Here is a 72089-nt window from a genome sequence, read left to right as displayed (position 1 = left end):
AGAAAACGCATCAACAACAACAACACTACGCAACAGAGTCAGTAACACAGATCAAAGTCCAACCACTGTTGGTACTTACGCACATATGATGCCCTTGAAATCGACGGACACGATTAAAAAGGGAATAGGCAAAAATTATGATTTATAAGTAATTAGGGATGCCGTATACAGAAATTTTAAACAAGAGTGTAGAGCATTATAATTTAAAGGGAAACTTATAAATTAAGCTTTTTTTGTGGGAAAATTAGCAAATATCAAATTAAATAAAAATAATGTTGATTTGTTCTCCAACAGCATGTAAAGGTTATAAAAAGGTCTGTAGTGCGATTCTGTAACTTTTTTTTAATAACGAACCGACATCGGTAGTTAACAAAAATATTCGGTTGAGTTAACGAATGTGCTATTCTGTAACTTTATGTTAACGATTGTAGAAATCGTTAGCACATACCGACGAATATCGATGGAAAGACAAATTGTCAAATATTATATTTTAATATTTGTTAATGTATTTTTAATTTGAAAATATAGTATTTCGTAACTACAGAAGATGAAACGCGTAAAGGACGAAAAATATCTGTTTTTGGAAGGAACGTGCCTACAATAAGTGACTGCGAGTGTCCCACCAATGCGTAACCCAAGGGTAACATCAAGTTCTAAAAGTTAAGTTTACATGTATGTATGTAAGTACTTCAAGGAGGTAAAAGACCAATGCAAACATTACATAGATTTTGGTGGTTTTATTCCAGAAAATTAATAAACATGTCTCCACGTAATGTATCCACAAGGCGAAACATAGAATATCTCCAGTTTATGTGTTTGAAGTGGAGAGGACCTTGTCTTATAGACCAAAAATGTGTCTGCAATCTAAGGAACAGAATCTGCAGTATATATGTTTTCCATACAATTATATGTTCAATGCATTACTGGCAAAAATATTTAATAAATGTATGTAATCAAGGTCATTCAAGACAGTGGATTGCATTTCTATGCAGAAATATGTGTGTGTGATTTAACAATTATAAATATCATAAAATCGTCTGTTGTATTTTCGTTGATACAGGTTACCGTCATTTGAGTTTATATATTCACATATTCAATTATTTCATTAAATAGAATCTCTCATAGCCGTGGGTATGAAAAGTTCGGAAATCCGATTTTATATGCCATTTTTAACAATTTGATTGTTAGTGATGCTGAGTTTAAATCAATAAGATTACCACAGAAAGAAGTAGATTATAGGAATACTATACAATTCTGGCCTCATTACGGCATTAAAGCCAACGAAAGCCTCCTAGAACGATAGCGTTAAGGGCATTGGCATAGGTCTTACATAGCAGTACCACACTTGAATTCTTTTGAATTAGCTAAATTGTAAAACACTTTAGTAATAAACAAAGAAAGCGCAGCCTTCATATGTAGGGTAGCATGGGGCAGCTTCGCCACAGTTGCGCCTTCACCAGTGCCGATTTAATTGATGCTACACAAAGAATGAAAAGATCTACAACTTCCTCCTTGATGATTTTTATGCAGCTTCAATAAAATCGGCGCTGGCAAAATCACAACAGTGGCGAAGCGGACCCATGTTATGACGATTTTTCTCAATAAGGCGGAATTTACCTTGTGTAACCTCCTTATTAACTTAACATATGTTCATAAAAAACGCCGTTGTTAACAGAAATCAACAAAATATTGCATTAATGTACTGTCGTTAAGACTTAACAACAACTTTTTTTTTGGTTGTTAACTTAACAATAATTTTCGGTAATTAACGACAAAATTTACCGACAAAAATCGTTAAAATTGGTTACAGAATACCACTTACCGAAAATTATCGTTAACTACCGACATTCGTCGTTAATTCTGTCGTTAAGGAGTTACAGAATCGCACTACTGGTCTGCCCAATTTTCGAACATAGGTCATGGCATCCTGTGTTCGCTCATGCACATACCGTGGACCTCCCGTAAACGTTGAAGGTAGGACTACCAGTTGCCCCATTTCCGCTATATTATAGTCGTTCCTCCCCAAGGCGTCTCTTAATGTATGTAGCTCTCTGCTCTTAGCTCCTTTTGTTGACTCCTAATATAACCCAATCTTTCGCTCTCGATTTTGGCATACATGTGAACCAAATATTGACTCAAAAGGGGTCTATAATATAAAATGTGGTTTTCTTCATCTGGTTTTATCATTGTTCTGTATGCATAAAAGTTTGCTGCCGACTCCATTTTAAAAAGGGGTTGTTTTGAGACAGGATTAATAAGGGGTATACTCGTATTTATCGTATAACCGTCTTCTCTCGACAAAACATTAGTGGGTACTGTAAGGCATCATAAGACCGATGAAGTTCACTTATATGATCAAGTTTGTTCCGTGACTTCGAATGATAATGTCCCTTTTCTCAAACTGCTGTCCTGCAATTACTAAAGCAACTTCTGGAACCTGGGAAATTGGCATAACGATGTTCAGCTTCGACTTCATTCTCCCCAACAAAATATATTTGCAGAAATCCTGATTTTTCTACTGATGGGGGCATTATACTGTCAATTGAATGATAAACCTGGCCTTGCATTTTAAAGGTTGGCATAAAACCTTCCTCGTTAACAATCTTTGCTCCAAAGGAAGTCATTTGAAAACAACCAGTGTAATGCCCAATACTTTTCAGAAAATGATCAGAATCTGGTTGAGTACTTATTAAAAGGGACTTGAGAATTTCCGGTAAGGGTTGGAAAGAAGAATCGCGATGGACCTCTGGGTTTCTTCGCTGGTATTTTCCGACTGCATCCCGGTGAATTTATAGTTCCGTTGCTGGTAATTTCCGACTGCGTCCCGGTGAACTTCTGGTTTCCTTTGCTGGTATTTTCCAACTGCGTCCCGGTGACCTTCTGGTTTCCTTTGCTGGTATTTGTCTACAGCTTTCCGATGAACGTCAGGATTCTTTAGCTGGTATCTTCCAACAGCTTGTCGGTGAACATCGGCATAATTACTTTGATATTTAGCAGCGGCTACTCTGTACACTTCTGGATTTCTATTTCGATATTTTGTGGCAGATATATAATGCATTTCTGTATGATTCTTCTGGTATTTTTCAGCAGCAGTTTTTATTTGTTTTCGACGAATGTTATGAGTAACCCTAGCTCGGCGTTTGCGAGAACATTTTGGGTGACCAATAGCATGTGTAAATTGTTCTTCCAATTGACTAAGGTAAATATCAAAATGTCCAGCTGATAAGTTACCAGTAAATCTGAGCTTTTTAGTTAAATGGCCATCATTACGTATTTTTGTAAAAAGTTTTCACATACGGTATACTTCAAAGCAGTGTTCATGCTGCCGTTAATTCTACCAACTGTGGTAGAAATAGATATTTCTGATTTATAAACATCTATATTTTCATAGTTATTTCCTTGTTCATCTTGTTAATGGGCAAATAAATCCCAGGTTTTCACAACGTAATTTACTATTTCTTTTCTAACGACATCATCAAACATTTGGGTTCCATCAACGTGATATGAAATTGACCCGAACAGACATGCCCCATCTCTTGATATTCGGACATCATAATGAGGAACATATATTCCATTTATATCAAGTAAATCTGCTTCCATCTTTCTTGACTATTATATTTTGTAAAATAGGGAGAAGTATACAAAAGGAATGTTAAGCATTACTATTGGAATATCAGATTGACTAAATTCTATTTTAATTTTATCAACTATTGCTCTAGACAACTAAATAAAACTTGATATGAAGCTGATCTATTTTTGCGATAATTCTTTTTTTAAATTGAAGTAAAATTTAAGTGACGCCAACTGTGCCCTTATATACAAATTTGGATGATGCAAATCAGGGTCGTAGCCAGAAATACTGTCGACGTCGGTGGTGCAAATAGAAAAATCGCAAAATATTTCAATGGTGTAATAATTTATCATTCATCTGTCTCCTGTTTGATTTTCTTCATGCGTATCAGTTATATAATTTCATTGAAAACGTATACGCATACGTTAACCAATTAGCACTATTAATTCGTTAAATAATCACTTTTGTTTTTTCTCTAGGTCAAAAATCGAAACGGATAAAGATGCATATTTTCATATTTTTTTATCCAAAGGTAACACAACACGCTTACCAAATGAATTAAAAAAATGCAAACTCAGTTTAGTATTTAAAGACGCATTAAAGGCCAATGAGCAATTGAGAATGAGTTGGCCTAGAGTGGACTGTATGCGGTTTTAGCAGTTGTAGCGGTGGCAACTCCCTCAAAAGTATCAGCGATTGTCAGTAAAGTGGTGACGCAGCGGGTTTTATTCAATTGTTTTCTTTGACTTCTGATTTTACAAGTGAATTTTGTTTTATTTATAAGGCATATTGTGGTAATATAAACATAGAAACGTTTCGAATAAGAGAAGAAATGGCAGCCTTTGCTCCAATGAGTGAAAGCTCAGTTGGAGAGAAGGTTGCCAGATTATCGTAATGCGATTTAGGATAAAGATCTGTTGAATGTGGATCTTAAGTTTAAATTTAAGACTAACAGAAGAGACAATGTGTTGAATTATGACTTGTAACGCCCAAAAGTCACATAGTTCGTTTTTGGGGTTCATTATTTAATCTTCATCATAATTTACACTATTTATCATATGATCCATTACATAGAATTATCATGAATCTTAAATTGTTATGTTCGCGTATGTAAATTAATTTAAGTTATTTATATTAAATTTAAATTTAACGGTCAGCACAAACCCCCCTAGTGGGAAAGATATAAATTAAATATGGATGTAAATTTAGCAGAGCCCCTAGCGGTACATAGTGGTACTGGAGTGATGTTTGCATGTTCCTGTCATGTGGTGAGGGTTCAGGTGATCGTCGTCGATTGACAGTTGACCTGGCGAAATCGTATAAAAGGAGGTGCCTTTCACATACTCGGGGCAGTCGTCTGTTGATGATTGCTGAGATAAGGTGGTTGATTAGAAGAAACGGCGCGCAACCTTGGTTGAATTGAGTCGAAGTATTCTAAGCAATATTCCTTGGCTCATAGTGGGGACTGAACCACGGCGACGGGTGGGTGTGTAGAAATACACACTATTCTCTAGCTGTGTATAGCAATATACACTATTCTCTAGCTGTGTTGACGCTACTGTACTACGGCGACGGGTGGGTGTGTAGCAATACACACTATTCTCTAGCTGTGTTGACGCTACTGTACTACGGCGACGGGTGGGTGTGTAGCAATACACACTATTCTCTAGCTGTGTTGACGCTACTGTACTACGGCGACGGGTGGGTGTGTAGAAATACACACTATTCTCTAGCTGTGTTGACGCTACTGTACTACGGCGACGGGTGGGTGTATAGCAATATACACTATTCTCTAGCTGTGTGGACGGAATACTAGACTGAACGTGTGTACTCATCGGGCCGTCATCTTGTCAAGCCGCTGTCGTCGCATTGCCAAGCCGCTGCCACCATTCTTCGTCGATATTCATCGGACCGCCGCATTGTCAAGCCGCTGCCACCATTATTCGTCGATATTCTTCGGGCCGTCGCATTGTCAAGCCGCTGCCACCATTATTCGTCGATATTCATCGGGCCGCTGCATTGTCAAGCCGCTGCCACCATTATTCGTCGATATTCATCGGACCGCCGCATTGTCAAGCCTCTGCCACCATTATTCGTTCGTCGATTCCCCCATCAATCATATATCATCATCCCTCATCGATCTTCTTGCTTTTATCATTCTAATACAACGGTCACACAAAACTTCGTCATAGATTAATATAATGAGGATTGGATTATGTGTAGTGTAGTGTTAAGTGTTTTTATTAAATAAACTGTTTATAACGTTTTAAGAAAAATAGTGTGCTTCTCTCTCCTTGTTGTTCCCAAATCAAAAATAAATTCTTGTGACTACCCTGGCCCCCGCTGAACCTACCCCAGCTTCAAAGTGAAAACACGTCGTCACAATGGCACCCAAGCAGGGACTACAAAAGGAGAGAAAGTAAAAAAAAAAATACCAATATCGAGTGCTTAAAAACAAGTTACAAAACGAAATATCAAAGAAACCAAAATTAAAAAAAAAAAACAAGAAAACTAAAAGTGTACGATATATACAAAAATAGTGGAAATCTAGAAAAAAAAATGGAAAACAAAGGGTTAAAAGTGTCATGGGTTTACTTGCTCAAGCAAGAAGATTTGACTTCGTATTTAAGTGAGTTTAACCTTGATGCGTCCGGAAAAGTAGACGAACTACGTAAAAGATTGGCCAAATTTCTACACGGCAACCACGAGGAAAAGTTAGTAGCCCGATTATTAGAATTACAAACCAAGCATGAGTGTACGATTCCGGGCAAAGCCACGACAACGCCTTTCACTACCCAGATACCAGTTTTAACGCTGACACCGTGTAGTTCGAAATCAATAGTGTCATCGCCCATTAAAGAGGAAAAGGTCGATCCTACAAACTCGCTGAGGGTGTGCCCCACTAATAAAACAACCATTGTGACTGAAAGAATAAATAAACAAAGGGAAACATCATCTGTCAATACGGATAATGCACAAAGTAATTTGCAGCCACATCAACCCAACAATCATACACGTCAACTGCCTATCCTAGATCAAATACACAAATGGAATATTCGATTTGATAATGGTAAAGACCCCATTGGATTCGTTGAAAGGGTCGAAGAATTAGCTGAAATGTACGCAGTGGATTTAAATCAGTTAACAAAAATTATGCCGGAATTGCTCCGAGACAAAGCTTTAATCTGGTTGAGGAATAATCACGGCCAGTGGGTCACATGGAGTGAATTCAAACAAGACTTTTTAAACTTCTTTCTGCCACCACGATATTTCGAAAAGCTGGATGATGAAATCAGAAAGAGAACGCAGCGACACCGGGAACCATTTAAGGAATATGTGTTGGCCATTCAAAATTTAATGCAACATACAAACATGACGGAGGAACAAAAATTAGAAAGGATTTTTAGAAACTCCCAATCGGATTACCAATGGTATATTCGTCGAAAGGATTTTACATCTTTGTCGGAGTTGATCACTTTGGCCGATGACCTGGAGTGCATTCCAAATCCTGGGCGGCAGGACAGTCATCAACAATATTTTAACCGACAGATTGACCACTCTAAACATAATTTTTACCGCACAGATCGGGAGGATCACCCCCAAAAAAGAAATTCTAATCTGGAAGAATCAAATAAAAATGGACCCTCTCCGAAACGTAGCCATCAAAATTCTACCACTTTTAATTGTGAAGAATACCGCCTGACCGCAACAGTTTTAATAGAAGGACGTTTGGTAACAGCAACCGTTGACACGGGAGCTACCAGCTGCTTCATAAAACGAGAGTTTGCAGATGGTTTAAAGAAAAATCTTATTTACAAACGACAACAAGCGAATGTCATCCTGGCAGACGGAACAGCGGTAAACATCACAAAATCGGTTATATTGCAGGTCATGTTTGGAAACCAAAGCTCAAATTGTCCGTTCCTGATAATGACGCAGTTCAAAGAAGATATTATTTTGGGACTGGAGTTCTTAAAATTATTTCCCACCACCATCCATTGCGCAGGATTGAGTGTGAAATTAAGCAAGCCAACAAGCCAAGTTGAACATTGTACTATGGTTGCCGCCGCTGACAACACACAGAATGAGGTAAGAGAATTAGCCAAGCCTCCAGAAAATATCTTACCCAAACCTAAAGTAATTACTAACGAACTGACTAAGGAACAACGAAGGATTATTAAAGAGTTCTTAGCCGAAGGGGTTCTACTATTTCAGAAACTAAAAGGTCTGTCATCGATAGCAGAACATAAAATCGTAATGACCGACGACCGTCCCATAAAGCTAAGGTACGCTCCTCGCAATCCTGCTATGCAGGCCATTATCGATGCAGAGATAATCAAACTTATTGACCGAGGCTGTATAGAACCTTCCAAGAGCCCATACAGTTTCCCAATAACTCTAGTGAAAAAGAAAAATGGAGATTGGCGAACTTGCATGGACTTCCGCCAATTGAATAAACGATCCGTGCCGGACGCATATCCCTTACCCCGGGTGGACACAATCTTGAATCGCTTGCGAGACGCCAAATATGTCAGTAGTTTGGACCTCAAAGATGGATACTGGCAGATTCCCATGGCCACAGAAAGTAGAAAATACACTGCCTTCGCGGTAGCCGGAAGAGACCTCTACCAATGGAAAGTCATGCCTTTCGGGTTGCACTCCGCACCCGCAACTTTTCAAAGGGCATTGGATAGTGTCATTGGGCCGGAAATGGACCCTCACGCATTTGCCTATCTAGATGATATCATCGTAATTGGGAGAAATTTCGAGGAACATCTACGCAACTTACGAGAAGTGTTCCGGAGACTTCGAGCGGCCAATTTAAAGATCAACGTGGACAAATGCGAATTCTTTCGTAAGGAAACCAAATATCTGGGCCACGTCGTTAGCAGTGATGGGATCAAAACTGACCCAGATAAGATTGCCGCCATTGCAGAAATGAAAGCTCCTACATCGGTGAAAGAGGTCAGAAGATTCCTTGGCGTGGCTTCGTGGTACAGACGATTTGTACCGCAGTTCGCAACCGTAGCACAACCCTTAACGTCGCTGCTCAGAAAGGGAAAGCATTGGAAATGGGGGCCAGAGCAAGAAACAGCATTTGTCACTCTGAAAAGCCGATTGACCCAGGCACCTGTGCTTACCTGTCCGGACTTTTCCAAAACATTTTCCCTACAAACGGACGCCAGCGAATTAGAATGAGATGAGCGGGTTATTGCCTATGCTAGCCGACATTTGAACAAAGCCGAAAGAAATTACTCGGCCACCGAAAAAGAATGTTTGGCTATAATTTGGGGCATCAGGCAGATGAGACCGTACCTAGAAGGTTACGAATTCATAGTCATAACGGATCATCTGGCACTGAAATGGCTTAATTCTATAGAAAGCCCCACTGGCCGTCTCGCTCGCTGGGCCCTCGGGTTGCAGCAATATAATTTCGCAGTGAGATATCGACGGGGAAAGCAGAACGTGGTCGCCGACGCACTCTCCAGACAGCCGGTGGAGATGCTAGAACTAGCCACAGTCAAAGAAAACAGCAGCTCCTGTCCGTGGATACGTAAACTGAAGCAAGCCATCAACAAACAGCCGAAAAAGTACCCTGATTATTCCATTGTGGAGGGCCATGTATACCGTCATATACCGAGACAAGTGAACGACGAGGATTGCACTCCATGGAAGCTCTGCGTACCCACTTCATCAAGGGACCAAGTCTTAAAAGAAACACACGATAGTGTCACCGGAGGTCATCTTGGGATTAGAAAAACGAGCAACAAAGTGGAAAGTCGATATTGCTGGCCGGGCATGTTCCAAGACATCAAGCGATATGTAAAGCGATGTGAATCTTGCCAAAAATACAAGACCAACCAACAAAAGCCAGCAGGAGAAATGTTAACAAGGATCCCAGAGGAACCGTGGGCAACTATTTGCGCCGACTTCGTGGGACCCCTTCCTCGATCGAAGCATGGCAATACAATGCTCCTAGTAATAATGGACAGGTTTTCAAAATGGACGGAGTTAATACCCCTTCGAAAAGCAACTACTGAGGGGTTAATAAAGGGTTGCCGAGAGAGAATTGTTGCGAGGTATGGAGTGCCAAAAGTGTTGATTACGGACAACGGAACCCAATTTGCCAGTCGAAATTTTGAGAAATTTCTGAAAGAAATGGGAATAAAACATCAGCTGACCGCACCATACACCCCGCAAGAAAATCCCACGGAGAGAACAAATAGAACAGTAAAGACCATGATCGCGCAAGTGTCGCAGCAGCAACATAATAAATGGGATGATGCATTGCCCGAAATAATGTTAGCTATCAACACTAGTGCATCAGAGTCCACTGGCTATTCCCCCGCGTATTTGACGCAAGGTAGAGAACCCCGATTACCTCAGGCCTTGTATGATCAAGTCACAACTGGAACTGGCGCACGAATTGTATTACCAGAAGAACGAGCACAGGAGCCGAAAGAAATATTTTCAATAGTTCGCCGCAACCTTGCTAAAGCGTCACAAGAACAAAAGAGGCATTACAACCTGCGTCGTCGAGCGTGGAAACCTAAAATTGGTGAAAAGGTGCTTGTTCGTCTGCACCCCCAGTCAAAGGCCATTGACAACTTCGCTGCAAAGCTTGCTCCAAAATACGGAGGCCCGTTTGTAGTGGAACAATATAAGTCGCCAGTCATCGCAGTGGTCCGAGGGCAGAACAATGACATCCGCACAGTGCATCTGAGTGGGATGAAACAGTATTTTGAATGATAAATTCGCATAGACCAGTCGTAGAAGAGTTTATCCATCACCATAGTTCATTTGAATTTACTCTGTGATAAGAATCTTGTACCCCATATATGAACTTATGTTTTCTATTCTATTTGTAGATCTCACAGTTATAGAAGAAAATATTAGTTCGTAAAAATTCCATGCAGAAAGAAGCGTACTACTCAGGACCACTATACTATTGAGTGAAACGATGGAGCAAGCGCCAAACTATATTTTTCCGAGGAGGGCATCGTTCTTAATACAAGGAGAAACAAAGTGAATCATCCCAATCCTGGCAGAAGCGCGGATGCCGACACCGACAAAAGCGAATCGATGTCATCTCACCATACACCAAACAAGCCCGGAGTTCAGTCATTCGTATCATCGACTTTGAGTGTAAACACCGTTGCACCGTCAAAACCAATGTGTACCAGCCAACACTACCTTGAAGAAATATTTGCACCCAACGTTGAATCAGACGCCACCACCAACCATGTCATCACACAACAAGCCACAGAACCAACCCAGTGTTTGATGAAGCACACGCCAGCGACAACTTTTCTGAAATAACCCACTTATCCAAGCTACTGATCAAGCAAGGCAGACAACCTTATCGCATCATTATTTCCAACGACGGGCCGTGAAAGTATTCCTACGAACCTCTGCAACAGTTCCTAATATTCCTTTACATTCGACGTAGTCGAACCAAAGTGGTAATGTCGGAGAATAAAACTATTTGGATGTCATTCCTCTAGACTTCCCTGCTATTGAAAGACAATAACAACGTGTAAGCCCACTACGGGGAACAGAAAGAAATCAGAGGGACGAAGGGAGGCCATGTAACGCCCCAAAGTCACATAGTTCGTTTTTGGGGTTCATTATTTAATCTTCATCATAATTTACACCATTTATCATATGATCCATTACATAGAATTATCATGAATCTTAAATTGTTATGTTCGCGTATGTAAATTAATTTAAGTTATTCATATTAAATTTAAATTTAACGGTCAGCACAAACCCCACTAGTGGGAAAGATATAAATTAAATATGGATGTAAATTAAGCAGAGCCCCTAGCGGTACATAGTGGTACTGGAGTGATGTTTGCATGTTCCTGTCATGTGGTGAGGGTTCAGGTGATCGTCGTCGATTGACAGTTGACCTGGCGAAATCGTATAAAAGGAGGTGCCTTTCACATACTCGGGGAGTAGAGGGGTAATGGGCATTCCAGACCAGTAATTTGATACCTTTTTACCTCCTGTCTGTGTGTGTGTGTGTGAGAGAGAGATAGAGAGATTGAGAGAGAGGGAGAGAGAGAGTGTGTGTGTGTGTGTGTGAGAGAGAGAGAGAGAGAGTATTTGGAGAGCGAGGGTTAAATTTAACTGCACAGTGGGTCAAAACAACAAAAAATTACAAGAAATATGATAGGCTAAGCCACCTATATGAACGGATGAGGGGGAGAGAGCCCGAGAATTTGAGAGAGACCCACATTTTTTCGATAATATAATCAAGAATACATACATACATATGTAAGCGTTTAAATATAAGCGAGGCAAAATATGAAACAATGTTGCATATTTTACCTCCTGTATGTGTGAAGCAAAATATGAAACAATGTTGCATATTTTACCTCTTGTATGTGTGAAGCAAAATATGAAACAAAGTTGCATATTTTACCTCCTGTATGTGTGAAGCAAAATATGAAACAAAGTTGCATATTTTACCTCCTGTATGTGTGAAGCAAAATATGAAACAAAGTTGCAAATTTTACCTCCTGTATGTGTGAAGCAAAATATGAAACAATGTTGCATATTTTACCTCTTGTATGTGTGAAGCAAAATATGAAACAAAGTTGCATATTTTACCTCCTGTATATGTGTGGGAGGGAGCCAGACCGAGAAGTTGAGAGAGAACCACATTTGATCGATAATGTAAACAAAATACATTTATTTTAATATATGTCTGTCCGTGAGCATGTCGAATCATGATCGTAATCAAAGTGGATTTTTCCGTCTGTCCGCCAGTCTCTCTGTGAGCATGTTCAATCATGTTCATAACTTAACATATGTATGCCCTATTAATTTCACAATATTGTGAAATTCATGTTTTAGCATACTACAGTTTTCGTATAAAAAGCAAAAATTTGAAAATAAGATTCACAGTATAAAAGAGCATTCAAGAGCAAAACAAAATATGGGGAGAGAATTGTATTGAGGATAAATGACTCTATTCTTTACTTGCCAACAAGATTTCTTTCACTAGGAGACGAACATGTGAAACAATTAGCTGGTGGAGGATATGCTATCACAAAATCTACCCTGAAAGATTCCAGCGGAGCAGATGTATATAAATTAGAGTTAAAACAATTGGAAATTCCAACATTTTATTATCCACCGTATTAAACAAAAATAAAGAATTTTTATAAAATTTAAAGTTTCTGTGGCTTCTTATTTAAATTTGGGGGGATAGAGGTTTCAGTATGAAAATAGTTTAGTTAGAAAGATGTCTGCGCTTAATAGGGAAGACGAGCGTTTAAAAACCTTCAATGGTTGGCCATTACCGTATCCAGATACAAAGACGATGGCTGCAGTTGGATTTTATTATATTGGTATAGGAGATTTGACCAGATGTTATTTTTGTGAATTAGTTATTCATCAATGGGAAGAAGCTGACTGTCCTGTTGCAGAGCATTTACGAATGTCATACAGCTGCCCGCTAATGAGAAGACTTTATACAAACAATATTCCCATCAATCAAGATATTTTAGATGATATCCTCCCTGAAATTGGTCTAGATGTTTGCGGCACCAGAGAGTTTTAAACAATATTAGTATTATTGTTCACATTCATTGCTTGCACTTCTATGAATAAAATTTGAGAAAAATTAAAACACTCAAATCTTTGTTGTTTTATTTATAATCTTTATTTTATGTTTTGGTTTTTACAATCCATCTTGTATTATATCACGAATATAATACCATTTCTGTTCAATGAAAACAAATATCTTAAATACATTATTAACAGCACATTTATACTTAGAATCTAAATGAATTGGACAATTGGTGAAATAATCTTGACGAGTTCTAAGATTCATATTACTTTCTAAATTAACAATATTAGTTTGAAGATAGTTTTCCAAAAAGCATTTCTTTTCTTTCCCATTTACAAAAACGTATTGATAGTTGTTTAATGGTGAGAGAACATCCTCGATATCATTGTAGCAGATTTCTCCATCGGTCCAGTCTAATCCATTCACATGTGCTTTGGTGTAGTTGATTGTTCTGAGTGCTTCTCCATCAAGCTCCTTTGCACTATAAGGTGGTCGAAACAAAAAATGATTCGGAATAACAGAAGTTCCACACATAAATGAGAGTTCCTTCATGAAAATATTTTTATCATTTCCATGACAATATTGAAAGTCGGCAAATGCTACATCCGATCTTTGGATTAGATACGACATCTTGGATTAGTTGAATTAGACTGTAGAGAATACTTTTGTTGTTGGTGTATTTTATTTATAAAATCTTGCTCACTTCCATTAAAAACTTTAAACAAAGATGGCCGCAGTTGTATGTATTAAATCGTTGATCTCTTTTATAATTATATGTTGTAGCTGGTCCCAAGTAATGTAAAACTTCTAATGGAGGTTGAAGGACCACTGGACCACTGTCAATATCTAAATTTATGATACCACATTCTTTTCGATACGGTTTTTTAGGTAGTTTATCTCGCATATAAACACCTCTAAAGTGAAGTATGTATTTTTTTCCAAATGTATTTATATGTTTATCGGCAAGCGGACCTTTGGGCAGCTGTTTTATTAGTTTTTTGGATTCTCATTTTCATCAACATAAATTCCATAGCCTTTTTTGTATGGTTTGAGATAGAGACCTTTACCCATAGCTATAGCTTCTATGGTTTTGTTATGTCTGGTTTGCTCTTGCAACTCTTGTTTGGCTTTTTTAGCATTCAAAACTGCATTGGTTATCGCTGAACTGCCCGAAGCTAATGCACCCAACGCACCCAAACCAGTTAGAATAGGTATGAGAGGAAGAAATCCTCCCCTTTTGGGTACCCTTATTATTCTTGGTATGACCACCTTTGACTTTTTTCCTCGGAATGTCTTTTGTATTTCTTTCCTTGCTATTTTTATGGCAGCATTAATATCAGTTGGTTTAACGCTTTTAAGTGTATTCGTAGCATTCTTTACAGCATTTTTAAAAATTTGTTGTCCTATCAATTGTTTGGGTTTTTTGGTTCCCAACCCCATGCCAAGCTTAGTCTTAGCCTTCATTATATTAGTTACAAGATATGCGTTTATTTTTTCTCCAATGCTACTATCCTTTGATTTTACTCGTTCCCAAGCTCGTTCAGTTAGTTCACGATCAGCAATATAACGTTGTTCAATATCTTTATTCTGCGAATAGGCAATATCGTGTACTCTACAAGCAGCATCCAGTGGATTAACACCTTGATCTCCTCTTTGTATACGTTTTCTTAGCTTTGTACCTGGTCCACAAAATTGATAGCCTGGTAGATGAAGTTCGACTGGAAGAGAGTTTATCAACTTATTTACAAGTCCTCCTCCTTTAACGGCTTTCTTTCTAATAAATCGATTTGCGTTGTAAACAATCATTTTATACTTTTTTTTTTACAGGTTCTAAACAAAAGATATATGTAAATTGGTTTAATATATTATAAATAGTCATGTGTTCTTATACTAATCATTAGTTGTAAACATGAGATTAGTTGAGCAACAAGCTAAAATTACAGTACGAAATGGGGACTTTATACAAAGGAAAACCCCACGACATAGTGCTTTGTTACCCAATACTATACGAGCATTAATAGTGGGTCCATCAAACTGTGGAAAGACGAATGTTATGCTTAGTTTGATTGAAAGCCCAAATGGATTAAAATTTGAAAATGTTTACATTTATTCAAAATCGCTATATCAACCTAAATATGAGTACCTAAAGAAACTGATTTCCTATGTAAAAGGGATGGGATTGTTTACATTCACCAATAATGATGATGTTATACAACCAGATGAAATAAAACCAAACTCAATCATGATTTTTGACGATGTATCATGTGATAAACAGAACAATATTAAAAACTATTTTAGTATGGGTCGACATAAGAGTGTTGACTCATTTTACTTATGTCAAACATACACCCGTATCCCAAAGCATTTGTTGCGTGATAATGCCTATATGATAATCATGTTTAAACAAGACGATCTGAATTTAAGACACATATACAACGATCATGTTGGATGTGACATGAGTTTTGATATCTTCAAAGACATTTGTCATGAATGTTGGAAGGAAAAATATGGATTTCTGACGATTTCTAAAGATGATGAAATTCACTCTGGGAGATATCGGAAAGGCTTTCATACATTTATTCAACCATAATATTATTTAAAAGATGTCATATAGTATATTTACATTAGTACACCTGCAACCATGGAGGAAGCAATGTTGAAACGACTTGTAAAGTCCAAAAATGTTTTGAAAAGAAAATGTCAAAGCATTAAAATGGGCGAAGATGCTAAAACTACTGAATTGGCAAATACTTTTAAACCATTAACAGAACCCAAAAACAAACTACTAAAGCTTTCAACTGAGAATGCCAGCAAAATGATTGCACCCAAGAAGGAGAATATGGATTCATTTAGAGAATCTTTTGTTGCGAGTACACCCTTTAAAAAATATAAACCGGAGATTAAGCTTGAGCCAAGTATATTGGAGGGGAAATAGGATAATGGAGATTATTCACAAAATGATGATACTTACAATACCTCAAAAGATGACACATTTTATTCAGAAAATGAGGATGATGAAGACGATCCAATTAGTCTAACACTATTGAAGAAAAATAAAAAACTAGATACAGTATATGGACCGCATAAAGATGAAAATGGTGAATGGATGTTTGGAGATAAACCACTGAAAATCAGTAATGAAAAGATTACGATTGGAAATAAAAATTGGGCATTTACACCAGGACTATTTGAACTCTTATTTTTTCAAAACCCCAAAAAATATGATCCTACAGAACTCGACATATATAAAACAATCTTGTTGGACTCAAATGCATTTAAAATAAACTATGACCCTAATGGTAGAATCAAGGGGAACAAAGGACAAAAATATAAGCGGATAATTAAAAAGTTAATGGGGAATACTCACAGTGGCAAAGGCTTAATGACACTAAATCCTAGTAAACCCAACTATATATACTGGGACGATCCCAACGAGTTGGTAGAACGATTAAAGCTGTTGATGGCATCACAACAAGCCGGAAACAATAATCATACTAATGAGATTGTTTCGATTATCGAAGAACTGCGAGAAGGCAACATAATCTATTAAGTAAACTTTAAAGGAAACAAACAACCTATGACTGTTGACAAGTTTGGTCATCATTATAATCCAAAAACCCACTCAATAGAAGTAAGAGACAATGTTTCGAGAATACTGGGAATTAATATTGACGAAGATAACAACCTTGACGTGCAAAATAAAAAAGTTAGGAACGTTGCACCCCCAACAGAAGGAACGGATGCGGTCAACCAAGCATACATACATTCACAAATCAAGCACATACAAGAAGTATTAAACCAAAATATCATTCTGGAGTGTACTCAACTAAGAGAAGAAATATCCCATCTCAAACAATCACATAAGGAAATTTTTAAAGTCTTATCTCAACCCCCATTCAACTCAATTGCTCTAATATATCCCCCAAAACTTGAATAATGGAAAAGCGAGGATTGATAAACGAACTCCACTCTCAAGCACGAAGAAATTTTAAAAGACGAAGGGTTATTACAAAAGGCATCGGTGATCTTTGGCAAGCTGATTTAGTTGAAATGGGCAGCTATTCTAAAGCAAACAAGGGCTACAGATTTATGCTTACTGTTATCGACACCTTTTCGAAAATTTGTCTGGTGCGAAGCACTTAAAACAAAAACAGCAACGGAAGTATATAGAGCATTTGAAAAAATTTTAAAAGATGGAAGAATTCCAAAGAATTTACAAACCGACGATGGAAAAGAATTTTTCAACAAGGAATTTAAAAAATTAATGCAGAAACATTCAATAAACCACTACTCTACATACAGTGTATTGAAAGCCTCAATTGTTGAACGCTTCAATAGAACTTTAAAGGGTATGATGTGGAAGGGGTTTAGCTACAATGGAAATTATCAATGGATTGTTATTTATAGAGACTTGGTTGATCAATACAACAAAACACGTCATCGAACCATAAAAATGGCACCTATTCAAGTAAATTCATCCAATGAGCAGATGTTGTTAAAAACTGTGTATAACCACATAAAAATCTTTAAGAGGCAAAATCTCCGTGTGGGTGATCATGTACGGATCAGCAAATATAAACATCAATTTGAAAAGGGGTATACGCCAAATTGGACTACAGAAATATTTAAAATAAGAGGAATACGATTAACCAACCCTGCTACTTATTTACTAGAAGACTACGAAGGAAATCCCATACATGGATGTTTCTATAAAGAAGAAATTTTACCCACAAAATATCCCAACACATACTTAGTAGAAAAAATATTAAAAACAAAGGGTGATAAAGTCTTTGTTAAATGGCTTGGATTTTCAAGCAAGCATAATTCCTGGATAGATAAGACAAATGTATTGTAAACTTTATATATTTTAGTATTTTAATAAATACAAAAAAAAAAAACCTATATAAACATATGCATATTTGTTGTTTTTACTTATTACTAGAAAGGAACTGGCAATGTCAAGAACGTTTACTTTGACGGGTAAATCATCAATTTTACACTCAAACTATTCACCTCCTATTGAATTGGGAGAGGGTAGTTATGAGTGTTGTTTAATTGATTTTCAATCCTACAATTCCATACCAAATGTGGATAATGATAACAATCTCTTTCATATCGGAGACAAAATTATAAAGATACCCATAGGTTCATATGAACTACAAGATATTGCTCACTACTTGGAAACACAATATAGAGCAATCCACATTAATAGATCAATTGAAATTAAAGCCAACAATAATACGCTACAAATAGAGATCTTATCCTCTCATGATCCCATATACTTTGATAAAGAGAAATCTATAGCAAAACTCTTTGGTTTTACCGGAAAAATTTTAGAACCAGGTAAAAAGCATACTTCAAACCTTCCGGTAAACATTCTAAAGGTCAATGCTATACAAATACATTGCAACATTGTTACTGGATCATTCATGAATGGGTCTCCTGCGCATATTCTACACGAATTTGCACTTGATGTCCCTCCAGGATATAAATTGGCTGAGAGACCGATGAATCTCATTTATTTGCCGGTGAACGTCAAAGAAATAAGTCATCTGGAGATACTTATATTAGACCAAGAAGGACGCTTGATAAACTTTAGAGGAGAAGAAATTACTCTACGAATTCATATTAGACCAAGACAACCATGATTATTTACAATAAATACAACCATAAACAAACACCAAAACACATTCAACATCAAGGTGTCAAACTGACAAGACCTCTCCTAACCAAGGAAAATAAAGAATTTTTAAAACTCATTAAATTAAAAGTTAAACGAAATGTCTGAAATACTCGATATTAATGAACGTCCAATCTCTGAGGGGATATTGTAAAGAGAGACTACCACAGCTATGTTCCATACATCCAATCATTTAAAAATAACGATGAAATTCGTATAAGTATACAAAATCAAGATCTTTACATACTACCATCGGGGAGCTATCTATACATTGAAGGAAATTTGAAAACTGCAAAGGGGGATGTTTCACAGAATGCTAAACTGAGGAATAATTGTGTGGGTTACATGTTTGATGAAATTCGCTATGAGCTAAATGGAATTGAAATTGATCGTACTCGTTATCTGGGTACAACAACAAAAGTTAAAAATTGGATTTCTCTAAGTGAATCTGAAAACAAGGTTATGAGTAATGCAGGCTGGAATCCAGATGGTGACGTAAATACAAGCTCATTCAATTTTTGTGTTCCCTTGAATCGTCTATTGGGTTTTGCAGAGGACTTTAATAAAGTAATTTGCAATAGTAAACATGACTTGATTCTCTTAAGAAGCGCCAGCGATAAAAATGTATGTTATTCAACTGCTGAAAACGAAGAAATTCAACTCACTATTACAAACATTGTTTGGAAAGTACAACACATTCATTTATCAGACTATAGAAAGATTAGTTTCTTGAAAACAATCAAGGATGGAAAAACTTTACCGATAGCTTTCCGCAGCTGGGATTGCTACTTTAATCCAACTTTTGCTGGTGGAAGGCAACACAGCTGGAATGTTAAATTGTCTGCCAATCACGAAAGACCTCGATACGTTGCTTTGATATTTGAAAGAGACAACAAGCTACAACACTGTGAACTTCAAAATATTAAAGTTCACTTGAACTCTGAAACTTATCCGTATGATGATTTGAATCTAAAGTTTGGAGAAAATCGTTATGCAGTACTCTATGACATGTATGCCAAGTTTCAACAATCTTATTATATGAGGGAACCACAACCACTTCTCACATATGCAAGTTCTAAAGACAACCCCATTGCCGTTATTGACATCAGCAATCAAAACGAAACTGTGAAGAATGGACCCATCGATTTAAAAATTCAATTTGAAACCAATACACCAATTCCTCAAAATACCTCAGCATACTGCTTAATTATCCATGATCGTCTGGTAGAGTATGTTCCATTGACTGGAATTGTCAGAAAAATAGTATAAGTTTATATGTATTTGTATACTTACCTTTGAATCATACAAATTCAATAATGAAATAAAACACATGTTTATTATATAACAATATACAAGTTTTGTTTTATTTAGATGTTCTTTTTTCATAATGTAAGTATTTTCTTAGGTATTACAATAACAATATACCTTAAAATGGGGGTAAGTTATTAAAATCTTCGGTACTGAGTGATGTATCTAAATCTAAATCAATATCCATATCGGTTACAAATTCAGGTAAATTTATTAAATCATTCAATTCAGGCACGTTATTTAAATCATTTAATTCTATACTATAATGGTCCCAAGCTAAAGTATGTACTTTATCTGGCATAATCTTTCTCTTAGTATCTTTAGAACTTAAGACAACTTTATGCATTATATTTGTATATATTTGATGCATCTTAGATCTAAAATTAAGTGATATGTCACTAGTAGTGCTTTCATTAAATAAACAATCTTTATAATCATGGTAGAACAAGAAAAGGTAGCAGCAATACCCAGCTGACTGAACTGGGTTGTAGTGTTAGTGTCAAATTCCATTCGACATTTTATGTATTTATTTCTATGTTCGATGTATATTAGGGATATATATTTTTGAAGAACAAATTTATTCATCAGAAAAAAAACTATTTCCCATAAAGACGGCTTCATATCATTGACATGTAACCTCCTCCAGGTCCGAACGACATGCCGCACAATAAAACACCGCTTATAGAGGCGGTACAATATTTGTTAATATGTGTGGTATTTTCTTAAACTTGAAAAGAATAAAGCCCTAATAAACATGTGCTTTTTTGTTTTCAAAAGCAAATGATTGAAACATCTTCTCTTTTTTCAATAAATTACCAGCGACCCGAAACATTTTTGCAAGTATTCTACTTTCTGCGAGAAATTATGCATTTAGTGGAATGATATGGAAACATTCAAATTGAAAATCTAACGAGTTTTCATTCATGTTTTCCAAAATATTCAATCAAATGTGAAAAATTATTAGTTTTTTTAAATTCCAATAATTTATAGACATTTCCTTGTTTTGTTTACATTTACGTTGACACTAAGGTTTACAAACAAAAACAAATTCCTTTGTGGTTGTTGTTCGAGTTGTATTTGTTGTAGTATTAACTTTACCTTGTATTTGTTCTACCATGCTTTATAATCATATATGGAATATTTTGATATGACGCTCTTCTTTACACCTTTAGCCTTTTTTACCTCTTCATCCTCTTCAGTTCTAAAAGAATACATTTTTGCTCCTAAACCCACGAAAAGACTCATTATTTTGCCACAATTCTCGTCTTTCATCATTCCGATTACTTTTTTGTTTTTCCGTGGTATGTTGTAAATATTATTTTCAGGATAATCGGAAGTGTCAAAGTATAAATCTATATCAGGTTTAATTTCTTCGTAAACATCTTCTGATAAAATATCATAAATGAAAGAATCTGTATCCATATAGCATAAAGTGGCCCGATTTCCGAATTTTTTCTTAATATAATTATAGTGGAAATCATACATTTTCCACTTTGCTAATTCTAAAATACAAAATCCTAGATAGATTGGTTTATCATATAATACATTTACTCTATTCATTTGTATTGCCCAAAGATCATTATCAAATTGCGACATACTATGAAAATTTGGCTTTGCAATTAATTTTCTGGCGTCTAATGTGCGTCGATTTTCACTTTCCCACTCAGTTACTAATTTCACAATTTTTCGCTTGTCAACATTTTCCATAGTTTTACCAAATACTGCATTATTATATAATTTATATAGATCTTTAAGAAACGAATTGGTTGCTTCTTTTCTTTTAGCGGTGTTTTTATCTATATATGGCTCAAGCCATTGAGCTTGTTTGAAGGAAATAACGCTATGAACTTTTTTCAATTTAAGTCCATTTTCAAGACATTGCTTTAAAACCATATAATGAATTGGATACTCCCTCTTTGGAGCAAAATCAGCAATAAGCTTCTCATATTTAGAACCCCCTACCTTTTTATTTTGTGCACAAAAGGGTAAATCATTATGACTATCATGAAGTTCTTTTGGATAGTCCAAGTCAACTATATATATGTATCCAATGTCAGAATCTGGTTGAAGCTTCTTTATTTCTTCTTCATCTATAATCATTTCTTCTGGCTCGAGAAATTTAAAATTTGAAATTGGAAGAAATTGTTTCATTGCCCAACCGTACAAATTGTTAGCGTCTAGGTATAATAAAAAGTTTGACGGTAAATCCTTATCGAAATTCTTCATGTATTTATTTTTAGCTTTGGCATATCTTTTTGAGCATTGGGTTAGACCACCCCGTATACCCTTTTTAATTAATTTAAACATGTCTAAATCCCTAATCAGTTCAAGCGATACATTCGTATGTCTCAGCATCGCATCAAAAGCTAACCCTGGCGCAGTATAATACTGACAAGGATCGAGCTGGTGATCCTTTTTGCAAGACTTGCGAAAATTTTCAAAAACGTCAGTCAGTAGGAGCACATCTGTTTTTAAATATAATTCCATATATTCTTTCAATGATCGACAATTAAAATTTTCCCACACTTTCTTAGCATGCTCATAATCGTCTTTATCACAATGTTTATTATTTAGGTTGCTATAGAAATCCTCTATTGGAGGAAGACTTGTTTCATTGAGCTTTTGAAATGAATCTAAATATTCATAACAAAATATGCCCTTCCTCCTCATTAACGAGAATTCATTATTGTTAGGAAAGTATGATCTTACAGATAACATATCGTCATCTTTCAAATTTTTGGCTAGAGTGTCTAAACTTGCCGGCATGAATCTATAGCTATCCAAGAATCTATATTCTAGTGTTTCATTATTTCCCATATCAATGATATGAGATAAGGAGATGTAAAGCTCTTTATTTTGAGGAATTATATTAGTTTTCTTCCTAGGTATATACTTAATGAGTTCTTTTATAAACAGATGGCAGTCATACGATGAAAAATTGTGAAACAAAATTGGGATAAATTTTGGAACTGTATAGTTGAGGTTGCACTCATTATGTGCAGCCCCTCTATATTCGCCAGTAATGTGACAATGATCTCTAACTTTATCATTGTCTAATTTCTTTTCACATATATGGCAATTTACTGCTGCATCAAAATCTTCTAATTGTGATTGAGTTAAAGGTGACATAGGTTTATTGACGCTTAAATAGTTTGTATAGATTTCTTTACATTCCTTATCTAACATTTCAACAAATTTTTTGGCTGCGTCCTCACCAGTGTATATAAAAAACTTATCTAAGCTACTGTCAAAACTACATTTTATATAAAAGCTAAAAGCACGGGGAATGTGCTTATTAACAATATTGTCATTATTACCTGATTTTTCTAAAATACATTCAAAGTCGGCATATATAACAAAAGGTACATACATTTGTTTTTTGAAATTCTTAAATGCTAAGGTCGATTTACCTTCTACAGGCATTCTGGTCACAATCCTGCTGCATATATTCTTATGTCTATCCATTAAATCTTTATTAAACGTATAATGTAAGCATTGGTTGCAGATGTAAACACGTCTTTTTTTTCTTAGTTATCTGTGGACGTATTAACCTAAGGAAAAGTAAAAAATTAGTACAACGATGTTAAAATAATACTTGAACTATTATAACTCACCTAGATATATGCTTCACTAGAATATAGTGAGCTTTATCCTCCTTTTCTAGAAGTAGCAGCGTTATATGCGTATCTTTTTCCTTTTGAGTGATGTAATATGGACCTATAATATCTTTTGTTTTATAATCATATCCAAACACATTTATACTTATGTTTGGATTGTTTTCCTCAAATATTTTTATTTGTTTGACATCTGCTGGAAACTCCATCCCTTTAAAGTTAAGGGCAATACCATTCCGCAAACTGACTAAATCTGATTCAATATTAATCCTCCCGTATGATGACGTTTTTGAGGGGTTTTTGGGGTTTAGCAACGCTGCAATTATACTCCACTTTAAGCAATATATGTCATTATTATAGACATTTATGCACGCATGTCTATCAATCAGTTCTTCGGGGGTTGATATGTATTGCGAACCTCTTATAGGACAACACTTATTAATGTGAATTTTCAGGCTCATTATGTTTGAAAGAGCCCAACCAGATCCCCGTTCTTGAAATTCAGACATTTTAACTTTAATGCAGTCAAAATGATCATTTATTTGACTCTCTATATTATCAGATCTAGAGAGTTGTTTCATTTTTGTGTTGTGGTAAATATTTTTTTCTATCACCTTTTCTTGAGAAATTTTGACATATTTTCCTCCAAGCTCCAAATAGAATTTTATTAAATCATGGCGGATTAAGGCATCATCAAGCTGATTCATTAGAGCTGTTTTCGATTCACGAAATATGTAGTCGACATCAATTGTATCCCTTTTTATATTATATTGGAAAGTTTGCACCCTATTGCTGAAGCCACTTTTGACTAATGTCAAGTCATCATTAATTCGTCCACCTACTTTCTGTCTGTGGCTTTTTGTTTCACAGTGCTGAAGCCAATTTGTGCTTATTACAAAAAGTTTGCAATATTCGCAATATTTAAATATAGGAGTGCTTTGATCAACTTGTTGTTCCTGTTGTTGCGGTAATTGTTGAGGATGTTGATTCATAGTATATGGATGTTGAAATTCTGCTTGTTGTTGTAATAACCGATGACCTTGGTGCCATATACCTGTATATTGTTGGGGTACCTGCTGTTGTTGATTGTTTTGTTGCCATAATCCGAAATCTTGATTGACTTGTTGTTGTGGTGTATGTTGCAGTTGATTATATTGCTGCCATAATCCAGGATAGTGATTCCATAAGTCTTGATATTGTTAGGATGCTTGAGACTGTTGATTGTACGGCTGCCAAAATCCAGGAGAGTTATTCCATAAGTCTTGATATTGTTGGGGTGCTTGAGTCTGTTGATTGTACGGCAGCCAAAATCCACGAGAGTTATTCCATAAGTCTTGATATTGTGGGGGTGCTTGAGGCTGTTGATTGTATCGCTGCCATAATCGATTATCTTGATTCCAAAATCCATTATTTTGCCATATTCCATGATTATGAAGAGGTTGTTGTTGTTGATATTGAGGCACCTGTCTTAATCTCGGCTGCTGATGATTAACCTGACGTTGTAGTCCTTGCGGATACTCCGGATGATAAACAGCATAGTGTGTTCTAAGCGCTTGCGAATGTAGCAGTATTCTATTGCATATATTGCAAATTTTGTGGGACTGCAATGCTTCCTTAATGCAGCGTTAGACACGCACTTTTTGGAGCAAACGTTACACTCGAATCTTTCCATTTTTTTTGTTTTTTTTTTTTTTTTGTTCAAAAGCACTTTATAACTTGAAATTTTTTTTGCACTTGTTGCTTTTATACTATAGTATGAGTTCACTATTTAGAAATCTTTGGATTTGTTGAAATTGTTAAGGAACTTTAACTTAAGCTGATGTTGAATGGGATATGTTATTCCTTCAAACTCTCAATTGAAAGTGAGGAACTGATTCCTACAGTAGCTTTATAAATCTTTCTTCACTCTTCCATACACAGATGTAAGGAAATCAAAGTCATAATCTAAACATATTCCTTTTCAAGGTCAATATCACCACAAACATACATACATCTATACATACATATAGGGTTTAAAGAACCAGACGTGGTGTCATCTTTAAAAAAATTCAATAACCCAGCTTCATAACATTTAATCAAAACAAATCCGATATTGTATAATGCTGAATGTAGGTTTAATGCAAACACAGTATAAATTTAAAGGAAGCTCAATAACATACATACAAACGCTATGCCTCAACAATGGTCATCGATTTCTCATTTGTACACATTGGTTCCCTCTCCCCCTTAACTGCCCTAATCATATTTGCATACATATCCAAATCCATAGCAAAGATCAATTTGAAGCAACCAAAAATTCAATCCACCCTTCAATTAAATATTAAAGACTTTGTCGCCTTCATCGAATAATAATAATAAACAAATCGAGAAGATCGATCGAATTCATATTCAAACACTCAGTAAATACTCAGTACACTTGTCCTCTGACTTAAAGTAAAGCAAAAGAACCAAACGACATACACACAAACATACAATAAAGCTATCGTGGCTGCTGATCCAATGCTAAGCAAAAGGAACCAAACGACATACACACAAACATACAATAAACACAATGCCTCAACAATGGTCAATGCTTCATAATTAGATCAATCAACAGACAGACGCACAAACGAGACCACCCACATTGATCATGGACACGATCCAGCATGCTTACGGACAGACGGACGGACAAACGAAGCCACCCACGTTGATAGTGGACACGATCCAGCATGCTTACGGACAAACGAAGCCACCCACGTTGATAGTGGACATGCTTCCCCCAGCATAAGGAATTCCAAGAATTTCCCACGGTCACCCCATCTCATGGTATGCTGTTTGTTTACTTTATAAATGAGTCTGCGATCCTTTTTACCCCATTTGTTTACTTAAGATATGTAATTTGATACTTTTAATTACTATATGACTTGTAATTTGAGTTTTTTAATGGATTCTGAATCCTCCTCATTACTCTACTTCGGGGCAGTCGTCTGTTGATGATTGCTGAGATAAGGTGGTTGATTAGAAGAAACGGCGCGCAACCTTGGTTGAATTGAGTCGAAGTATTCTAAGCAATATTCCTTGGCTCATAGTGGGGACTGAACCACGGCGACGGGTGGGTGTGTAGAAATACACACTATTCTCTAGCTGTGCGACGCGACTGAACCACGGCGACGGGTTGGTGTATAGCAATATACACTATTCTCTAGCTGTGTTGACGCTACTGTACTACGGCGACGGGTGGGTGTGTAGAAATACACACTATTCTCTAGCTGTGTTGACGCTACTGTACTACGGCGACGGGTGGGTGTGTAGAAATACACACTATTCTCTAGCTGTGCGACGCGACTGAACCACGGCGACGGGTGGGTGTATAGCAATATACACTATTCTCTAGCTGTGTTGACGCTACTGTACTACGGCGACGGGTGGGTGTGTAGCAATACACACTATTCTCTAGCTGTGCGACGCGACTGAACCACGGCGACGGGTGGGTGTATAGCAATATACACTATTCTCTAGCTGTGTTGACGCTACTGTACTACGGCGACGGGTGGATGTGTAGCAATACACACTATTCTCTAGCTGTGCGACGCGACTGAACCACGGCGACGGTATTCTTCGGGCCGTCGCATTGTCAAGACGCTGCCACCATTATTCGTCGATATTCATCGGGCCGCAGCATTGTCAAGCCGCTGCCACCATTATTCGTCGATATTCATCGGGCTGGCGCATTGTCAAGCCGCTGCCACCATTATTCGTCGATATTCATCGGGCTGCCGCATTGTCAAGCCGCTGCCACCATTATTCGTCGATATTCATCGGACCGCCGCATTGTCAAGCCGCTGCCACCATTATTCGTCGATATTCTTCGAGCCGCAGCATTGTCAAACCGTCACCGCTACGAGTTATTCACCGTTCACCAACCACATCTTCGTTCGTCGATTCCCCCATCAATCATATATCATCATCCCTCATCGATCTTCCTGCTTTTATCATTCTAATACAACGGTCACACAAAACTTCGTCATAGATTAATATAATGAGGATTGGATTATGTGTAGTGTAGTGTTAAGTGTTTTTATTAAATAAACTGTTTATAACGTTTTAAGAAAAACAGTGTGCTTCTCTCTCCTTGTTGTTCCCAAATCAAAAATAAATTCTTGTGACGACCCTGGCCCCCGCTGAACCTACCCCAGCTTCAAAGTGAAAACACGTCGTCACAGACTAATTTGTTGAAGTCGCTTCAACATGCCGGGCCCTCTTGCGGTAACGCAACTTAGTACTCGCAGCCTCGGTATGTCATCTAACCGAAGGCCAAGGGCAGACAGGATTTGTAAGCTGGAATCATTGCTAAACGTAAGAACTTATTATATGTGTGAGCATAGGGTTGGCAACGGTTTGGAATAATTTTACATAATTTCGAGTTGGCATGTTTTTTATTCCTTTATTACTCCTCTTGGGAGCATATGGCTTCTACAAGATGTTTCCACTTATTTCTATCATTACAATATGTTTTTAATTCATCAAAGGATATATTAAGTTTCTTGATGTCTGTGAGGATTGTTCGTCGCCATGTTGTTATCGGCCTGCCTCGCCTTCTACTGCCTTGGGGGTTCCATTCAAGAGCTTCTCTGCATATACTTTGTGGCGGTTTGCTTAGAGTGTGTCCGATCCATGACCACTTTTTCTTCATAATTTGTATATTTATTGGCGTCTTGTTTGTTTTCCTCCATAGATCAGCGTTGGAGATTGTATTTGGCCAAAATATTCTGCATATTCTTCGTAAAAATTTGTTGATCTGGGTTTGAATTTTTTGATTAATTGCATTAGTTGTTAGCCACGTTTCACTTCCGTATAACAGCGTCGGTTTGACGTATGAATTGAAAATATGCAATTTAGTTTGAAGGGATATCTGCGTTGAACGCCATATATGGTTTAATCTACCAAAGACTGAGCGAGCTTTCCCTAACTTGTATTGGACGTCGTCATATATGCCGCCATTGTCCGACATTATACACCCCAGATAGCAAAAGGAGGTCACCCATTCACTTTCTCCTTGTCCGTTTACAAGAAATTTATTGGTATTGTTGTGGTTGATATGCATGGCGTTAGTTTTTTTGATGTTGACTGTTAAACCGGCTTGTGCAGACAACTTCACTATCTCGTCCAGTTTGGATTGCATATCACTGTGTCTATAAGACATAAGACATATGTCATCGGCGAAAACAAGATCTTCGAGGTGGTTTTGAAGATTCCAAACTATACCCCTTTTCTTTTTACTAACTTCACCCATTATGTTGTCTAGTGTGACGGCGAAGAGTAGAGGTGATAATGGGCAGCCTTGTTTCACTCCAGCGTTAGTGGAAAAGGTTTCGCTGTACGTTGTGCCATGTCGAACCCTTAGTGTGGCTCCTTCGTACATTGCTTTTATTAAGTTGACAATTTTAGGGGGTACTCCTTTGGCTTCCAGTGCTGTCCATATTACGCTTCGGCGGATGGAGTCAAATGCCTTCTGGAAATCAATAAATACCAGGTAGATTGGAGAGTGCCATTCGATTGACTGGTCTATGATAATTCGAAGCGTGTTAGCTTGGTCTACGCAACTGCGGTGGGGACGGAACCCAGCTTGTTCGTCTCGTAGAGTTCTTTCTATTTCTTGGAGCCTTGTGTTTATTATGACTGCAATTAGTTTGTATATTGTATTAAGTAATGTTATTCCTCTCCAGTTATTGCAGTCAGTTAGGTTACCATTTTTTGGCAATTTTATAATAATCCCCGTTTTCCAACTTTCTGGGAGTTGTTCCGGTTGCCAGGTTTCCACTATGAATGGGAGAAGGATTTCAGCTGAAACTAGTGGGTCGACTTGGAGAATGTCGGATGGTATGCCATCGTCTCCGGGTGCTTTGTTTCGTTTCATGGCTTTTATTGCTGTTGTGATTTCGCCAACACAGGGCGGATCGATGTTTATAGCTTTTGTCGCCGATGGTGATTGATATGTATTACCAGTTGCGACTTCACTTTCCTCATTTGGATTTGTTGTTCAGTTGATGTCAGAAGTTGTCGATTGACCTCCATAATAGGTTTGTTTTGATTAAAGTTTTGTTTTCCTAGTCGTCCTATGATTTGGAATAGTTGACGCATATTATTTGATCCTGCGGCTTTCTCTGCTTCGTCTGCGAGGGATTCCAGATATTTTCTCTTGTCAGCGCGAGCAGAGCGTTTAACTGCTTTGGCTATTGCTCTATATTCAGCCCTTAGGCCGTTGTCTACGTTGCTCTGCATTTTGAGGATGTTTCGCCTTTGAATAAGATTCCAAGTATTGTCGCTTATCCAAATTTTACGTTCATTTTTATTTGCGTATCCTAGATTTGCTTCTGATATATTGTTTATGGATTTACAAGTTTCTTCCCACCCTATGCGTTGGTCCGCACTCAGCATTTCTCTCATTGAGTCCGCAATATCTTTTTTCTTTCATTCACTAGAAAGCATTTTTAGTTCATATCGTTTGGTTGTTGCTTGTTTATTGTGCTGTTTATACAATTTGTTTAATTTGAGTTTTATGAGAGCTAGTACTAGTTCATGATCGGAGTCTATGTCTGCGACGCGTTTAGTGCGCACATCAATTAAGGATGATTTCCAACGTTGGCGTATGCAAATGTGGTTTGGTTTTTGGTGTAGCCATTTGGCGATGTCCACGTATATTTGTGTATATCTTTGTGGGGTTGGCATGTAGGGTGAACAATATATAAGTGACCATTTTCAGACAGTAATCTTGGAATCTTGCTGTTGAATGGTTGGTGGTATAAAGATATACTGAGAACCGGTAGTCAGCAAGCAAACAAAATTCAAAATGATGACAAAACCCACTTTTATGTTGGATCAGTTTCCAAAATAATTACATCAATAATCGATTTTCATACATGTTGATATGCTGCGGGTTTCATGAACCATTAGAGAATTTGGTGTCAAAATAAATGTTGGGAAATGACATCAACAATTTTTAGACGACTCTGCTGCCTTTCTCCTTTTGATGCGATTTTCAAGGCACGAGCAGAGTAATTATATTTTTGTATGGTTTCATACAGGGGCGAACTCACAAGAGGCAAACATTTTATCCCAAATGTGAATATGTATACGGCAATACGAATATTGGTAATTTAAAATTGTCAAGTTCAATTTGTAGTAGTTGGAAACAAATCAAATATCAAACAAGTAAATAAAATGTTTGTTTTGATTTCGTATTTGTTTTTTCAGATAAATATTGCCTTGTATAGTGGTAAGCGTACCGTAAAATTGATTATGATGTTGGTATATTTGAGCTCAAAAATGGATATTTTGTTGTGACTTGTGTTTTTTCACTTTAAAAGGTGTTAATTAGTTGTTGTTGCTTTCAATATTGACTATGTAAAATGTTGCTCAAACTATGGTTTGTTGGCAGAAAACAGTTTGGGAATGGATCGTTGTTATATACATATAAAGAAAAATATGTTAAATACCTTAATAAACAATGGCCGTAGAAAAATTGTTTAATTCACGTATTTTAAAGACCCTCCACATTCGCTGCTCTTCTTACATCCCTGTGTCAACGTTTTTGTTTACATTTTAGTACTGCGGTAGTTGCGATACCGCAAGAGGGCCCGGCATGTTGATGCGACTTCAAACAAATTAGTCATAATTCAATACATTGTATCTTCTGTTTGTCTTAAATTTAAACTTAAGACCCACATTCAACAGATCTTTATCCTAAATCGCATTACGATAATTTCACTCATTGGAGCAAAGGCTGCCATTTCTTCTCTTATTCCAAACGTTTCTATGTTTATATTACCACAACATGCCTAATAAATAAAACGAAATTCACTTGTAAAAACAGAAGTCAATGAAAGCAATTGAATAAAACCCGCTGCGTCACAACTTTACTGAAGAAGGTGCCTTTTCATTTCCAACAAACAATCGCTGATACTTTTGAGGGAGTTGCCACCGCTACAACTGCTAAAACCTCATACAGTCCACTCTAGTCCAACTCATTCTCAATTGTTCAAATGTAAATAATGAAAATTAATAGTTTGAATAGATTTTTTCTCTTTTTAAATATATTTTGTCGTCCTGAAAAGGACGGATTGTTTGAATTTTGTATGGATTCTTCGTCTTATACGATGGTCTGTATTTGTTCCATAATACCTTTCGAGATAATTTAGGCTTTCTTTTCGGTCTTCTTGGGCAAGAGAACAGCTTGGATGCTTGGCAATACACCACCTTGAGCAATAGTGAAGCCGGACAGCAATTTGTTCAATTCTTCGTCGTTGCGGATGGCCAATTGCAAGTGACGGGGAATGATACGAGTCTTCTTGTTGTCACGGGCAGCATTACCAGCCAATTCCAAGACTTCAGCAGCCAAATATTCCATGACGGCGGCTAAATATACTGGAGCACCGGAACCAACACGTTCAGCATAGTTGCCTTTGCGCAACAAACGATGAATACGACCGACGGGGAATTGAAGACCAGCACGATTTGAACGGGACTTTGCATTTCCCTTAATTTTGCCACCTTTACCACGACCAGATATTTTCACTTAATATTTTTTTGAACACTTCACTTAGCACTGAAAAAACACAGAATGATGCCGTTGCTCGTATATACCCCTACTATTTATACTTTTCTCTTGCACATTTAATACACACACATCGAAAACTGGGGTTGTTTGGCCACTATTCCACATAGCAACTGTGACTACCTGAAAAATTTGAGCATTTAATGCATGAAATATTCTTGTCGCCGTCGTAGGTTTATCATTTGTGAACAGTGTTAAAAGTGTTTGTGTGATTAAAAAAACTAAAAGTGAAAAATGCCTCCAAAAACCAGTGGTAAAGCAGCAAAGAAGGCCGGCAAAGCCCCAAAGAACATTACCAAGGGCGATAAATCGAAGAGGCGTACCAAGCGTAAGGAGAGTTACGCTATCTACATTTACAAAGTGTTGAGGCAAGTCCATCCTGATACTGGTATTTCGTCAAAGGCCATGAGCATCATGAACAGTTTCGTGCATCTTCGAACGTATTGCCGCCGAAGTCTCTCGTTTGGCCCACTACAAAAAGCGGGAAATCCAAACTGCAGTCCGTCCATTGTTGCCCGGTGAATTGGCTAAGCACGCTGTCTCTGAAGGTACCAAGGCTGTTACTAAATACACAAGCTCAAAATAAATGCCTTGATTTTTTCATCAATTCGTCGAAATTCAACCTTAAAAGCCCTTTTCAGGGCCACGAAAAACATTTTAAAAGAGATAAAATTTTTGTCGAAACACTTATTTCCCTTTATTTAAATTTTTAAATAAAAAACTTACCAAAAATATTTTAATATTCCTCAAAATCTCATATTCTAGCAAAAATAATATTTTCCCATCTATTTACTGAAATGACGCCGTCAACTCTTGTTTTGCCGTTGTTCATATTGCTTTTTTGCTTGTTGGATACTATATGTGTGTACAACAACACGCCATCCACTGTATGGGTATGTGTGTGCTTGTGCGATGTTACTTTGTATTACCGTCGGCAGTCACCACCATATCGAAAAATGTATTAACGAACAACAGGCATGTATAAGCATTTTGCCTGTAATACCTCACTACACCAATGCCAAATATGAAGCGCGAACATTTTTAAGGGGAAATTCTTTTGGTGGTGGCGCAAAAATTAACGGGACATTTTTCAGTGGAAAAAATATAATTGGGGGAAAATAGAATGTGGAATAAAATAGAGTTGCAACAAAACTTCATTAGAATGGAAAAACATTCCTGATTAAAATAATCTCCTTTTACACAGCAAACAATTTTTGCAAAGAGAAAAATTATCATTTTTGAAGATTAAATGAAAATTTCCAAAAATATGAAATTAGATGAAAATGACCATAATTAGACAAACAAAAATTAGTCGCATTTATTTTATGACCCGGACTAAATTTTTAATCCGCTTGTGGTGTTATTTTGTGGAATGCCCATAATAAAACAGGCTCACTGTTAATTACCTAATAGGAAAAGTAATTAGTGAGGGTAATATTTTTCCTAAAATCAGACACGTGTGTATTTTTTTTTTGTTTATTTATGTAATAAAACAATAAATAGTTTAAAGTAAATATTTTCTCTTTTTGAATTTAATTTGTAGCCCTGAAAAGGGCTGTTAGATATTATGCTTTCGAATTTCGAAAAATGTTGTCAACAAGTAATCTTTCTGGGAAAAATTACTTCTTGGCGGCGGCTTTCTTGGCAGCTGGCTTCTTTGGTGCGGCGGCTTTTTTGGTTTAGCTGCAGCTGTTTTTGCCTTGGGTGGCTTTGGTTTGGTGACAGATGCTTTAGCGGCGGTTTTTGCTGGCTTAGCCTTAACTGTACCGGTTTTCTTGGCAGCCTTAGCCTTTGTTTTGTCAGCCTTCTTCTTCTCAGCGGTCTTTTTGGCGGCAGATGGCTTCTTCTTCTTCTCAGCAGCTGGGGCCTTCTGTTTCTTTTCAGCAGTCTTTGCTTAGGGTTCCTTGGATGCCGAGGCGGACAATTTGAATGAGAAGCACCCTTACCATTAGTTTGGATGAGTTTTCCACTTGTAACAGCGCTCTTCAAATATTTCTTGACGAAAGGAGCCAATTTTTGGGCATCAATCCTGTAGGTAAAAATTACCTTTTTTTAAAAAATTTTTATTAAACTAGTTTGAATTTTGTTAATATTTACTGTAATTTTTCTCAAACTTATATTTAAAAATTTTTTATAGCATCTCTTTTTTCAAAAATTTGCTCATGAAAAAATTCTTCTTCTTATGTTTCATGATTTAACATAAAAATATTTTATCTTTTACTTAATCCTCCAAAAAATCACATAATTTTCTAAATTTCTCTCACTTTATGTTGAAATTATTGAAAAAGTTCTTCTTCTTCTTATGTTTCATGAACTCACATAAAAATATTTTATCTTTTACTTATTTTTTCAAAAATCACATAATCCTCCAAAAAATCACATAATTTTCTAAATTTCTCTCAATTTATGTTAAAATTATTGAAAATTTTCTTCTTCTTTTTGTTTCACTAACACACATTTCCTTAAATGACAAAAAATTCACATCATTTTCTAAATTTCTTTTACTTAATGTTAAAACTATTGAAAATGCCTTCTTCTTCTTATGATTCACAAAAAAAAAATTATTTTTTCTTAAATGTCCAAAAAATCACATAATTTTCTAAATTTCTTTTACTTTATATGTTCACATTATTGAAACATTTTTTTCTTCTTCTTCTCATCTTTCACTAAAAATAATTTTCTAAATTTCTTCTACTTTATATGTTCAAATTATTGAAACATTTTTTCTTCTTCTTCTTATCTTTCACTAAAAATAATTTATTTTTTCTTAAATGTCCACAAAAATCACATAATTTTCTTCTATTTTATGTATTTTTTTTATTTTCTAACAATGATCCTCAATTTATTCCCACAAAATTCGCGGCGGCAGAAGAGTTTTTCTGAATAATTTACTAACAACCACTACAACAACATCAACAATCATCATCAACGTAAGAAAAGGCATTTGGTTATTCTAACTAACAAACACACAACACCACACACACACATTCATAACAGACATCGTCAACTTACGATGAACGAACATTGGCGGGAACATCGATGAACGAATATTGGCGCGAACATCATCGATGAGACGAATGATTTTTTTTTCGCTCTTTCTTACTCTCTCTCTATCTGTCTCGCTATTCCTGTGAAAAACTAAAGCGACATAAAACAAACACAATTCTGCTGAGGGGGTACAAATGAAAAACAGTTACAACCAGCGAACAAATATTCTAATGAAATATGCATGGTACAATTATTACAGGTAAAAGCAAGTTTTGTTGTACAACAATCGATACAACAACCACATAGAAATTTGTTTTTGTACGTAGTACTAGTGTCATAATCATATGGGCAAAAATGTAAACAAATATAAACACATTTTGAGGGTTGATAAATATTGTTTTGAAAAATGTTATTGTAAAATGTCATTTTCACTAAATAAGTAAATAATATTTCCACTAAATAATAAATAAATTCCTTGTTAAGAAGGAGTTTTTTGCGGTATGTATGTATATCTCTAAATAAAATATTCTCAATTAATAATTGATTATTTTTCAGATATCAATGATTATGAAGAGGACGAGGATGACAAAACCTATTGCATTGGAGGATGTCGACAGTCTTTTCTGCACCTTGCTTGAAAAAAGATGGTTGCATGTTGTGTGACACACTTTTATGAAGATTTTGATGAACTGGTGCAAGACTTTGAGTCTATAAACTCGACACAACAGATCATCAAGATGATGTGGCATTGTGGCAATATGTTGCAGTTCACAAACAGAAACTACTCGAATATGAATTCGCCAATGAAAAGAAGTTTGTCTTGTACAGCCGTTGAAGCTGGTACCGGTAATAAGGAAGATGACTTGAATTTATATGAAGAACTATTTGCATCTGTAATGATATCGGTGGATATCACAATGAATGACCGGCCATAGCATAGAATGTTTTTGCTACTACCCTCGAAGAAAATGTATCCTGATTATTGAACATCCCATTGATTTGAGATTAATTGCCACAGTAATGCCTGTCACAAATTTACAAAGATGCTAAAACATTGAAGAAAATATTTACCCAAAGAAGGTTAGAAATGGAAACGGGTAAAGTGAAAATCATAAAGAGGCCAAATCATTGATGAGTGCTGCCATTGCCGCCCTCAAAAGAGGAAGTAAATAGTTCCGATGATGAAGAGACCACTCAAAAAGGAAAAGGACCAACGTGGGCCTTATTCGATCATCATTAGAATGCACCAGGTTTCTCAAAGAGCCTCCGTTGGGTACATAATTACGGAAGCTACTTATGCGCATATTCCATCCAAAATAGTTTGAACTTCTAAAATGTGATATTTCCATGTGTCAAATGCACACGAAGTTAAATAAAGAAGACACAATGAAAAACGTTTTTTAAAAAAGTTTCCACATTATTGAGCTAACATGAGTCGGCGTGCATTCATTGATATATCGTCATCATAAATGGCCAATGTCGTAACTAACAAAATAATAATTTCACAGGAGCAGTTTTAAAATGAAAAGCTGTTTTATTGAATATCCATCTTATGAAGGCGAGTAAATGGGATAAGTAATGAAAACAAAACCATGGAAACTCTTGGTTTTGGGATGCTCCATTACAACAAATTCTGTAATGTTATCCCATTTTTCGAAATGGATTTTCTTGAATAGGATCGTTTTTTTATAACGTAGAAGCTTGAAATTTTGCCAGATTATGTGCTTCAATCATATGTATTAGATTCAATCAAAAAGCGAATATTGATTTTTTGTATTGGTAATAATCTGTATATATAAAAGAGCAGTGAGGTGAGGTATTCACTGACTGACTGATTCACCAGCCCACAGACGAAACCGCTGAAGCTAGAAAGTTAAAATTTTGGGTGTAGGTTGCTGTTGGGGTGTAGGGGTGAGATAAGGCTGGGTTTTTGAAAATTCGATCTAGAAGTGTACGAAAAGTACTAAAAGGTACTAAATATGGTACCCTTGGTATTAGGCCTGCGGGAAGAGCTAGAATTCTGAAATTTGGAATGAGGGCAACTGATGGAGAGTTAAAAAGATGTACAAAAGGGTTTTTGGAAATTCGACCTCTAAGTGTACGAAAAGTTACTAAATTTGGTACCAATTGTATATTTTGAGCGGATATAGCTACAATCGTATCAGGAATCAAGGTTGGAAAGTGGTGTTGATATAAGGAAATGATTTTGGAAGTTCGTACTTATGTGTACGAGAAGTACTAAATGGGTCTAAATTTGTTACAAGTTGGATTTGGGTGAACCGATAGAGCTGGAAACCTGAAATTTGGAATTAAGATTACCGTTCAAGTGTAGGATTTAGAAACGAGGGTGGTTTTGGAAATGTGTACGAGAAGTACCAAATGGTACTAAATTTGGTACAATTTAAATTTTGTTGAACACTACACTTAGTCGAGAGGTACTGTTATATGGGGATATACGAAAACGTGGATTTTTATGACCATTTTGAATGCTGAAAATTTTGCGGACCTATTCGGGTTGTTGGCGAAACCGCTGGTGCTAGAACCTTGTAAATGTTTAGTGTTTGGAAGTTCGTACTGGAAGGGAATGCTGTGTTAGTGAAGGGGTAAAACCAAAAGTCGAATCTGAAATTTGCAATTAGAGTTGGGCAATCTAGTTCACTGAGCGGTTCGATCTTTCTCGTTTCTTTAACAAAAGGAACTAGTTCCTTAATATCGTTCCTTCGTTCCATATAGTTCCTTCGCTCATTTGACATTTACCTCAAATATTATTTTTGTTTAAGTCGCTCATTTTCATCAATCGTTCTTTCACATGCTATTTTGCCGTTCTCTTAGTTTTATATATTTTTTATTGTATAAAATGTATGCGCTTTATTAAAGAATAGTAACCTATGGTTGTTAAATTTTATAATTGATAAAGGCGAGTTTTTCGCCTCATTATTTAAGGAATAATATTAAAGATATGTGAGTAAATTAATGATTTTTTCCAAAATCTTTAAGTTTTCTTATTTTAGAAGTTTTGCATTTTTACGTGACCACACACTTGATTTTTATTCAAAATCTATTTTTTTTTTTTCCTTCACATGTCGATATTTAAATGCAAGATATATTTAATTTCATCGTGGTTAAACGCACAACCTTTCACAAACACACAAACACACGCATAGTCAATAACAAACAAAACAAAATAGACACGGAATAGAAAAGATGGTTTGAATCCGATGAACAAAAACAACGAAATGAGCGAATGGAATGAGATGGACAAAAGGAACGAAATGAACTATATAAACGAACGAGTCGGATATCGTTCGGGTCGTTCCAGTCTCCGAATAGTTCCAATGAACTAGTTCGTTCCGGTACTACACAACTCTATTTGCAATATGAGTCGATGTTGGTGTATGTCTGTGATATGAGGTCGTAGTTTTGGAAATTCGAAATAAAAATATATGGTAGCTGTGTAGGGGTGTGATACGGCAAATTTTTTTTTTTATTTCCATTTCCATATTAAATATTGTTTGTATATCTTTTATTTCCTTTCCGCATATGAAGTAGCGGGCATTTGCTAGTTAATTATATTTCAGTAAGAACGTCTTCTTTTCTTTTTTAATTGCTAAAGTAGCGGAATAGTAATAAAACACTTTATTAATTTTATGTACATATTTTTATTGTATTGAGGAAGAATAATTTTTAATCCATATCTAAGTTCTCAAAAAACTAAACATTTTAATAATTTATTAAATAGTGTATGTATACATATAAGCCAATTTTAATTATATAATATTGAAACCATGGTACATTGTACCATGTATTGAAACACAGAATATAATTTAGTTATTTACAATGAATATATTAAAAATTAAAATTTGTTTTTGAATGAAGTATAATGTGTTACTTGAAATGCGACCCATCCTGGATATACATATTTTATTGTAATTCGCACTCTGGTTCGAAATCTAGAAAAGTGAAAAAGTTATTCGAATTAAAAAGTGATTTATTATAAATACTTTCATATGCATGTGGATGAAAAAGAGTTATATAAAAATACGGAAGGAAAGATTTTAAACACTAGTTTTTGGTCACTAGATTAAAAGATTTTTAAACCCTCAGTATTTATGCTAATGAGGGTACATACACTTTCATACCTTCATAATGTGTATTTGAAGATATTAAATAAAAAAGTGCACTTACAAGATTACATTGCTGTCTTGTAGAGCTTTTTGGAAGCCATAATATTGGCTTTGTCATTTTTAATTTTTTGGTTAAGGTGTCTAATCCTAAAATGAATTCTACACTTGAAAAAGAATCGTTTGATATTTTCTTCAATTGTTATGTGCTTGCTTTCTTGTAACAACACAGATGATATGTTTTTTGAGCTTAGAATTGAATCACCATTGAGTAAGTTAAAAATGATCTCCAACTCCTTAATATGATTCAAAAAGTTTTCTGAAGGTTTTTTTAAAAAACCTTTAGATACTTGATCAACCCACGTGAATATTTCTGAACAACATTCATAACCTCTAAGCTTAAGCTTTCGAATTATGTACCCAGCAAATTTTTCTAGAGCGGCTTCTTGGAAGTCATCAATATTGTCCAAACATTCATACTGAAAATCTGAAAATTAAAATTCTTCATCTTCTTCTTCGGCTACATCATTAACTTCTTCGAATGGTGCCTTTGAAACGGGGGTAATATATTCAGATATTTTGTCAGGATTGACCCATTGTGTTGGATCAATATCAACATTTCCAGTATTGTTCAATAATTCGGTATTCCGAAAAAAACATATTTTTAAAAATTATTGGGAAGTGGAATGTGGTGCACTCCTACCTAAAATGTACTTTCGTAGCCTGTACACGAATTGTTTTGGTGTTGGGTGGTCATTTGTTAATATATATTCAAAATTGTATTGTATGCTGAGGTACTCATGCAACATATTTAGGGCTTTATTCGACATTAAAATACCCTTTTGAAAATATTCCAATGATTTCTTGTTTGGAATGACTGGAATCGACATTGCCTCATTCATTTTTTGTAACGTTTCTTGTTGTGTGGGCAGGATAACTCCAAAAGGTTGCTGAAAACATTACATTTTTATGGAATGAATAGTTTGGTAATATGGATATATGTACCTTGCCAGGATAATTAAATGTGTTTATGTTAGAATTCATTATATCAAACCAGCCATTTACCAGCTGGGTAAACTCGGCAGTTAAATTAGATTTGTATAAATCAATGCCTAATGAGGAGGCATATCGAATTGCGTTGGCCGTTGTATTCGAAAATAATTGAGCCGCCAGTTTGACTTTTTGTCTTGCTACAATATAAAAAGTTTATATCGGTATTCTACTGTCTTGTATAGTTACTAATAATTGGATATGTAAATATAATAACAATGTGTACAATTTTTTTGAGTCATGGAGAATTAACCGTATTCTGAAACCGCAACGTGACAGAAGACCAAAAAAAGAAGTCACGCACTTCGGTATTTAAACAAACGTACCTGCTTTCTTGGCTGTCAAATGTTCTTCAGTTATTTTATGTGTTATTGAGATATCACTTGTAGAAGTACATTGAAGCAACTCTTCAAATGTACGCATTGTCAGAATTTCTCCTTTATAGATTAAACCGGAATCCTTATAATGGTTTCGAATTAATTTTAGTAAGTGTGGAGCGTCAGCAAATACAAAAACTTTGCCATTTTCCAGAGCAGGATTTTCGAACCATGGATTATCTGATCAAAAAACAAGAATAAAGAGTTATGTTCGGACTGACCGAACTTTGTATACCCTACACAATGAAATATTTTAAATTTTGGGTGGAGAAGTTTTTTGATCACTGGTAACCTCAGTTGACGGTTAAAATTTACGGTAGTGTTATATGGGGCTGTACCAAAACGTGGACCGATTTAGCCCATCTTCGAACATGGCAGAAAAAACACACATCTTCTCAAACATTCAGCGCCTGATTTATATTTTATCCTGGTCAAGAATATATAATTTATGAGGTCGCAAATAAAAGTCTCGATATGTTTCCAAAATGAAAAATAAACTAAATATACCCTCCATACTATGGTGGAGGTTATAAAATAATGAAATGTATAAATCTCCCATTTACTCAAAGAGTGATACACGAGAAATGCGCGTTTTAAGTTGGAAATCGAAATTTGACTCTCCAAAGTTAATGCATGGACCTTATTTTACAAATAGATACCTAAATGTCAGCATTTGAAGTGCTTTAGTGTCGCAGAAAAAACAACTCGGAAAACACAGTTTTAAGTTATGTCACTCTTCGAGTAAATGAGCAATGTATATACAGTATATTGTCTGAATTTGAGAATTTGTAATCGTCCACTCTCTCTAAGACGATTTTGAATTAATAGCTTACCGTGTGTTACACCTAAATGTAACCAAAGGGAGCGATTTGTTCCGCCCATATCCGAAACCACGGCAACAACGGTATATCCTGCTTCTGCCAGACGTTCAATTATATTAAATAGGATGGTTTTTGTCATTGGACAATCAAAGTCGTAGAAGACCGGCTGTTTCCACGATTTTTTAAGTCCACGTGCTATCACTACTTGTGCTGCACTAGCAGGCTTTCGAACGTAGTCGCCAGTACCGATGTACTCATATAATTCGGTGACTTTCATTTCGTCTAGGGCGAGTACACACAATCGGTCATCGTTGCTTAGGTCGAAATTCCGGCTCAACAAATCAATTGCACAATCTATAATGCCTTCACTCAAAGAAACTTTTCTACACCATCGCTGCAGTGTTGATTTGTGTGGCAATGGGTAGCCCATTTGATACATGTGCCTGTATGCTCTTGGTCCAGCTGCATGCAAGCAAACGGCATTGGAGATGTCCTGCCGTTCCCATTTTACAAATGTATCAGAAGTTATTTTTCTTATTTGACCTTCCGTAAAAAACTTGCGCCTGGAATTGATAACAGCATCAGCATCTTCAAGCTTAATTTGAATTGCATCATATTCAGATTTCAGTTTTCTTAATTGTTCTTTTATATTGTTGCAGCAATCTTTTTTGTAAAGTTGTACTTTGATATCGCTAAACGAACAAGAAAAAGTTATATTTGGAGCAGTACCGCTCTAACTGTACAAAAACACTATATCCTAGGCAATAAACAACAAAGACTACTGGAGATAGTAATTTATATCCTAAAATTCAACTACCCAAAATCGGCCTATCAAAATCCGATCCGATATTCAAAATATTTTTAGAATTCGTTTTTTAGCATCAACAACGAATAGTAACTGGTAAAATTTCCATCAATTGGCCCAAATGCGGGTTTTAAAGATTTTATTGAAAATGTACCCTTGGCCCCATTCAGATTACTATGTACACAAAGATCGCCCGGGTGGCACGGGTTAACGTTAACCAATCGTCATAAAATGCCATATATAAGGGTTTTATGGGTCAAATTGAAAAATTTAAAGGGTAGGAGTTTAGAGTTGTACCAAAGGAACTATATGGAACTATCACTTTGCAGTTCCAATGACCCACATTTTTCGCTTATACTTAACGGTATACGTTATATTTCATGATGTTAACCATACGTTTTGGAACTAGAGCAAGGAACTAGATTACCCAAGTCTATAGGAGTTACAATTAACAAGTAAAAAAGTATCAGTCGGCTTTGCCTCAGCCTATGTGAATTGAAATATTAATCTACGGACAGATCGAATGTATTTCGGGTCTTTTCAGAATTTTGTGACCATTTTTTACCTTTCAACTTGCCGACGATGTGGATTGAGATTAAAGTTTTGAGATTAAAGGAATAGAAGACATACGAAGTGGATCTGATTTTGAGAGTCATATCTTTTTGATATATATTGGACACACTAGTCATTTCAGTGGGTAATCTTATAACTTTTGGACCAATATGCGAAGAAGGGAGGGCTTGTCCACGGAAAACATAATATGACTGTAAACTGCACGACCACAATGAACACCATCTGTATTCATTTCCAAAGCTTCTTCGAAGAGACCCTAAACTGCATATCGAACTTAAATCAAATCTGGACAAAATATTTCGATACACAAAATTTGAACCGAATCGATTGATCCGTTCGAGAGTTATCGTGCGCACCAGCCAGCCAGACAGATGGACAGACAGACAGACGGACATGGCTAAATCGACTCCAAATTGTCTGAAACACATTTCCTCCAAACATACATGGGGTCTAAATCCATTATTTCGATGAGGCACATTTTTGTCGTATCAAAGTGTAAATACCCTCTTTAGCCTAAAGGCTGAGGCTATAAAAAGAAAATTGTGACAGATAAGGTTTACCATAGATGGAAATTGACACGATGGAATGGAGCAATGATGTGGGGTCTTATTCCAGGTTTAAATTTACGAAATCCATTTGACGTATACACAAAGGGTTGAATCCACTCGATTTCGTAAATGTAAACTTACTTGTTGTCCTGTGGTATTTTTTGATATTCGCAAGTATGACTTATAGCCCATATTTCATATATGTATGGCTGATTTCCGAATTGTCAGTTGCTTTGTATTCGTGCATGAAACTAGGGGTTCTATACTAGTGTAATTTTATGAAATTTCAGTTGTGGGGAAATCGATTTAAGAACCCCTAGTATCATGCACAAATAGAAAGCAACTGACAATACGAAAGTCGGCCTCTATCGTAAAATACTACTGTAATAGTAATACAATAACAGGTTGACAAAATTGTTGTAACACACACCATAATATAACACCAAAATTATCCTGCTGTCCATTAAAAATAAATCCTAGCCGTTACAGTACGTAAAATGTATGTTAAGTAGTCATTAGAAAGTGAGACGAATGCGTTTTGCAGTTATGACAAATTAATAACATTACTAAAACTTAAAAATTTGGTTCTTTGTGGATTTTCACACTTTTTGGTTTAAGCTGGAAGTTTGCGTGTTAAGTCACTGTTTGAATTTGTATGTTTAACGTACTGCTAAGCAGTTTAAATGGTCACAACAACATTGTTAGTTTAATCTAATCGGTATAATCAAAGATGAAGCATACTTAATTAAGATGTTGTGAAAAATGGTATTTTATGAAACTAAAATTGTTAAAAAATATTGCCAATTAACTTACTCAGTCTGTGTACCACATTCAGCAAACTTTTTGATTCCATAGCTTTATTTCCGTTTACATTTGCCTGGTCTGCATCTGTTTCCATTTCCTCACAATATTCTCCAACGGATATGGAATGGAATGCAATATTTACATCTGTGGAACTGAATAAAATACATTTTACACAAATTTTCAATTCTAAATTACATACAGTTACTTACCATTCCATGGTCGCAACGCTCGGCGAATGCACAACAAATGGTTCTGCACGTGGCATGAGCTTCCATTTTTTACCTACTCTTCTCGTATCCTGCGGTAAAAAGTGATCCCAGCATATACAGTCATTCTTCTTGAAATCCTTTCCACAAATTTTAGCCCAGTCACGCCTTCTATATGGATCTAACGGAATGTTGAAATAAGGGCCTTTGTCCTTCGTTTCTATTTTATCGCACAATACGCACTTTCTCATTTCAATTTCTCTTCTCACTATGAGATATTACGCATTATTTATGTATTTTTTTGTACTTACCGATGTATTTGCTAATTTCAAATTCAATTTTTTATATTTTTAGTTTCCCATGTATTTGTTTGTGGATGATTTATTTTTAAATTTTCAATACAACGGTTGACAAAAAAGCATACACAATGAAAAACAATGACAAAACGTCATATACATTTTGACACTAGTATTACTTGTCAATCTAATCAGCTGGGACTTGCTTTTACCTGTATTATTGTACCATGTGAAATATGAAAGAAAAAATGTCATTTGTTAAGTAATCAAGGGTTGCCGATGAAGTAAAATATATAATTTGTCTGTCATTTTTATTTTTTCCCTATAAAATGTAAATAATGAAAATTAATAGTTTGAATAGATTTGAAAACCTTAATGGGCCCTTCGCGTTTCTTATTCCTGGGATTGAAGTGAGCAATAAAGTCCACTGGACCATATGTCTACGGTGAAAATCGAGCCTCCCGATTTTGACTTGAAGTTTTTATTGATGTTTTTTGGATACTTTGGCATACCATTGAGATTTGCTATCAAACACAAAGACAAAAATTGTAGCCAACACGAAAATTAAGAACACTCTGGTACATCGCAAAAGTATTGGAATGCTCCTTCAGGCAGTTTTGACCTTGACAAAGAGCAAGTGAAAATACCTTTGGTTCGTTTGGGTCACCCCGTTTCATTATTTTATAAAGGTAAAAAAGGTGAAAATCTGGGTTTCTTTTTTTACAACTTTTTTCTATTAATACTTTTCTTTTTAAAGTGGTGAATAATATCTTTCGAATAAGCCTTTGCTCACATGCTTAAACTTAAATTTGTTTAAGTTTTAAATTTAAATTCACAAAAAGACCAAGCCATTATTTTTACAGAGAAATACAACAAAATTACAAAAAAGTGTATTAGTATATAAAACAAGTAGTTGGAGTATATAAATAATTTACAAACAAAAATAATAAGAATAAACAGAAAGATAGAATGGTTCCTATAGAAAACAAGAGAAATTAACTATTTGATAATGTATTAATCTTCGTCATCATCTTCTGGCAAAGGTATTTCTTGGGCTTTTTTCAAATCTCTTTCAATTCGCATTTTCCAATCTTTATCCATTTTGATCCAATCTATCGTCTCCCAACAATTGACGGGCCAAATACAGAAACGGTTTTTCAAGATTATAATTCGATTTAGCTGAGATTTCGTAGTAGTGCCGAGAACGGTGAAAATATAATTTTTTATATTTTATTCAAAATTTAATATTTTATACTTTCTCCTCACCTGTAAATTTTTCTTTCTGCCAAAGGTAATATCTTTTGGCTTTACCTTGCGTTCCTTGATATCCACTTTGTTGCCACACAACACGATCGGTATGTCTTTGCATACACGTACCAAATCTTTATACCAGTTTCGAACATGTTTATAAGTTACACGCGATGTCACATCGAACATGATTACAGTGCATTTTCCTCGCAGGTAGTAAAAATCTCGTAAAAGGTATAATTTTTCTAGACCGGCTGTATCCCAAATATTGAATTGTATTGGTCCACCATCTGTTTAAAAAACCAATAATCCCCTAGCCACATTATAATTATCTAGGCCCTCAACCCTAACAGAAAGGACGCCCATGCGAATAATGTATACACCAAACTCACCTGGAGAAAGTGCCTGCTGCAAAGTGCTACTTACAGCCCGTGAGCCCACATCATATACCATAAATGATGCAGTGAACGCTATATTGCTGACGTTTTCTTCTGCCATCCTTAGTTTGCCGCCGTTAACCACTGTTGACGACGGCTCTGGATTGCTAGCGGGGGTTGAAATTCCCGCCAGCTTGCTGACTTGTTGTTATATGTAACAACCACCTTCTTGCTCTAATTGTGGTGCAAAAACAGCAAGAAATAATTTTTGCTGTATACCAAGCAGTTCGAGCTCCAATGAGGCACCAACCACAAAACTCCAATAATTCTGCCTTTTGCAGAAATTCAAACAAAATTCTATCTCTTTTCGAGTTCGGCGTATCACTTTAATATTACTACAATTATCACTTTTACTTTTTCACTGCTGAAGTCAACCACACACTTTGAGCACACAAGAACGAATGATAAAAAATTCAATTGCCTACTCTGCTTTTTATACTTTTCTCTCGCTCATTTAATACACACACATCGAAAAATGGGGTTGTTTGGCCACTATTCCACACAGCAACTGCGACTACCTGAAAAATATGAGCGTTTAATGCTTGAAATGTTCTTGTTTGACGCCGTAGGTTTATCATTTGTGAACAGTGTTAAAAGTGTTTGTGTGATTAAAAAATTAAAAGTGAAAAATGCCTCCAAAGCCAGTGGTAAAGCAGCAAAGAAGGCCGGCAAAGCCCAAAAGAACATCACCAAGGGCGATAAATCGAATAGACGTACCAAGCGTAAGGAGAGTTACGCTATCTACATTTACAAAGTGTTGAAGCAAGTCCATCCTGATACTGGTATTTCGTCAAAGGCCATGAGCATCATGAACAGTTTCGTGAATGACATCTTCGAACGTATTGCCGCCGAAGCCTCTCGTTTGGCCCACTACAACAAGCGCTCTACCATCACCAGTCGGGAAATCCAAACTGCTGTCCGTCTATTGTTGCCCGGTGAATTGGCTAAGCACGCTGTCTCTGAAGGTACCAAGGCTGTTACTAAATACACCAGTTCCAAGTAAATGCCTTGATTTTTTCATCAATTCGTCGAAATTCAACCATAAAAGGCCCTTTTCAGGGCCACAAAAAACATTTTAAAAGAGATCAAATTTTTGTCGAAACACGTATTTTCCATTATTTACATTTTTAAATAAAAAACTTACCAAAATTATTTTAAAATTCCTCAAAAACTCATATTCTAGCAAAAACAATATTTTCCCATATATTTACTAAAATGACGCCGTCAACTCTTATTTTGCCGTGGTTCATATTGCTTTTTTGCTTGCTTGGCTACTCTATGTGTGTACAACAACACGCCATCCACTGTATGGGTATGTGTGTGCTTGTGCGATGTTACTTTGTATTACCGTCGGCAGTCACCACCATATCGAAAAATGTATAAACGAACAACAGGCATGTATAAGCATTTTGCCTGTAATACCTCACTACATCAATGCCAAATATGAAGCGCGAACAATTTTTAAGGGGAAATTTTTTTGGTGGTGGCGCAAATATTAACGGGACATTTTTCGATGGAAAAAATATAATTGGGGGAAAATAGAATGAGGAATAAAATAGAGTTGCAACAAAACTTCATTAGAATAGAAAAACATTCCTGATTTAAATAATCTCCTTTTACCCAGCAAACAATTTTTGCAAAGAGAAAAAATTTTCATTTTTGAAGATTAAATGATAAATTCCAAAAATATGAAATTAGATTAAAATGACCATAATTAGACAAACAAAAATTAGTCACATTTATTTTATGACCCGGACTAAATTTTTAATCCGTTTGTGGTGTTATTTTGTGGAATGCCCATAATAAAACAGGTTCACGGTTAATTACCTAATAGTAAAAGTAATTAGTGAGGGTAATATTTTTCCTAAAATCAGACACGTGTGTATTTTTTTTGTTTTTTTTTTTGTTTTTTAGGTAATAAAACAATAAATAGTAGTAATAATAAATAGTTTGAAGTAAATATTTTCTCTTTTTGAATTTAATTTGTAGCCCTGAAAAGGGCTGTTAGATATTATGCTTTCGAATATCAAAAAATGTTGTCAGATGCTTTAGCGGCTGTTTTTGCTGGCTTAGCCTTAACTGTACCGGTTTTCTTGGCAGCCTTAGCCTTTGTTTTGTCAGCCTTCTTCTTCTCAGCGGTCTTTTTGGCGGCAGATGACTTCTTGGCAGCGGTTTTCTGGGGCCTTCTTTTTCTTTTCAGCAGTCTTTGCTTAGGGTTCCTGGGATGCCGAGGTGGACAATTTGAATGAACCAGAAGCTCCCTTACCTTTAGTTTGGATGAGTTTTCCACTGGCAACAGCGCTCTTCAAATATTTATTGATGAAAGGAGCCAATTTTTGGGCATCAACCTTGTAGGTGCTGGCCAAATATTTCTTGATAGCAGGCAATGATGAACCACCACGTTCCTTCAATGTTTTGATGGCGGCGTCAACCATTTGTTGGGTTGGTGGATGAGTAGGGGCAGCTGATGGTTTCTTTGCTTTGGCTGCGGCCTTCTTTGGTGCCTCTTTCTCAACAGCGGCTACTGGGGAGGCGGTGGCTTCAACAACGGCGGCGTCAGACATGATTATTCACTTTTATGTTTATATTTCACTGTAACACAAATACACTCACAAATTTATGTGTACTATTAAATTGTTATTGGCAATATCAGATTTCAGATTTATTGATTCAAAATACTTAAACAATGGGTGGATGACTTACGTCTAACATTAGTTCTTAAAATTACTTAGCATTTTTCTATTTTTCAAAGTTTATGTGGATAATACGTACATAAGTTGCATCAGGTATACAACATATTCTTAACACTATGTGATTAACATTAAGTTACAAAAATTAGCTCAAAATTTCTCCAAAAAAATGAATCATTTAAAAAAAGGAGTTCTTATTCTTTTTATATGTTTAATTATAGACTAACTTACAAACTAAAATAAAACTAAATATATACAATATGTAAGGGCGCCTCGTCCTTTATTGTGCGATCTGGTAAACGGTATTGAAGATGTCGAAAGTTCCATATCTGCGGTGGTAGAATTGTAAATTCCCATCCAGATAAAGTAGGCCTTCTCTATCTATTGTAATCAGGCTACTAGGTGCCTGGTAGTTGGAATCGATAAGTTGTTCAATAGTTGTAGTCTGGTTGAGACAATCAGTAACAAGACTGTTGCTCAGTTGGGACGCCTTTTCTAGAAAGTTTAATGCATTTCTTACCAAAAATACATCTATCCTATCAAAGGGGGTGCTAACATATACCTCGGAATTGGGAGGCAGTCTCCAAATTCCAACCTCGCCTAATTGAGGCCTGATGCCAAGGCATGACCTAAGAATCTTTCTTTCCCACTGTCGGATTCTCTCCATTTGATTAGAGGAAATGCTATACCATACCGGAAATGCATACGCAATTATAGGTCTAATAATTTGTTTATATATTAGCAACTTAACTTCCTGACTAAGGCCGCCCGACGATCTTATTAGACGTTGGTATGACCAAAACATTTTCTTTGCCTTTGATATGATATAATCTACGTGTCTTATGAACTGGAATTTCGAGTGGAAGACAACCACTAGGTATTTAATCTGTTCAGCGACTTGTATAGGCTGCCCTGCAATTGCTAGCCTTGCCTCATATCTCCTGGCACTAGGATAGATATGCTTTTTAAGCTCATTCGTTGAAAAATGTGGAGAGACGATCTAGGTATTCATTTATTCTCCTATTTGTGTTTTCCGCATGTGCTCCTGCTGCTGCAACAAGGATGTCATCAGCATATATGAGAAGCAGGTCCCCCGTCGGGGGAAGAGGAATATCACACAAAAATATATTGAATAATACTGGACCAAGGCAAGAACCTTGAGGGACTCCCACAAAAACCTCTCGAATCGTGGAGAATGCCTCTTTTACCAGTACTTTAAATTTCCTATCCTTCAGGAAATCGGCTACTAGACGACAGGTGTTATAATGAAATCCTAATCTACTCATTTTATAGATGACACCCTCATGCCAAACACTGTCAAAGGCTTTTGAAAAGTCCAAACTGACAGCTAAACTCATCTGCCTATTATTAAGGTTTTTGCTCAAATATCCCCCTAAGACTGTGAGCGCGTGAGAAGTGGAGAGACCTCTTCTGAAGCCAAATTGGCTGTCAGAGAGTAGTTCCCCATCTTCTATAGTATTATTTATACTTCTCAGTAAGAAGTATTCAAATAACTTCCCTAAAGACGACAACAGACTTATTGGTCTGTAGCTGTCAGCCATCGAGGGATCTTTTCCAGGCTTTAGGACAGGGACCGTTATAGCCGTTTTCCATGCAGTCGGGAATTATCCCAAATTAATGCAGTGGTTAAATAAGATACATATGTTTTGCCATGTGGCAATATCTGTAACTTTTAAAACAATGTCCGGGATTCCGTCATTACCACAGGACTTTTTCTTCGGTCTGTATTTAAGCGCTGAGCCTATATCTGACAGGGATATGAATCTATGCTGCCGCCATAGCTTAGGGTTATTACTAGTGCCACCATCAGCAGAAAAATCTGGTGAAAATTGCACAAGTGGCGATCTATTATTAAAGACTGAGATGTCATTATGGATGTTGTCGTCAGAGATATCGTGATAAATGCCCGATTCCTGAATGTTGTCAGCAATTTAGTTTGCTTTGCAGATGTCAAGGACTATGGGAGCACTACTGTCATCGATAAGGTCAGGGATTTCCTTACCCTTTATACCAGCTGCTGCCTTAAGTCTACTATACACCCTATCATTCATTGTAATGCTATTTAAAAATGAGGTCCATTGAGTACCATCATGTTTTAATTTCGGCCCTTAGTATCCCATATCGACCTGGATTATCAGTGCGGTATAGAACTCTACGTAAGCGTTTTTTCTCCCGGATCATGTCTAAAATATGCTGGGGAAGTTTTCGGGGACCTCTAGGTCCAGGTATGACTTTTGGTATAGAGTCATTCATTGCTCTTTGAAATGTATTCGAAATAGATTCGATACATTGGTCAATTTCATTGGCACTAACAACTCTGTCTATGGGGGCTGACAGGAAGGAAGATCTTCAGAAAGTATTCTATTTAACCTACGTTTGTTTAGATTTTTGAAATCAAAAATAGTATGCCAGTCCCTACGTTCGGGAGTAATCCCACTTACTAGCATCTCTATTGCTCGGTGATCGGAGCTACAGTCTAGAGTGCGAATGCCTCTACCACCATCATCACATATTGTTATACCAATGGAAACCATACAGAGATCTATAAAAGAGTGGGTATCTCTATGGATCCTAGTAGGCCCATCGGTTGGAATAATAGCCAGGTCAGGGCATGTTACTAAAAAGTCATGCAATATCCTGCCCTTAGAACATGTATTGTTACCTCCCCAGTTGATATGCCTAGCATTTAGGTCAGCTCCAACTACAAGTTCTCCATTAGAGGCCAGAGTCCGTAAAAACTCCAAGTCTGCTGCATCTAAGTTATCTTGTGGTCTTGAATATAAAGAAGCTAAGTATACTACCGAACCATCGTTTCTGTATATTTTAGCACAGGTACCCTCTATGGATCCTGATTCCACCGAGACCTGTTCACATTTTATACTGTCCCTCACAAGGATAGCAGTTCCCCCCCCCCCTGGACTACTTCTCCTTTTTTGAACAAAACTTACATAACCGTCCATCACTAAATTGTGGTGATCAGACAATCTATGCTCCGCCAACATCATCACCTCAGGCCGATGTTCGTCAAGAAACACTCGTAGACAGTGTCTCTTGTACATTGACACCAAGGAGTTGATGTTCGCGAAAATGCATTTAATTTGTCTAATCATTAGATGAGAGTGATGTTAAAATCCCAAACATGGCTTTCTTTTGGGTCATCTTGTCCATCTTCGTAATGTCCCTAGAGAGGCTACGGACCTTAGAAAAGCATGTAAAAAAGTCATTGCTAAAATGCTCTTTACAGATTTCATCGAATATCTCAAAAGATCTTAAGGCTTCATTCATACTGTTGTCTCTCGTAGGAACAACACTGTTTCTAAGGGGCGCTTCACTAATATTAGGAGACGCTATGCCATTATTGGAACATTTCCTATTCGCTGCAGAGGAATACGAGATCCCAGGTTTAACTACCCCACTATTTCTAGCAAATTTTCTTTGTGCTTTCGGCGAAGATTTCGCAGCTAAAGCAGCATTCATTTTTGCCTGAAGATTTTGCCCTATAGGACATTGTTTGGCATTAGCCGAATGACCATCTTTGTCGCAATTAACATACCTGAGAGTGAATTCTGGCACCATATTCTTTTCCCCAGTAGTAGGATTCTCTACCTCTACCAGTTTAGGTTTGTGATTTCCCAAAGGTATGTGGCAATTACTTGGTCCGTGAGAACCAGCGCATTTTACACATCTAAACGGTAACCCACAATTAGATGACGTATGTCCGCACCGCTGGCAATTATGACACTGGGTAAGGCCTTTCTTCATGTCCTTCTTTACTTTTATTCTATTTGAGTGTAGAAGTTTTTTAAGCTTATAGAGACCCTCAATATTAGATCCTCTACCAATGTGAACAAGCCACTTATCATAGCTTAGCCTGAAAACCTGTTTAACATCTAAGTTTTCTACTTTCCTCTTCAGTTCCTCCTTTACATCTTCCCTATCAAAGTCCCCTGCTAACTTCTCGATGACTACAGATATAGGAGGCTCGTTTTTTGGAGTATAGGTATAGTGCTGAATGCCCTCCCTAATCAAAGCATTTCTAATTTTGTCCCGTTCTTCTAGTGATGACATTTGGTACGAGGTACTCTTTCTATTCACGATATGGAGCTCAAAATCTTCATGACCTAGTTCCTTTTTAATTAGCTCTACCATTTGTTTAACATTCGTATTGTAAGTAGTAATGACAGGAACTGACTTACCGATGTTTTTGGACGAGGCGCCCTTAACAGTTGGTGATGCACCTTCAGTGGTATCCATCTGCTCGGCTGTATTCACTGGTTCGTTGACGACTGTGATACGGACTTTCCTTTTTGGCTTCTTTTAGGCTGACTTTAAAGCCACAGAATCCACACTATCTTCATTGGCGTTGGGGTTCGGTGATGTAGCTGCATCTTTTGGTGACGTAGTTGCATCTTTCGGCGATGTAGTTGCATCTTTCGGTGATGTAGTTGCATCTTTCGGAGATGTAGTTGCATCTTTCTTCTCACGTTTAGTTGTTGTCTGCAAATCTGGCGAAGGTTTGGCACTTCGCACGTTGATTCGAGGCACAGGTGGTGTTTCCAGGTTCTGCCTGGTTGGCTCTTCGACAGCCGCAACTGGTGAAGTGACAGAAATGACACCCGTCTTCTTCTTCTCATAGCGCTCTATTATGCGCTTGTAGCTCAACTCCCGACCATGGGCGGCTAGCAGTTGAGTTGATATTTCATCCAGCCTATCCGACACGGCTTGTTTATCTTTTTTGAGATTTTCTATTTCAATTTCAAGCTTGGCAATAACTGATTGAAGAGATCCATCTGTTGTATCACCTCCAGTACTGCCGCGCATCTTCTTTCCTCGTTTATATTTAGGAACAACTTCGGTAAACCCATCGGCGGTGAAATTGCCGCCGGCGTTATCAAGGCTGTCTTCCCGCTGGATGGGGTGTGCAGGCGGCTGGCAGGTCTGCCGACTGCATGATGCCGTTGGGAATAAACACGTTCGTCATAGGTGTTGAAACCAAAATCCTGTCTCGTGTGAAGACATCTATTGTGTCTTCTACAGAATTTTTGTCACTTTTCACTGTTTTCACTTTTATGTTTATATTTCACTGTAACACAAATACACTCACAAATGTATGTGTACTATTAAATTGTTCGTTCGTTTATTGGCAATTTTTAAAAATGGTAGGTACATTGAAAAGATGAGAAGTGCATAGTAGTCAATAGTAGTCAATAGCTATATTTTTCGAAATAATTTGTGGAAGCGTGTTTAATTTTTTACAAAAGTTTTCGTAGAAATTTAATTTTTCTGAAGAATCTTTGAATATTTTTATAAAAGATATTTTACACATTTCTTGTATAGATATGTATAGATTTAACGAAGAATTGGTGTAATTTCCTTTATCCGTTTAAAAGTTATAAGCGTTTAACTTCACAGATTGTAAAAATGTAATCACAAATTTGTAACTAAATTTGAAAAAATTATAAATTTTTTCGAAAAATATTTTCCAAATTCTATTTGAGAATAAAGCCTGATATGTTTACTTTAGGATAAAATTAAAATATTGAACATTTTTACATTTTCACTGTGAAAAAAATTCAAAATCTTTGTGTGGCCCAAGACGGCAGAAATCCTCTTGTTGACATATTTTCAATGAAGAAAAGTTTTTCTTCAAAGAAATTTAAAAGCTCAAATCTAATTAGGTTTTATAAAAATTTCTTAAAAAAAAAAAAAAAACATTTCAGAATCTGTTTATTTACACCAAATTATAACATTATTCATAAAAAGTAGTTATTTGTTTGAAAAAGTTAAAAAAATCTTCCCATTACCGTATACCACCTATGGACAAAAATTCACTGTCAAAGGTAATATTTTTGAAAATTGAAATATTTTTGCTAAATTCAATGAAAATCGCTCCAAAAATTAATTTTTAATAAAATATGAGGACATTTTCGTTAAAATTTAGTAAAAATTTCACCAATTTTTGCAAAAAATATTCTCCAAAAATAATTCCTCATTTACTAGTACATATCAAGGAAAAAGTCATATAGAATTACTGAAGTTTTTCACACGTACTTTTTCCAGATTTCGTTTATAATTTTGATGCTTTTTGCAAAAATTAATATAAAATAAATAAATCGCTTCTCTATGACAATTTAGTAAAAATAATACAAGATTTAAAAATTTTTTAAAAGTAAATGTTTTTCTAAAATTTAGTATTACGCCTTTCAAATGGCCAAGAAATATTCGCCACTCTATGTGAGACAATTTTTGATAAATATTTTTAAAAAATAATAATTTTACAAAATTATCCTAAAATTTTACTAAATTAAAAATATAGCTGAAAAGAAAAAATTGCGTATTTCATACATCTTTATCTGAAAAGAAAAAATAAAACAAAACAGAGAGCATTTTCCGCAAAATTTTTCAACCATGTTGAGTGAGAAATAGTGAGAGCATTATTGCAGAGAACATTTCGCTCCAAATTTATTGAACATATGACTCGCGGACATTAGTATACACACAAAAAGAAATTCAATAGAACAAATATTTGTTATGAAGAAAATAAGAAGAAGAAGAAAAAACATTGTCTTTAAAGAAGAAATTAATATGGACGCCGTCAAAAAGACCAATAGAAAAGAAAGAAGAAGAATAAATGTACATATATTTTAATAGGAAAATATTACTGACGCCATCAAGAAACACACATAGATAACAAAGAAGAAGAACAACAAAAATGTGCATTTCAATAGGAAAATTTACTGACGCCGTCAACAAATGACATACAGAAGAAAATTTCAATAAATTTGTTCAAGAAGAATAAAATGTGTCTTTTTAGAGAAAAATACAATATTATATTTTCTCAAGAAAAAGAAGAACAACATTTCTCTTTTAGTGGAAAAATTTTACTGACGCCGTCAAAAAATGGCGTACTGAAGAAAATTTCAATAAATTTGTTCAAGAAGAATAAAATGTGTCTTTTTAGAGAAAAATATAATATTATATTTTTTTTAAGAAGAAGAAGAAGAACAACAACATTTCTCTTTTAATGGAAAAATTTTACTGACGCCGTCAAAAATGACCTATAGAAGCAAACTTCAATAATTTTTTTTTAAATAAGCAGAACAAACTGTGTCTTTGAAGGGGAAAATTGTAATATTATATTTTTTCAAGAAGAAGAATAAAATGTGTCTTTTAATGGGAAAATTTTACTGACGCCGTTAAATATGTCTCATACTAGTAAATTTTTAAGTATTCCTAAAATAAATCTAAAAAAAGAAACAAACGCAAAGAAAAATATTTATTTAAAATTTAAAAAAGGATAAATAGTTTGATGGAAAAATAATATCTTTTTTATAAATTTTTTGTGGTCCTGAAAAGGACCGATTGTTTTGTTGTAAAAAATGTGTTTTTAAAACGTCAAGAATTTAAGCACGTTCTCCACGGATACGTCTGGCCAATTGAATATCATTAGGCATGATGGTGACACGTTTAGCGTGGATTTCGCACAAGTTAGTATCTTCGAAAAGACCGACCAAGTATGCTTCACTGGCTTCTTGCAAGGCCATAACAGCAGAGCTCTGGAAACGCAAATCAGTTTTGAAATCTTGAGCAATTTCACGAACCAAATGTTGGAAAGGCAATTTGCGGACGCCGCCGGTGGCTGGTGCGCTCTTACGAGCGGCTTTAGTGGCCAATTGCTTACGAGAAGCCTTTCCACCAGTCGATTTACGGGCAGTTTGCTTAGTACGAGCCATTTTTCACTTTAGTTTTTTTTACTTCACTGAGGTATGCACACAAACACTGTAATAACTGAGCCTCCGTCCATATAGCGGTATTTATAGAAAATTTCGAAGAGGCGGCTATGATTAGGGGTTGGTAAACCAGTAAAGACAGCTGTGCGCGCCTAAAATGTGTACTAACACATACACAAATACATGTGTATTCCATTAAGACTCTTGGTTAGTCAAACAGGCCAATTTTTGTATAAATAGAAGCCGCTGAAAGCGTAAAAACTTAAAATTTACTTGTGGTTACGTGTGAGAAGCGAGAACCGCATAGTAGGCAGCAAAATTGAATAATTTGGCTGATAGTGGATAAGAACGAGAAACGAGTGGTGGTTGATTTTCAACCATTTAACACCGCTGGCGGGAAAACTGTCAACCCCGTCAGCACACCTGAGCCGATGCCTGATAATTTTGACGGCGGCGAAAATGTTAAAGTGATGTTTGCTGCTCATAAGAACATGGCAGAAATAAGTAATCAAACAGCAACATCGTTGGCGGTAACATCAAGCACCACCAATACCACAGTGCCAGTGCCGAAAATTTTTGACGGCGGCAAGAACGAAAAATTTTTAAATGCTGCTAACAACAACATGTCAGGCAAAAATACAAAATTTGACACTTCAATGCCGGTGACAAAAATTCTGCCGGCGTCAAAACTTTTGGCGGTATTTCTGCACGCAATAAAATGTCAGATCTACCAAAATCTATTGATGAGTTTACATCAGATGATGCGACGAGCGATGGAGGCCAATCTGCGGCCTCTGATGATATGCGGCAACAACGAAAAAAACGTTGCCATTGTAATGTTGGAGACTCAACATATCAAAACATTCGACTTGAAGCTACTGTACGCCAACAGGCTTCACTTATTAACCGACTAGAGCGTGAAAAGGAGAGTTTGGCCGAGCTGGCACCTGTCAAGGAAGCTCTGAAACTACATGGCATTTTATTACCTGCAAATGCACCAAGCACCAGCAATATTAATACGATGATTGCTGAGGTAGCCGAAAACCTCGGTATGGCGGAGGAAAGGTCCAATGTCGCACTGCCGGCGACGGACAAGAAGAAGAAGAAGGATACTTCCAAAGGCGCTATACCCAGTAATTACAGTCTATGGCTTAGGTGCTAATGAGCTCTCGGGCATTCTCAACCAATATTTTAGAAAAGGTGAGTTCTCCATTTCTTTCGTACGTAAATCGGTTCTGTCTTTAAAAACAAAAGGACTTAAAATATTTGAAACTGCTAAGCAGATTTTGACTGAGCGTGGTTATAAATACCACACGCATACCCCCAAAGAACAGCGGCCCCATATGCTGGTCATTCAGGGACTTTCGGATGATTATCCTCGGGACAATGTTTTCGATCTTTTAGAAAACAAATCCGGACTTAATGTCAAAATCGTTGGATTAACCATCGTATCTTACCGGCTATGGCTCTTGCGGGTAACCAAGAGTTCGGACATCTTAGGGATATACCGTCTTAAAGAAATAGGCGACTCGAATGTCACGATTCGTAAAGACCGCGGACGTGACATTATGCAATGTTTTAATTGCCAACGATTTGGGCATATTGCCCCCAATTGTCATATGCCATCTCGATGTGTTCGATGCCTCGAGAGTCAAGGCGAAAATAAATGCTCTGTCCCCCACCAAAGGGCAGAAAACTTTTCTAGAAAATCAACACCCTGATTCAGGAGAAATCATTAAAAAAGTTGCACGCCCACCTTCCTGCATTAACTGTGGCAAGGAGGGACATCCTGCCTGTGCCCGTGATTGCCCAATCCGTACGGCAATATTAACACGCAAGGCTAATATCAAGGCAGAAAATAAGGCTAAGGCTGAGGAACGCTCCATGCGTTTAGCAGCAATTCCCTCCGGCATTTCTTATGCCGCTGCATCGGGTGCTCGCACTTATAGTGTTTCACCTCCGGTTCCAACAAGAAGTGCTCCCGTCCCAATGCACATCCCACTCAAAATAGGGGTGCAACAAATTCACAAGACATTATCCAATATTTTGGAAATGACTTCAGTCAAAAATGTGAAAAAGCCAGGACTTTCGGTCCTATATTCCAACAAATCAAATCATCTTCAAGTATTGACGCCGCCTTGTCTGCCTGGCTCCTCTTCGTAGCGAGCAATGTTGACCTTTAAAATAATATTTTTAAATGTTAATTCCCTAGTGTCTCTTTCTAAGAGGCACTACCTAAAATTACTGATTGACCAAAGAAGACCAGATGTGCTCCTTATAGCCGAGCTTAAGCTGAGCCCTTGCCATAATTTCAACATAGAAGGATATAAAATTTTTCTTCAATTTAGGGATGGGCAACGCGGGGGAGGTACTGCGATTGCAATTAAGGGGGTTTCCGATGTAACCGGATACCTATCTCCTCAGGACTAATTGAATCCTGTGCGGTGAGGGTGTGGGGAGATGATGGCTCCTCTGTTGTCTTCGTCTCTGCGTACCTTCGCCCACAGGATACTCTTCGGGTTCAGGGCCTGAATCAAATTGTTGCCTTATATGACATTGGAGACGTTCTTATATGCGCAGACTTAAATGCTAAGCATGACTCGTGGGTGGGGTGATTTACTACGTAATTGTCCTGAATTTACAGTAATAGGTCCTGATATTCCGTCTAGGCCGAATGTGACCTCTGGTTCACATGCATTCATAGATATTTTTATTCGCTCACCAGGTCTACCTGTGGTTGGAGATAGTAATACATCTACCGCATTTGACTTTGAGTCGGACCATAGAGCGGTCCAAATTCTGGTACAAATGGGTGAGACAGCGAGACAAGAAAGGGAAACTTATCTCAACTTTGACAGAATGAACATCAGAAGTTTCATGCGCCAAATAAGGGTTGGCCTTGATAGTTATGAATTGCCTACAGATCGGAATGTTACTGTAGATGAAATTGACAGATGTGTTCATGGTTTGTCTGGGTTGTTTCAGCAGGCGATTGATACGTCTGTCCCCAAACAAGGGTACTTTCCACTAGCATGGAAAGAGGCTATGTTAGTCCCCATTTATAAGAGGGGTTCTCCTTCTAACCAATGTGGTAGCTACCGTCCCATTTCAATTCTGTCAGCATTCGGAAAACTTTTCGAATCCTTCATTTTGGACAGAATGAAGAAATTAGTTGAAGACAAGAGGGTATTGAAGGACAATCAATTTGGGTTCAGGACAGGTCTTGCCACTGTCCATGCCCTCACTACCTTCTCCTTTTATGTGGCTGAGGGCCTTAACAAACGGGAAGGCACGATTGCAGTCGGTCTTGATTTTACAAAGCCCTTTGATTCCGTTTGGCATCAAGGGTTAATGTATAAGTTGATCCAATTCGGCTTTGGCAGGCAAACCTGCAGACTTGTAGGTAGCTTCTTAGCTGGCCTATATTATAGAGTAAAGGTAGGTGAACAGCTGTCTAGCCGTAGAGCTGTTTTTATGGGAGTACCTCAGGGCTCACTTTTGGGCCCGATGCTATATAACATCTACGTTAGCGACATGCCAACCCCCCACAGGGGGGGCTGGTATTGTCCTACGCAGATGATGTGCTAGTTGCGATATCAGGACCTAGGGTCCGCGCAATTGAGGCACTTTTAAACGACTATCTTGCCATCCTGGACAGGTATTTTACCTTGTGGGGGCTAAAACTCAATGGAGACAAGTGCTCTGCAATATTAATTAGGGGCAAAGTTGAACACATGTTACCTAACTTCTGGTATTATAGACCAATTATCCAAATTGGGCTAAACATCGTGGAGGTAAAGGACAGTATAAAGTACTTGGGGGTCATTTTCAATTGGAAACTTGACTTTAACAGGCACGTAGATTTTATACTGTCCAGAGCAAAGCAAATTTTCTTCAGCTACCATGGGCTGATGAAGATGAGGGGTGGTCTATCCCAGGATGTAAAACTTTTGATTTACCGACAGATAATCAGACCAGTAATATCCTATGCCTTTCCTGTCTGGTTTAACATATCTTCAAGCCAGATGGAAAGGCTCAGGAGATGGGAGCGAAAAGTTCTTGCGTCATGCTTAGGCCTGCTGACCAATCGGGATGGGAGTGTTAGAAGACACTCAAACAGAGCCATATACGAGCGGGTGAATGATGAGAGAATAGATAGGGTACTTGTCACAAGTGCTCTTGAATTTTTAAATAAATGTATTTACATTGATAACAGGCTGGTTGAGGATGCCCTGCGATGCAATCTTGACGTAAATGGTCTTCGAGAATGTTGGCATCTACCCCCAGGTGCTTTAATAAGATTGTCGGAAGAGGGCTTGCTGTATGTCGATGGAGAACAGAGGTTCTACCACCGTAGATATGACACGCTTGATATACAAAATTAGTGTATAATAATACACAATAAATAACTTGTAAATATTGTAAATAGTAGTTTGTAGTGGTTAGTTTTAAGTAGTAGTGTTAAGATACTTTTCGCCCATTTTTTATTTTTGGATTTTTTGGGGCTTACATGAATTGAATTCATATACTTAGTTTTTTCCTTATGATAGCTGCTGTGAATAACTCACAGCACTACATACTGTAGTAGAAATAGTACAGTAAGGCATATCTGTTAGCTCGTAAGAACATATCCCAAATAAATATGCCCATTGGCAAAATGAAATGAAAATGATGAAAAAATGACTTGTCGTGGTAAAGGTGGCAAAGGCTTGGGAAAAGGTGGCGCTAAACGTCACCGTAAAGTGTTACGTGATAATATCTAAGGCATTACCAAGCCAGCTATTAGACGTTTGGCTCGCCGTGGTGGTGTAAAACGTATCTCTTGCCTCATCTACGAAGAAACCCGTAGTGTTCTAAAGGTGTTTTTGGAAAACGTTATTCGTGACGCCGTCACATACACCGAACATGCTAAGCGTAAAACCGTCACTGCTATGGATGTCGTCTATGCTTTTAAGAGACAAGGTCGTACTTTGTACGGTTTCGGCGGTTAAATAATTTCTTGATGCTATTTGGAGATTTTTTCTTTTACAACAAAACAATCGGTCCTTTTCAGGACCACAAAAAATATTTAAAGAGAGATATTTTCTTGTTGAAAATTACAAAAACATAAAAAATATAAATAAAATATACCAAAAATAAAACTTACCTTAATATATGAAAAATAAAACTAAGCCATAAAATATTTTCTTTCATATTACTTTTTCAGTGCATTTTATTTTTTCTTTCAATTTCCACATTTCATAATTTTTTTCAAATAATATTCCCTTTTGCCTTCAAAAATAAATGCCGTCGGCAACTCTGACCATTTAATTTTATTTTCATAAATTTTTTTCCATCATAAAATAATTTTCCAATTTTGCATTCAAAAATGCAACTCTGATCAATCCTTTTTCGTAATACACAAAAATGTTCCTTTATTTCCACCAATACATGTTCTACCGGCAACTCTCATTGTTAGGGTAGCTGCTTGCTTGATGTGTGTATACGCTAGCGTCGGTCTGTGTGTGCGTGTGTTTGTTCATATAACTAACGCACATCAATGCTATGCCAAGCCAACAATATCTTTGACTGTGATGTTATGTACTTATTTTTTCCTTCAAGTAAAAATTTTTGTGATGAAATTATTAAAAATTGTTATAAAATTTTTTAAATGTATAATGAAAATTTCTTTTTCTTAGAATTTCATTAAATTAGTTTAAATTTTGTAAATATTTACTGATATTTTTCTTAAAATTATATTTAAAACATTTCTTTTTCAAAAATTTGCTTATGAAGAATTCTTCTTCTTCTTATATTCATGAACTCACATAGAAATATTTCATCTTTTACTTATTTATTAAAAAGTCACATAATACTCCAAAAAATCACATAATTTTCTCAATTTTTCTCACTTTATGTTGAAATTATTGAGAATTTTCTTCTTCTTCTTCTTATGTTTCACTAACTCGCAAATTCTTAAACGACCAAAAAAATCACATAATGTTCTCAATTTCTTTTACTTTATGTTCAAGTTATTGAAATATTTTCTTCTTCTTCATCTTCTTATCTTTCGCTAAAAATAATTTATTTTTTTCTTAAATGTCTCAAAAATCACAAAAATTTCTACATTTATTTTACTTGTTGAAATTATTGAAACATTTTTCTTCTTCTTCTTCTTCTTATGGTTTACTAAAATTAACTTATTTTTTCCAAAATGTCCACAAAAATCACATAATTTTCTTCTATTTTATGTATTTTTGTTATTTTCTAACATGATCCTCAATTTATTTCCACAACTCTACTTTTTTCCCTTTGAACATAAAATTTTTTCCGTGCACACTTCATATTGTCATCACTCTATTACTAACTCTATGCTTTGACAACATCACCAAAATCACACATTTCTGCATTTTTTCCTTTCCAAATACAGCTACTTTTTTTCTCCTCGAAATTCGCGGCGGCAGAAGACTTTTTCTGAATAATTTACTAACAGCCACTACAACAACATCAACAATCATCATCATCATCATCAACGTAAGTAAAGGCATTTGGTTAGTCTAACTAACGAACACACAACACCACACACACAGACACAGTCATAACAGACATAGTCAATATACGATGAACGAACATTGGCGGGAACATCGATGAACGAATATTGGCGCGAACATCATCGATGAGACGAATGATCTCTTTTTCGCTCTTTCTTACTCTCTCTCTCTATCTGTCTCGCTATTCCTGTGAAAAACTAAAGCGCTATTCCTGTGAAAAACCCTCTGCTGAGGGGGTAGAAATGAAAAACAGTTACAACAAACGAACATATTTTCTAAGGAAATATGAAAGAAAAAATTTCATTTGCAAAATAATCAAGGGTTGTCGTCGATGAAGAAAAATATCTTTTTTGGGCATTTTAATTTTTTTCCTATAAAATGTAAATATAAAATTTTTGGTCATTTTTATTTTTTCCCTACAAAATGTAAATAATGAAAATTAATTGTTTGAATAGATTTTTTCTCTTTTTAAATATTTTTTGTCGTCCTGAAAAGCACGGATTGGTTGAATTTTGTATGGATTCTTCTTCTTATACGATGGTCTGTATTTGTTCCATAATACCTTTCGAGATAATTTAGGCTTTCTTTTCGGTCTTCTTGGGCAAGAGAACAGCTTGGATGTTTGGCAATACACCACCTTGAGCAATAGTGACGCCGGACAGCAATTTGTTCAATTCTTCGTCGTTGCGGATGGCCAATTGCAAGTGACGGGGAATGATACGAGTCTTCTTGTTGTCACGGGCAGCATTACCAGCCAATTCCAAGACTTCAGCAGCCAAATATTCCATGACGGCGGCTCAATATACTGGAGCACCGGCCCCAACACGTTCAGCATAGTTGCCTTTGCGCTACAAACGCTGAATACGACCGACGGGGAATTGAAGACCAGCACGATTTGAACGGGACTTTGCCTTTCCCTTAACTTTGCCACCTTTACCACGACCAGACATTTTCACTTAATATTTTTTTGAACACTTCACTTAGCACTGAAAAAACACAGAATGATAAAAATTCAATTGCCTACTCTGCTATTTATACTTTTCTCTCGCTCATTTAATACACACACATCGAAAACTGGGGTTGTTTGGCCACTATTCCACATAGAAACTGTGACTACCTGGAAAATATGAGCGTTTAATGCTTGAAATATTCTTGTTTGATGCCGTAGGTTCATCATTTGTGAACAGTGTTAAAAGTGTTTGTGTGATTCAAAAAATTAAAAGTGAAAAATGCCTCCTAAAACCAGTGGTATTCGGAGATTTTTTCTTTTACAACAAAACAATCGGTCCTTTTCAGGACCACAAAAAATATTTAAAGAGAGATATTTTCTTGTTGAAAATTACAAAAACATAAAAAATATAAATAAAATATACCAAAAATAAAACTTACCTTAATATATGAAAAATAAAACTAAGCCATAAAATATTTTCTTTCATATTACTTTTTCAGTGCATTTTATTTTTTCTTTCAATTTCCACATTTTATAATTTTTTTCAAATAATATTCCCTTTTGCCTTCAAAAATAAATGCCGTCGGCAACTCCGACCATTTAATTTTATTTTCATACATTTTTTTTCATCATCAAATAATTTTCCATTTTTGCCTTCAAAAATGTTTTACCGTCGGCAACTCTGATCAATCCTTTTTCGTAATACACAAAAATGTTCCTTTATTTCCACCAATACATGTTCTACCGGCAACTCTCATTGTTAGGGTAGCTGCTTGCTTGATGTGTGTATACGCTAGCGTCGGTCTGTGTGTGCGTGTGTTTGTTCATATAACTAACGCACATCAATGCTATGCCAAGCCAACAATATCTTTGACTGTGATGTTATGTACTTATTTTTTCCTTCAAGTCAAAATTTTTGTGATGAAATTATTAAAAATTGTTATAAAATTTTTTAAATGTATAATGAAAATTTCCTTTTCTTAGAATTTCATTAAATTAGTTTAAATTTTGTTAATATTTACTGCTATTTTTCTTAAAATTATATTTAAAACATTTCTTTTTCAAAAATTTGCTTATGAAGAATTCTTCTTCTTCTTATATTTCATGAACTCACATAGAAATATTTCATCTTTTACTTATTTATTAAAAAGTCACAAAATACTCCAAAAAATCACATAATTTTCTCAATTTTTCTCACTTTATGTTGAAATTATTGAGAATTTTCTTCTTCTTCTTATGTTTTACTAACTCGCAAATTCTTAAACGACCAAAAAAAAATCACATAATGTTCTCAATTTCTTTTACTTTATGTTCAAGTTATTGAAATATTTTCTTCTTCTTCATCTTCTTATCTTTGGCTAAAAATAATTTATTTTTTTCTTAAATGTCTCAAAAATCACAAAAATTTCTACATTTATTTTACTTTATGTTGAAATTATTGAAACATTTTTCTTCTTCTTCTTCTTATGGTTTACTAAAATTAACTTATTTTTTCCAAAATGTCCACAAAAATCACATAATTTTCTTCTATTTTATGTATTTTTGTTATTTTCTAACATGATCCTCAATTTATTTCCACAACTCTACTTTTTTCCCTTTGAACATAAAATTTTTTCCGTGCACACTTCATATTGTCATCACTCTATTACTAACTCTATGCTTTGACAACATCACCAAAATCACACATTTCTGCATTTTTTCCTTTCCAAATACAGCTACTTTTTTTCTCCTCGAAATTCGCGGCGGCAGAAGACTTTTTCTGAATAATTTACTAACAGCCACTACAACAACATCAACAATCATCATCATCATCATCAACGTAAGTAAAGGCATTTGGTTAGTCTAACTAACGAACACACAACACCACACACACAGACACAGTCATAACAGACATAGTCAATATACGATGAACGAACATTGGCGGGAACATCGATGAACGAATATTGGCGCGAACATCATCGATGAGACGAATGATCTCTTTTTCGCTCTTTCTTACTCTCTCTATCTGTCTCGCTATTCCTGTGAAAAACTAAAGCGACATAAAACAAACACAATTCTGCTGAGGGGGTAGAAATGAAAAACAGTTACAACAAACGAACATATTTTCTAAGGAAATATGAAAGAAAAAATGTCATTTGCAAAATAATCAAGGGTTATCGTCGATGAAGAAAAATATCTTTTTTGGGCATTTTAATTTTTTTCATATAAAATGTAAATATAAAATTTTTGGTCATTTTTATTTTTTCCCTACAAAATGTAAATAATGAAAATTAATTGTTTGAATAGATTTTTTCTCTTTTTAAATATTTTTTGTCGTCCTGAAAAGGACGGATTGGTTGAATTTTGTATGGATTCTTCTTCTTATACGATGGTCTGTATTTGTTCCATAATACCTTTCGAGATAATTTAGGCTTTCTTTTCGGTCTTCTTGGGCAAGAGAACAGCTTGGATGTTTGGCAATACACCACCTTGAGCAATAGTGACGCCGGACAGCAATTTGTTCAATTCTTCGTCGTTGCGGATGGCCAATTGCAAGTGACGGGGAATGATACGAGTCTTCTTGTTGTCACGGGCAGCATTACCAGCCAATTCCAAGATTTCAGCAGCCAAATATTCCATGACGGCGGCTAAATATACTGGAGCACCGGCCCCAACACGTTCAGCATAGTTGCCTTTGCGCAACAAACGCTGAATACGACCGACGGGGAATTGAAGACCAGCACGATTTGAACGGGACTTTGCCTTTCCCTTAACTTTGCCAACTTTACCACGACCAGACATTTTCACTTAATATTTTTTTGAACACTTCACTTAGCACTGAAAAAACACAGAATGATAAAAATTCAATTGCCTACTCTGCTATTTATACTTTTCTCTCGCTCATTTAATACACACACATTGAAAACTGGGGTTGTTTGGCCACTATTCCACATAGAAACTGTGACTACCTGGAAAATATGAGCGTTTAATGCTTGAAATATTCTTGTTTGGCGCCGTAGGTTCATCATTTGTGAACAGTGTTAAAAGTGTTTATGTGATGCAAAAAATTAAAAGTGAAAAATGCCTCCAAAAACCAGTGGTAAAGCAGCAAAGAAGGCCGGCAAAGCCCAAAAGAACATCAACAAGGGCGATACATCGAAGAGACGTACCAAGCGTAAGGAGAGTTACGATATCTACATTTACAAAGTGCTGAAGCAAGTCCTTCCTGATACTGGTATTTTGTCAAAGGCCATGAGCATCATGAACAGTTTCGTGAATGACATCTTCGAACGTATTGCCGCCGAAGCCTCTCGTTTGGCCCACTACAACAAGCGCTCTACCATCACCAGTCGGGAAATCCAAACTGCTGTCCGTCTATTGTTTCCCGGTCGATTGGCTAAGCACGCTGTCTCTGAAGGTACCAAGGCTGTTACTAAATACACCAGCTCCAAGTAAATGCCTTGATTTTTTCATCAATTCGTCGAAATTCAACCGTAAAAGGCTCTTTTCAGGGCCACAAAAAACAAGAGAAAAAATTATCATTTTTGAAGATTAAATGAAAAATTCCAAAAATATGAAATTAGATGAAAATGACCATAATTAGACAAACAAAAATTAGTCACATTTATTTTATGACCCGGACTAAATTTTTAATCCGTTTGTGGTGTTATTTTGTGGAATGCCAACAATAAAACAGGCTCACTGTTAATTACCTAATAGGAAAAGTAATTAGTGAGGGTAATATTTTTCCTAAAATCAGACACGTGTGTAGTTTTTTGTTTATTTAGGTAATAAAACAATAAATAGTAGCAATAATAAATAGTTTGAAGTAAATATTTTCTCTTTTTGAATTTAATTTGTAGCCCTGAAAAGGGCTGTTAGATATTATGCTTTCGAATATCGAAAAATGTTGTCAACAAGTAATCTTTCTGGGAAAAATTACTTCTTGGCGGCGACTTTCTTGGCAGATGGCTTCTTGGCAGCGGTCACCGGCGGCCTTTTTAGGGGCAGCCTTCTTCTTCTTCTCAGCAGCTGGGGCCTTCTTTTTCTTTTCAGCAGTCTTTGCTTTGGGTTCCTTGGAAGCCGAGGCGGACAATTTGAAAGAACCAGAAGCTCCCTTACCTTTAGTTTGGATGAGTTTTCCACTGGCAACAGCGCTCTTCAACTATTTCTTGATGAAAGGAGCCAATTTTTGGGCATCAACCTTGTAGGTGCTGGCCAAATATTTCTTGATGGCAGGCAATGATGAACCACCACGTTCCTTCAATGTTTTGATGGCGCCGTCAACCATTTGTTGGGTTGATGGATGAGTAGGGGCAGCTGATGGTTTCTTTGCTTTGGCTGCGGCCTTCTTTGGTGCCTTTTTCTCAACAGCGGCAACTGGGGAGGCGGTGGCTTCAACAACGGCGGCGTCAGACATGATTATTCACTTTTATGTTTATATTTCACTGTAACACAAATACACTCACAAATTTATGTGTACTATTAAATTGTTATTGGCAATTTTTAAAAATGGTAGGTACATTGAAAAGATGAGAAGTGGATAGTAGTCAATAGTAGTCAATAGCTATATTTTTCGAAATATTGTGTGGAAGCGTGTTTAATTTTTTACAAAAGTTTTCGTAGAAATTTAATTTTTCTGAAGAATCTTTGAATATTTTTATAAAAGATATTTTACACATTTCTTGTATAGATATCAGGCCATATTTAAACGAAGAATTGGTGTAATTTCCTTTATCCGTTTAAAAGTTATAAGCGTTTAACTTCACAGATTGTAAAAATTTAATCACAAATTTGTAACTAAATTTGAAAAAATTATAAATTTTTTCGAAAAATATTTTCCAAATTCTATTTGAGAATAGGGCTTGATAGGTTTACTTTAGGATAAAATTAAAATATTGAAAATTTTTACATTTTCACTGTGAAAAAAATTCAAAATCTTTGTGTGATCCAAGACGGCAGAAATCCTCTTGTTGACATATTTTCAATGAAGAAAAGTTTTTCTTCAAAGAAATTTAAAAGCTCAAATCTAATTAAGTTTTATAAAAATTTCTTAAAAAAAATTTCAGAATCTGTATATTTACACCAAATTATAATATTATTCATAAAAAGTAGTTATTTGTTTGAAAAAGTTAAAAAAATCTTCCCATTACCGTATACCACCTATGGACAAAAATTCACTGTCAAAGGTAATATTTTTGAAAATTGAAATATTTTTGCTAAATTCAATGAAAATCGCCAAAAATTAATTTTTAATAAAATATGAGGACATTTTCGTTAAAATTTAGTAAAAATTTCACCAATTTTTGCAAAAAATATTCTCCAAAAATAATTCCTTTTTTACTAGTACATATCAAGGAAAAAGTCATATAGAATTACTGAAGTTTTTCACACGTACTTTTTTCCAGATTTCGTTTATAATTTTGATGTTTTTTGCAAAAATGAATATAATTAAATAAATAAATCCCTTCTCTATGACAATTTAGTAAAAATAATACAAGATTTATACATTTTTTAAAAGAAAATGTTTTTCTAAAATTTAGTATTACGCCTTTCAAAAGGCCAAGAAATATTCGCCACTCTATGTGAAACAATTTTTGATAAATATTTTTAAAAAATAATAATTTTACAAAATTATCCTAAAATTTTACTAAATTAAAAATATAGCTGAAAAAAAAAATTGCATATTTCATACATCTTTATCTGAAAAGAAAAAATAAAACAAAACAAAGAGCATTTTCCGCCAAAATTTTTCAACCATATTGAGTGAGAAATGGTGAGAGCATTATTGCAGAGAACATTTCGCGCCAAATTTATTGAACATATGCCTCGCGGACATTAGTATACACACAAAAAGAAATTCAATAGAACAAATATTTGTTATGAAGAAAATAAGAAGAAAAAGAAAAAACATTGTCTTTTAAGAAGAAATTAATATGGACGCCGTCAAAAAGACCAATAGAAAAGAAAGAAGAAGAATAAATGTACATATATTTTAAAAGTAAAATATTTCTGACGCCATCAAAAAACACACATAGATAACAAAGAAGAAGAACAAAAATGTGCTTTTCAATAGGAAAATTTTACTGACGCCGTCAACAAATGACATACAGAAGAAAATTTCAATAAATTTGTTCAAGAAGAATAAAATGTGTCTTTTTAGAGAAAAATACAATATTATATTTTTTTTAAGAAAAAGAAGAACAACATTTCTCTTTTAATAGAAAAATTTCACTGACGCCGTCAAAAAATGGCATACAGAAGAAAATTTCAATAAATTTGTTCAAGAAGAATAAAAGGTGTCTTTTTAGAGAAAAATATAATATTATATTTTTTAAGAAGAAGAAGAACAACATTTCTCTTTTAATGGAAAAATTTTACTGACGCCGTCAAAAATGACCTATAGAAGCAAACTTCAATAATTTTTTTAAATAAGCAGAACAAACTGTATCTTTGGAAGGGAAAATTGTAATATTATATTTTTTCAAGAAGAAGAATAAAATGTGTCTTTTAATGGGAAAATTTTACTGACGCCGTTAAATATGACTCATACTAGATAATTTTTAAGTATTCCTAAAATAAATCTAAAAAAAGAAACAAACACAAAGAAAAATATTTATTTTAAATTTTAAAAATGATAAATAGTTTGATGAAAAAATAATCTCTTTTTTATAAATTTTTTGTGGTCCTGAAAAGGACCGATTGTTTTGTTGTAAAAAATGTGTTTTTAAAACGTCAAGAATTTAAGCACGTTCTCCACGGATACGTCTGGCCATTCAATTGGGCATGATGGTGACACGTTTAGCGTGGATGGCGCACAAGTTAGTATCTTCGAAAAGGCCGACCAAGTATGCTTCACTGGCTTCTTGCAATGCCATAACAGCAGAGCTCTGGAAACGCAAATCAGTTTTGAAATCTTGAGCAATTTCACGAACCAAACGTTGGAAAGGCAATTTGCGGATCAACAATTCAGTACTCTTCTGGTAACGACGGATTTCACGCAAGGCAACAGTACCAGGACGGAAACGATGAGGCTTCTTGACGCCGCCGGTGGCTGGTGCGCTCTTACGAGCGGCTTTAGTGGCCAATTGCTTACGAGGAGCCTTTCCACCAGTCGTTTTACGGGCAGTTTGCTTAGTACGAGCCATTTTTCACTTTAGTTTTTTTTTCACTTCACTGAGGTATGCACACAAACACTGTTAACACTGTAATAACTGTGCCTGCCTTTGCTTTTTGCTTTTTTGGCTATGGCCATTTTTTATTGATTTACATCTTAAGACTATACAGCATGACTTACTGCTAATTAAATATAAGTATACATGTGACAATCGCCACCTTCTCCAATACAAAATTAAGCTGCAGCTTAACTGCAAATGGGCAAATTAACACGAGTAAATGCTTAAAAAACTATGTACTAAAACTAAGAACTAAAACTAAAAACTTAAGGCTACTATTTACAAATATTTACAAGGATCTTCTGGGACGTTATGTATACGGTGTCGGTAGTGTTCATCGTATTGAACCGTCTGTGGTAAAACATTAGGTTATTTTCGTTGTTATACAATAAACC

The 72089-nt window shown here is 35.9% G+C and overlaps 8 protein-coding genes and 4 pseudogenes across 8 annotated transcripts; 4 read left to right on the top strand and 8 right to left on the bottom strand.

Annotated features, from left to right (window-relative positions):
• Positions 1–31903: 31903 nt before the first annotated feature.
• Positions 31904–32325, bottom strand: LOC141396298 (histone H2A-like). Its single transcript, XM_073971676.1, has one exon. The coding sequence runs from the start codon at positions 32137–32139 to the stop codon at positions 31927–31929; it is 213 nt and encodes a 70-aa protein (XP_073827777.1). The 5' UTR covers positions 32140–32325; the 3' UTR covers positions 31904–31926.
• A 255-nt stretch (positions 32326–32580) lies between these two features.
• On the top strand, positions 32581–32932 carry LOC141396297 (histone H2B.1/H2B.2-like; annotated as a pseudogene).
• A 13017-nt stretch (positions 32933–45949) lies between these two features.
• LOC141396303 (GTP-binding nuclear protein Ran-like) lies at positions 45950–46797 on the bottom strand. The gene is made up of 3 exons (XM_073971680.1): positions 46576–46797; positions 46202–46473; positions 45950–46114 (listed from the first exon to the last, which is right to left on the bottom strand). Exons 1-3 carry the CDS (start codon positions 46679–46681, stop codon positions 45950–45952), a joined length of 543 nt encoding a protein of 180 aa, XP_073827781.1. The 5' UTR covers positions 46682–46797.
• Positions 46798–47095: 298 nt separating this feature from the next.
• On the top strand, positions 47096–47637 carry LOC141396302 (histone H2B-like). Its single transcript, XM_073971679.1, has one exon. The coding sequence runs from the start codon at positions 47096–47098 to the stop codon at positions 47621–47623; it is 528 nt and encodes a 175-aa protein (XP_073827780.1). The 3' UTR covers positions 47624–47637.
• A 1009-nt stretch (positions 47638–48646) lies between these two features.
• LOC141396301 (histone H1-like) lies at positions 48647–49210 on the bottom strand (annotated as a pseudogene).
• A 7524-nt stretch (positions 49211–56734) lies between these two features.
• On the bottom strand, positions 56735–57064 carry LOC141396296 (histone H3-like). Its single transcript, XM_073971674.1, has one exon. It carries the CDS (start codon positions 57062–57064, stop codon positions 56735–56737), a length of 330 nt encoding a protein of 109 aa, XP_073827775.1.
• A 4676-nt stretch (positions 57065–61740) lies between these two features.
• On the top strand, positions 61741–62052 carry LOC141396295 (histone H4-like; annotated as a pseudogene).
• A 2066-nt stretch (positions 62053–64118) lies between these two features.
• On the bottom strand, positions 64119–64554 carry LOC141396294 (histone H2A-like). The gene has a single exon (XM_073971673.1). It carries the CDS (start codon positions 64377–64379, stop codon positions 64167–64169), a length of 213 nt encoding a protein of 70 aa, XP_073827774.1. The 5' UTR covers positions 64380–64554; the 3' UTR covers positions 64119–64166.
• A 2344-nt stretch (positions 64555–66898) lies between these two features.
• LOC141396293 (histone H2A-like) lies at positions 66899–67345 on the bottom strand. Its single transcript, XM_073971672.1, has one exon. The coding sequence runs from the start codon at positions 67319–67321 to the stop codon at positions 66947–66949; it is 375 nt and encodes a 124-aa protein (XP_073827773.1). The 5' UTR covers positions 67322–67345; the 3' UTR covers positions 66899–66946.
• A 216-nt stretch (positions 67346–67561) lies between these two features.
• Positions 67562–67975, top strand: LOC141396292 (histone H2B-like). The gene has a single exon (XM_073971671.1). The coding sequence runs from the start codon at positions 67601–67603 to the stop codon at positions 67973–67975; it is 375 nt and encodes a 124-aa protein (XP_073827772.1). The 5' UTR covers positions 67562–67600.
• Positions 67976–68458: 483 nt separating this feature from the next.
• Positions 68459–68990, bottom strand: LOC141396300 (histone H1-like; annotated as a pseudogene).
• Positions 68991–71295: 2305 nt separating this feature from the next.
• On the bottom strand, positions 71296–71667 carry LOC141396291 (histone H3-like). The gene has a single exon (XM_073971670.1). It carries the CDS (start codon positions 71665–71667, stop codon positions 71296–71298), a length of 372 nt encoding a protein of 123 aa, XP_073827771.1.
• Between the last annotated feature and the right edge of the window lie 422 nt (positions 71668–72089).

The sequence above is a fragment of the Musca autumnalis genome, unplaced genomic scaffold (assembly GCF_047663935.1).
Source record: "Musca autumnalis isolate F117 unplaced genomic scaffold, ASM4766393v1 scaffold_208, whole genome shotgun sequence".
NCBI classification, from domain to species: Eukaryota; Metazoa; Arthropoda; class Insecta; order Diptera; family Muscidae; genus Musca; species Musca autumnalis.
Note: the sequence above shows the minus strand (reverse complement) of the source record. Positions and strands in the feature narration are given on the sequence as shown.

What these genes read in the sequence shown, in the direction of transcription:
- LOC141396303 (XM_073971680.1), bottom strand. Translation starts at nt 46,681, where the DNA reads ATGGCAGAAGAAAACGTCAGCAATATAGCGTTCACTGCATCATTTATG. An exon ending in GCAGCAGGCACTTTCTCCAG is followed by an intron (nt 46,474 to 46,575) that starts GTGAGTTTGGTG and finishes TTTTTTAAACAG; the next exon opens with ATGGTGGACCAATACAATTC. An exon ending in GCAGAAAGAAAAATTTACAG is followed by an intron (nt 46,115 to 46,201) that starts GTGAGGAGAAAG and finishes ACGAAATCTCAG; the next exon opens with CTAAATCGAATTATAATCTT.
- LOC141396296 (XM_073971674.1), bottom strand. Translation starts at nt 57,064, where the DNA reads ATGGCTCGTACTAAGCAAACTGCCCGTAAATCGACTGGTGGAAAGGCT.
- LOC141396291 (XM_073971670.1), bottom strand. Translation starts at nt 71,667, where the DNA reads ATGGCTCGTACTAAGCAAACTGCCCGTAAAACGACTGGTGGAAAGGCT.
- LOC141396302 (XM_073971679.1), top strand. Translation starts at nt 47,096, where the DNA reads ATGGGGTTGTTTGGCCACTATTCCACACAGCAACTGCGACTACCTGAA.
- LOC141396294 (XM_073971673.1), bottom strand. Translation starts at nt 64,379, where the DNA reads ATGGAATATTTGGCTGCTGAAGTCTTGGAATTGGCTGGTAATGCTGCC.
- LOC141396293 (XM_073971672.1), bottom strand. Translation starts at nt 67,321, where the DNA reads ATGTCTGGTCGTGGTAAAGTTGGCAAAGTTAAGGGAAAGGCAAAGTCC.
- LOC141396298 (XM_073971676.1), bottom strand. Translation starts at nt 32,139, where the DNA reads ATGGAATATTTGGCTGCTGAAGTCTTGGAATTGGCTGGTAATGCTGCC.
- LOC141396292 (XM_073971671.1), top strand. Translation starts at nt 67,601, where the DNA reads ATGCCTCCAAAAACCAGTGGTAAAGCAGCAAAGAAGGCCGGCAAAGCC.